Genomic DNA, 72,089 nt, shown 5'->3' on the forward strand with positions numbered 1-72,089 from the left:
TATTTGTATAGTTCTAAAACTCATTGGAAAAGATCCTAATGCTGGGAAGGATTGGGGGCAGGAGGAGAAGGGGACGACAGAGGATGAGATGGTTAAATGGCATCACTAACTTGATGGACATGGGTTTGGGTAAACTCTGGGAGTTGGTGATGGACAGGGAGGCCTGGCGTGCTGTGATTCATGGGGTCGCAAAGAGTTGGACATGACTGAGCGACTGAACTGAACATAAAACTTGGCACCACAAAGGCACTGTGATGTTTCAGATGTGGAGAAAAGGTTTAGGGTAGAAACCGAGCAGGACTCTGTGAATCCTGGGCATGTAAGCCTTGCATGTCCTCCATTCTTTGTTTGTAGGGAACAGACTCCAGCCTCCATGACCTTCCCCTAGTTCCAAAGAGCATATTGGAATAGTTGCTAATCAAGGAAGGGAGAAAATGCAGAGACAAGGGAGGAGCAGCCAGAAAATAGTTTAGCCTTGGGGCAGGGTCTTCATTCCACCTCAACAAAACACAAAACAATATCTTTAAACTCCTTGTAGAACTGAAACCCATCAAGTGGAAGACATTAACATTCTTCATTTCAGAGAAAACAACTTAAGGCCAATATAAAGGAATCACAGAAACTCATCAGATTACCCAAGGCCAGATTAAAGGAGTGTAGGCCCTGCACACACTTTAATCTTATCAGCAATCCCCTCTTGAAATATTGCTATAAAACTCCTCATCAAATCCTCCCAGGTTGAAACACACAATTTTTGAGGGGTACGAGCCCACTGTGTTTCCCTTTGCCTGCCAAAGCAAAAAAGCTATTATTTTCTACTTTACCCAAAACTCTGTCTCCAAGATTCGATTCAGCACTGGTGCACAGAGGCTGGGTTTTTGGCATCAGGATCACCTCACTAATAATAAGCCTATATCTTTCACTGATATAAGTCTCTTTTCTAATGTGTCATTTGTGGTTGTTCAAGTCATCTGCCAGTGAAAGATTTGTTCTGTTGTTTGGCAATAAGTGCCATCACAAATCTGCTCAATAGGAGAGATTTGTTGTTCAATAACTCATTTTTGCATAACATATTAAGTCAATCTGGCATTGCACCAAGTGTGAGAGGTTCCAGACTGACAATTATGAATGTGGCTCCAGTCCAAGAGAAATTATGCACTATAAAACCTGAGAATGTATTTATGTAATAAGCACTTATAAAGTGATTACTATATGCTTGAAATTCTTAAACAGTTTACATATACTAAATTATTAAGATCCTTATAAAATCTCTCTGGAGTAGGTATTAGTATAACCTCCATATATTGGTATTAACTACATATTAGTACATTCATATCTATTTTAAAGTATTATCAATGTTTTTATTAAAGGCACATGGATACAGAAAGAATGATTTTCACTTATCTGAGCCTTGCTTTTGGAGTACCTTCTCCTTGTCAGGATGCTATGATACTCCTTAATATGATGTGACTCTTTGGAAACTCTTAACCATATAAACTCTTTACTCTTGGAGCTACTTTGAGCTACTCACTTTCTGGGGTGTAATCAGAAAATTTAACCCCCTGAAAACTCAGTTAATTAAGTATTGATACATTCAGTGGAAACTGAACATAAGTTGCCAAACAGAAATCTGTGTGTCCAAGGTACAAAGAGGCCAAACAAATCTAAATGTCAGAGTTTGGAGGAGAGAAAAGTTAATTACAAGGGTTATGCAAGGAGATAGAATGGCTTGTGCTCAAAAAGCCTGAACTCTCTGATGGGTTTTCAGGAAAGAGATTATATACGATACATATTGTTATGTATATTCCTTGAGGAGGAGCCAGAACCCTGCACTGTTGTTTCTAAACTGTTCCTCCTTTTGCAGTCCCAAACATTTCTGATAAGCAACTGTTTGAATCTGCCCATTGGAACTCGTGGAAAGTCAAGAGGACTGAATGAGGCTGTTTTCCTGTCTATTGCAATAAAGCCTCCATAGAAACCTGAAAGATCTGCCTTTATTAAAACATTGTAATGAATGTGCTTTAATGATTTTTAGATAACGTCTTTTCCCATTTCACTTGCTGAAAGATCGTCATTTAAAAATTATCTTAAAATCAGTTATTTTATATAATTTATCTACTATAATATGTGAATGCAAGTAAAAATCTTAAAATGATTTGAAAATTAGTACAGACTAGTTAGTGCTGAAATATCTTTTGCATATTTTTCGCTTTATTTTAAAATAACTTTATTAATATGCTTTATTAATATTTGAAATATATGTGCATGCATTCTAAGTTGTTTCAGTCATGTACAACTCTTTGTGACCTTATGGACTGTATCCCACCAGTCTCTTATGTCCTTTGGATTCTCCAGGCAAGAATACTGGAGTAAGTTCCCAGGCCCTCCTCCAGTGGCTCTTTGTGACCCAGGGATCAAACCCACATCTCTTACGTCTTCTGCATTGGCAGATGGGTTCTTTACCACTAGCACCAACTCATTTGAAGTGGAAGCCCATTTGAAATATACACTTGAGGACATATAATAATACACTTGAATACACTTGAGGACATATAAACCTTTTGTACACAAAAATCTATATTTAAAACATGGTAATATTTTGCCAGATATGATTTAGATTTTTTTTTTCCTTTTTTAAGAATTCAAATTATCTTTCTTGTCATTTTATCCCCAGAGCTTACCACTATCCTGAAAATAGTGCATATTATTTCCTGCATGCTTTGTGCTGTTATTATACACATGTACTAATGAAAAGTACCTTTGCCGACAAAGATCTGTCTAGTCAAAGCTCTGGTTTTTCCAGTAGTCATGTATGGATGTGAAAGTTGGACCATAAAGAAGGCTGAACAGCAAAGAACTGATGTTTTTGAACCGTGGTGTTACAGAAGACTCCTGAGAGTCCCTTGGACTGCAAGGAGACCAAACCAGTCAATCCTAAAGAAAATCAGTCCTGAATATTCATTGAAAGGACTGATGCTGAAGCTGAAGCTCCTATCCTTTGACCACCTGATGCGAAGAGCTTACTCATTGGAAAAGACCCTGATGCTGGGAAAGATTGAAGGCAGGAGAAGGGGATGACAGAGGATGAGGTGGTTGGATGGCATCACTGACTCGATGGACATGCGTTTGAGCAAGCTCTGGGTTTTGGTGATGGACAGGGGAGGCTGGTGAGCTGCAAACCATGAGGTTGCAAAGAGTCAGACACGACTGAGTGACTGAACTGAATGAACAGTAGAAATTGTTGTTTTGTAAAGTTTACAATTTTGCATACAAGGTTTTGCGCTTTTTTAATATTTCATTATTTGTGTGCATGCTCAGTCACTCAGTCATGTCTGGCTTTGCCACCCCACGGACTGCAGCCCACCAAGTTCCTCTGTCCATGGAATTTTTCAATCAAGAATACCAGAGTGGGTTACCATTTCCTACTCCAGGGAATCTCCCCAAGCCAGGGATCAAGACAGCATCTCTTGCATTGCCAGGTGGATTCTTCACCACTGAGCAACCTAGGAAGCTGATTTAGCATCTTATACTAATTTAATTCATATTTAAAAGTAGCTACACTGATAACATTTAACTTCAAAATTTATTTAACTACACAATAATGCTCCATTGTATAAATAAATCATAGCTCACATTTCCATTCCTCAACAGAAAGTTCTGTTATTTTCCATTTATCAAAATTATAAAAATGATTGAAAGGAATATATTTTAAAATCTTTGTATGTGATCCTCTGAACATGTGTATAAGATTTTCCTAAGTTATTTATTAAAATTGAATTGTGGTTTTTGAAGGTATGTGTAGTGAGAATTTTATTAAATATTGCCATGGAAATGATTACAATGAAGTGTATTCTCACCAGAAATGCACAAATGTTTTGTGGCAAGAGATTATGCATATTTACCAAGTCCCATTTTCTTTTCCTCCCAAGCATAAAGTTTGATTCCATTTCCTAGCCTTTTATGTAGTTAGGTTTTTCTAAAGACCAGAGTCTTGGTGACATATGGATAGATGTGTGGTCCTTTAAAGCTTCTGTGATCAAAAAGTGAGACTTCCCTATGGTCTCCTTCTCCATCATCCAGCTGCAAGAAGAGTTCTCTAAGGACTTTGAACAGAGTTGAGTTACATGATGAGAGGGACTGGGCTTCCTGAATGACCTCATTGAGGTTATCTGACCAAGAACATGTCCCTTGGACTGGGACAAAAACAATAAATTATTTTTTTTGTATTAGGCCACTGAGATTATGAGTTTCTGGTTCAACTGAGATTGTGTGTGTGTGTGCGTGTGTGTGTGTGTGCAAGCTCAATATCAACTGATGTGCTACATGTATATTTCTTTCCATCTTCTCCTCCTTTTGAAATTATCAACAAAATATTTTTATCTATTTTAAGTTTATGAGACAAATGACTATAAGATTCTCAGTATGGTGTCAATTTGTATTTATCTGTACCAGTGAGGTTAAGTAATATTTTCCATGTTTATTGACATTTTGTTTTCTTCTTTTTAAAACTTGCCTATTCATCTCTTGCCCATTTTCAACCCTTTTGCTACCAAGGCTGTTTATTTTTTTCCCATTGTTTTAGAGGACTCCCTTATGTATTTTGGCTACCAAACCTTCCTTCTATGATTATGTTCATTGTTAATATCTTCTGCCTGTCTGTGGTGTAGATCTCAACTTTGTTCTTGATGTTATTTTGTTTCCAGAGACAGTATTCATTTTAATGTGGTCAGTTTATCATTCTTTCCCTTTATGGTTTGTGCATTTTGTCTTGTTTATGAGATTCTACTTTACTTTGTGGCCGTGAAGGGATTCTTTTATAGGCTCTCTTAAAAGTTTCAAATTTTGTGCTAGTCACATTTAGAATTTTACTCTGTTGCAAATTTATTTTTATGTGTTATGTGGAGTAGTAATATAATTTTATTTTTTACACATGCATAGTACATTCTGTTCACAATGACTTGTAACGCCACTTCTGTCATAAATAGTCATATACGTATATGTAGACCTTTTTCTAAGGTCCATTCTGTCATTATGTTCCTGGTGATATGCTTGATATCTTGTCACAAAAGGAATTCAATGAGAGACATAGTGGTAGGTAAGAAGCAGATTTATTTAGAAAGAAACGTATTCCACTGACAGAGTGTGGGAGTGTGGGCCATCTCAGAAAGTGAGAGAGAGCCCTGAAATACGGAGTGGTTTGTTTTTATGGGCTGGGTAATTTCATAGGCTATTAAGTGGGAGGATTATTCCAATTATTTGGGGGAAGGGGTGAGGATTTTCAGGAACTGGGCCACTGCACAGGTTTTGACCTTTATAGTTGGCCTCAGAACTGTCATGGTGTGGGTGTGGGTGTCATTTAGCATGCTAATATATTACAGTGAGCATATAATGAGATTCAAGGTCTATGGGAAGTTGAATATTTCACCATCTTGGGCACAGTTTGTTCTATCCAGTCTTTGTCATGTCCTATGGCTATGTCATTCTTCCCTCCTATTTCAACAGGGTTAGTGTGTATACCAGCATCACACTTATTTATTGTCTATTCTAATAGCTCACTGACTTAATAACTGTAACTTAATCACTAGTGTTCATACCTGTTAAAACAAATGTTTTTCTGTTAGTCTTTTTCAAATTGGTTTTATACACCTTATTACATAAGAGTTTAACAATCTATTTGGCAAGATTTGTGAAAAAGTATTCCAAGTTTCTAAAAGATTTTAGTAATGAATAATTTTAAAATTAATAATTTTGTGGTTTTAATTAGAAATATACCTACAGGTTATTTTATTGACATTAACATTGTCCTTCTATCCATGAACATATCTCCATAAAAACAATAAGGTTTTCTTTTATGACAAAATAAATTTTAATGATTTTGTTCTTAAATGCATTTTAATCCTTTTGATCCAAGATACCTTCTAGCTTTTGCTTTTATAGTGAATGCAGTCATTGAAAAATATATTAACATTCCTAATTGGCTTGGGCCAGTGTTTAGAAATGCTATTGATTTTTGTATGTTAATTTACACTCTCAAAAATAACTCTTTAATGTTTAACTTTTCTGCAGATTTTGATACAATCTTTCAAAAAATAGATTTCTTCCTTTATGACAGTTATTTTCAAATAACTATTGAGCATATTTTTTTCACTCTTTCCAGTCTATAGTATACCTTATTGTTGGTGTAACTGTTATTCCTTCCTAGAAAATCTGCTCTTTCTTTCTGATTCTTACGAGATTCTTTTCTTTGTCTTTAATGTTCTGCAGTTCTACCATGTGTCTAATCATCACACGGTTAACTGTTCACATAGCCTTCCTTCATGGTGGGTAATTTCTTTTCATTATTTGTAATTTTTTACTAACAACTCATCTTCATCTCAGATTGGTTACTGAATGCTTTCTGTGGAAATATTTTGTATTCTTTGCTCCAGAAAGGTTGCTACAAAACCTGTCTTAGGTTTTCATGTCTTTCATTTGTCAGACCCTAGTTGGGAGGATTTTCCCACCACATTCATACTGTAAATTAGACTCCAAACTCCCAGAATGATAGTCCTGGGACTTGTATTTCTCATGTGTGATTGTTGATACATATAGAAAACCAGGTAAAGAGACACTTTCATTTTTCCCTTCTGTGGACTAGCTGTATGAGGTTAATTTCTTCTTTTTACCAAAGAAAAAGTTCTTCCAGGATGCTGACTTAATGTAAATTTATCTGCTCCAAGGATATGTCTTCTTACAAGTACAAGAACAGATTATCTGTCCTTACATTGCATGCAAGGAATCTAGTTTTTTGTTAAAAAACTATGTGTGATTTTTCAGGCCTGAACATGAGCAATGACAAAGCCTTTACACGCCGAGCTTCACAGGGAAACAGCGCACCAGTCTAGGTGGAAGCATCAAGGGGACTTGCCATCAAGGTCTCAAGTCCCTTCTGCTGCCCACACTCTTTCACACATTTGCATTCCTAGCTCAGTCCCTTCATTTCTAGGTCTCTTTATCTGAGGCCTTGGACAGAGAGAGGTCTTTTTCAGACACCTCTGTTGAGCCTCCTTATAGGGGCTGGAGGGGAAGACATTTTCCCCAAGCTCAGTCCTGGGTACTTTTCCACTCTTAGCAACACACCCTCTCTGGGCCCTCAGGTGTTCAGAGCTATCTGAACAATTAGGCAACCCCCACCCAGGTCTATTCTGACCTACCCAACAAGAGACAACTGGCACTGTGTCTTATTTTAACCTCTTGCTTATATCATCACAGTGATTAAAGTGTTAAATCTTTCATTTTTGGCTTGTTGCTTTAATTGCCTTTCTGACACCTGGCAAATAAGACCTCTCTTCCAGCTCAGCTGAGCTCCTGACAGCGATGGAGAAACAGACATAGAAAACAGACTTATGGACGTGGGGAGAGGGGAGGAGTGGGTGAGATGTATGGAGAGGGTAATATGGAAGCTTACATTACCATATGTAAAATCCAATGGGAATTTGCTGTATGTCTCAGAGAACTCAAACAGGGGCTCTGTATTAACCAAGAGGGGTGGGATGGAAGAGATGAGAGGAAAGTTCAAGAGGAAAGGGACATATGTATACATATGGATGATTCATGTTGAGATTTGACAGAAAACAAAAAAAAATTCTGTAAAGCAATTATCCTTCAGTTAAAAAATAAATTTAAAAATTAAAAAAAAAAATGCTGCCCTGAAATCCTAACATATACTGTATCCATAACCACTCCAAATTACCAGATAATTTGCTCTCCTAGCTTTAGGTTCCATTTTTGTTTCTAGGGCCTTTAAAAGAAAATTCTGTGCAGATATTAGCATATCTTACCCAAAGTATCTAGCTGTTTGTAATCAGAGGGAGATCCAACCCCCTGTCCATAAGTTAGAAGAATAGAAACCCTCATTTCATTTCTGTCTTAAAAAAAAAGGACAGCAAGATGAATTCTGATGCAGTAAATGAACATTATAACTCATAAATTCCTTAAATCTACATAGGGTGGAAGAGAGGAAGGAAAGTTTCACTGGATAGTGAGCATCTGTATTAAGGTAAAAATAAATAATTTTCAAATTGTTAGAATCATTAGTCATTGAAGTGAGTTACTGACTAAACTTATAAATGTTCTCTCAGGGTGTGTAAAAAAGGGAAAGACACCTAATTCTTATATATATATATATATATATATATATATCCAGACTTGGATATAAGGAATCTCTAGGTTTCTTTCCTAACATGCAAATCCATGACACCTACTTTTGAAAGACATCAAATATTATAGAATATTTTGTAGCTTAGAAATTTTAAAACATTGATTTCCAGCTACAACATAGTACTAGAGCAATTTAATTTGTAGGAGTTTAAATATCCAGAGTATACTGGCTTCAGAGCACTGTGTAAGAAGTAACTTCATTTACACCTTTATATGCCATATACAACATTATCCTCTTTGCTCAATGATCTCCCTCTACATAGAAACTTAGCAGTCTCCTGTGAACCCCTGATGGTTTTCAGTGAGTGTTTGTGGGTTACATTCCCTAAAATCAGAACCTGATATATTTGTGTGTATGTGAGTGTGTATACATGAAAAGGATTCACTGAAAAAATACACTCAGGAGAAAACTATAAGGGAATGAGGAAAATAGAAGAAAGAGAAAGAAAATATACAGACAGATGGTTCAGCTGTAGTCCAGCCTCAGCCTGTTCCCATAGGGATCATGGAATGTGAATGGTAGAGCAAGTCAAGAGAGTAGAGGTTTCTGTACTCTTTCATCACTTGATCATTGACTACCTGCCCTCTTCTCCACTGTAGCTTCCCCTGCACCTCTGAGTTGGAACACTCCCTTTTGCTAAGGGGAAGTTTTGAGAATAGATGGCAGCTCTAAGCCATGAGCAGGAAACTTTCAGAGCAGCTGGCAGATGAGTGTGCTAAGGAGGAAAATAGAATCTTGATAAGGCACTAACAGGATCTATTACAGTGTGATAATCTTTGTGTCACTACAAGGCAGTAAGAATCAAAGAAGGGCTACATGGTCACTCACTTCCTTATTCAAGCTATGTTATTCACAGCTGCCTGAAATTCCATCCTGGAAGGTTTTCTTTGCAAAGCAATACTTGATAAGGGTTTCTTCTACATTCAAAGACAATGAGGGCAAGAAGCCAATTCTCCAATGCCACAAGTCTGGTGACATGAAATAATGTATAGAAATTATTACTGTTGCTAATTAACACTAATTAAGTGCCAAAAGAGTTTTAATTTTCAATACTTTTATTTTTGAGTTATATTTTATTCACTTCACATTGTGAAGCAAAGTGCAAAGGTGTCCATTTTGGATTCATAATTTGCACATTGCTGAAAATTCTGCAAAGTTCTTAAATAAAATACACATAATTTAGAGGGAAAAGAAAATAATAAAGGCACAGATTACACATTTTTCAGTCTTTTTCATCTTAACTGTTTTGGCTTCATTTCATATCAAGATTCTTAGATATCAGTTTCATGTACTCAGGGCCAAATTAATTGGATGAATGTGTTTTCAACCTACCACCAGGGATCATACTTAATAATTTTCTATTTTAAGGAAACTTTGCATGAAGTAGGAGATGACTGAAGCACAATTTCTCAATGATACAAACCTATATCATCAAATTTATGAGCATAGAATCCAGATCCAAACTTCCAAGATTCAAATTCCCACTCCACCATCTTAGGAGTGTAGTCTTAGTATTTAGTACTTGGTCTCTCTATGCCTCATCTCTGGTTTGAGAATAGGATTAATCACAGCATCTAACTCATTAAACTATCATAAAGATTAATAAATGTGAATCACTTAGAACAATGCCTGAAAAAGTTAATAATCAGTAAATGTTCTTTCCACCTTTGTTGGATATATCGCAGGCTCCCACTGGACCATCTAATTTAGTTTTGTGACATCTTCCTTACAAGAAATCATCAAAATCACTTTGAGATGAAGAAAGATCAGATTAATATAAATTTGCCATTCCCTGTTCTATAGATGTGAAAACTCCCACCAAATGGAAGAACTTAACTACTTGATGGCCATAAGCCCACAGTCCCCAGACTTACTGATGCCAAAGGAATGATAATGTTAACTCTTGAGACACTACCCTATTACCTCACCATCATCCAATCAAAGAATTGTGCAGAAGTTGATCACATACCCTATCACACCCTTCCTTCACATGGTCTTTAAAAATGCTTTCCTGAAACCCATTGGGAAGTTTGGGTGTTTTGAGACTAGCTGCCCTGAACTCATGCTTATTGTTGTTGTTCAGTCATTCAGTCATGTCTGACTCCGTGACACCATTGACTGCAGCAAAGCAGGCTTACCTGTACTTCTCCATCTCCCGGAATTTGCTCAGACTCATGTTCATTGCATTGGTGAGGCCATCCAATCATCTTGTCTTCCGCTATCCCCTTCTCCTCCTGCCTTCAATCTTTCCCAGCATCAGGGTCTTTTCTAATGAGTCAGCTCTTTATATCACATGGCTGAGTATTGAGCTTCAGCATCAGTCCTTCCAATGAATCTTCAGGACTGATTTTCTTTAGTGTTGGCTGGTTTGACTTCTTTGCTGTCCAAGAGGCTCTCAAGAGTCTTCTCCAACACCACAGTTAGAAAGCATCAGTTCTTTGGTCTCAGCCTTCTTTATGATCCAACTCTCACATCCCTGCATAACTACTGGAAAAACCATAGCTTTGACTACAGGTACCTTTGATGGCAAAGTAATGTCTCTGCTTTTTAATATGCTGTCTACGTTTGTCACAGCTTTCCTTCCAAGAAGCAAGCATCTTTTAATTTTATGGCAGCAGTCTCCATCCACAGTGATTTCAGAGCCCAAGAAAATAAAATCTGTCACTGTTTCCATTGTTTCCCCATCAATTTGCCATGAAATGATGGGACTGGATGCCATGATCTTAGTTTTTGAATGTTGAATTTTAAGCCAGCTTTTTCACTCTCCTCTTTCACCCTCATCAGGAGACTCTTCAGTTTCTCTTCACTTTCTGCCATAAGGGTGGTGCCATTTGCATATCTGAGGTTATTGATATTTCTCCTGGCAATCTTGATCCCATCTTCTGAGTCATCCAGCCTGGCATTTGGCATGATGCACTCTACATAGAAGTTAAATAAGCAGGGTGACAACATACAGCTTTGACGTACACCTTTCCCAACTTGGAACAAGTCTGTTGTTCCATGTCTGGTTCTAACTGTTGCTTCGTGACTTGCACGCAGGTTTTGTAGGAGGCAGGTAAAGTGGTCTGGTATTCCAATCTCTTTAAGAATTTTCACAGTTTGTTGTGATACACACAGTCAAAGGTTTTAGCGTAGTCAATGAAGCAGAAGTAGATGTTTTTCTGGAATTCTCTCACTTTTTTTATGATCCAACGGATGTTGGCAATTTGATCTCTGGTTCCTCTGCCTTTTCTAAATCCAGCTTGTACATCTGGAATGTCTTGGTTCACATACTGTTGAAGCCTAACTTGAAGGATTTTGAGCATTATGTTTCTAGCATGTGAAATGAGTGCAATTGTGTGGTAGCTTGAACATTCTTTAGCGTTGCCCTTCTTTGGGTTTGGAATGAAAATTGACTTTTTCCAGTCCTGTGGCCACTGCTGAGTTTTCCAAATTTGCTGGCATATTGAGCGAAACACTTTCACAGCATCATCTTTTCGGATTTGAAATAGCCCAGATGGAATTCCATCTTCTCCATAGCTTTGTTCATAGTGAGGCTTCCTAAGGCCCACTTAACTTCACACTCCAGGATGTCTGGCTCTAGGTAAGTGATCACACTATCATAGATATCTGGGTCATTAAGATCATTTTTATATAGTTCTTCTATGTATTCTTGCCACCTATTCTTAATATCTTCAGCTTCTGTTAGGTCCATACCATTTCTGTCCTTAGTTGTGCCCATCATTGCATGAAACATTCCCTTGTATCTCTAATTTTCTTGAGGAGATCTCCAGTCTTTCCCATTCTATTGCTTTCTTCTATTTCTTTACATTGTTCACTTAGGAAGACTTTCTTTGTTCGACACCCTGAAATAATGGCTGAACTTTCTTTCACTAAGACCCAGTGTTAGTAGATTGGTGAGTAGACTCAAGTTTGGTTCAGTAACAGTTTGTTAAGAGCAAAAGATTAAAAGTTAATAAGATCTATTTTTGAATCTGAGTTCTACCAACCAGACTTCCCTGGTGGCTCAGACGGTACAGCATCTGCCTACAACGCGGGAGACTCAGGTTCAATCCCTGGGTTGGGAAGATCTCCTGGAGAAGGAAATGGAGACCCACTCCAGTATCCTTGCCTGGAGAATCCCATGGACGGAGGAGCCTGGTGGGCTATAGTCCATGGGGTCACAAAGAGTCGGACACGACTGAGTGACTTCACTTTGTTTGTTTCTACCAATCACTTGTTTTGTGATTATACAGAAAATAAGATTTTCACTTTTGAAATGGAGATAATCCTATTTACATCATAATGGTGCTTTGACCTCCAAATGAGATAGAGCATGCACATGACCTGGCATATCTTTAGAATTTGTGAAAAGACAGTCCTTTTATTATAGCCAAGTACCTATGCCCCATCAACAGCCTGTGACTTACCTAAGGAATAAGCCAAGTTTTGAGGGTGCCAACCAGGCTAACCTTACAAATTTGCAAACTGAACCTTCATCAGAACTTAACTTGAAATACTTGCATAAATGGAAAATGGAAGAGAACTCAAGTATTAATAGTAAATATGATAGAAAGTAGATAATTTTAATTCCATTTCTGATTAACCTGAAAAGGTCACATATATTATTTTTATTTAGAGTTGTTGATAACAACTATTGCCACCACAGTTTATGAAAAATAGTCTTATGTAAGTTAAAAATATTATTTCTACTTCTAAATAAATAAACCAAGAAAATGTTCAGAGTAAAGTTTTGACTTAGAAATTATTTGAGGTTAGTAATCCTGTACAATGGCCCATGTTAGACCAGTGTCTCAGTGAGACAATCAGCTACATTAAATTAGCTTAAAGGTTTAAGAGCATGAGCTACTGTTGTAGGTTGGGTTCTACAAAAGCAGAGACTAAGATAGAGATTCAGCTGCTCTCAGAGAAAGGTAAAAAGAAAGCAAGATGGGGCAGAAGGAACTGAATAAGAATGCAGTCTCAGCTGGAGTTGAATTTTGGCTTGATTGCATGGAGATCTCTGAAGTGTGAATTGTACCGCAGATTTGGCGCCTTCTTTAAGCAGGAAGGCAGGCATTTGCTACTCTGGTTAAGTGGTCATTAGATGCGGGCTGTCTCATCCTCTGAGCAAAACTCACAGTTAGATGGATAATAATTCTCTGCATAAGGGACAGCCCTAAATTGATAGCTGCCAGTACTCATGACAGCTAGGGGTTTGTTTCACCTGCCTCTAAAGAGGATCTGGATGAATGAGGAAGTGAGTATTACTATTTGTGGCCAAAAAATTCTGTCCTTGTTAAAAATGTATTGGTTTTATAGGAAAGCAAATTAAGAGACAATATAATAAAAGTGTCCAAATAATGACAAAGAGAATCTATGTTTATGTTGCAGGAAGGGGGACCCCTTCCAGGGCGCAAAACTGGGCTCTTGTCTAACACTCAGAAATGAATTGTCCGAGGAGACACATGTGCTGACAAAGCAAGAGATTTTATTGGAAAAGGGCACCTGGGTGGAGAGCAATAGCGTAAGGGAAGCCAGGAGAATAGCTCTGCCACGTGGCTTGCAGTCTCGGGTTTTATGGTGATGGGATTAGCTTCCAGGTTGCCTTTAGTTAATCATTCTGACTCAGAGTCCTTCCTGGTGGTGCACACCTTGTTCACCTGAGATGGATGCCAGAGAGAAGGATTCTGGGAGGTGGTCGGACATGTGGTGTTTCCTTTTGACTTTTCCTGAACTCTTCTGGTTGGTGGTGGCTTATTAGTTTCACTTTCCTTACCAGGACCTCCTGTCATAAAACAACTCACGCAAATGGTTACTATGGTGCCTGGTCAGAGTGGGCAGTTTCAGTCAGTGTGCTTCCCCTAACATTTATAGTCCTTAAATTTGGGTGAATGGTGTTATAAACCCATGACAGTTCGTGATAAATGTTAGAGACCTGCTTTCAAGAAACTGCATGTGTGTATACACATAATATTTGTATAGAATTTCAGAGGTTCTCAGACCCCTTGATGAAGCTCATTTACATATTGTTTGAATCAGAAATTTCTGTTTTGGCCCACATGATTTGTACTGGCCTTTATACTGGCATTGAAATGGTGATCAGAATATAAAAAAATGATGAAAATCAGGGGAGAAGCAAGATATAGATCTGGGCTAATGGAGAGATGACAGATGAAAGAAATCAGTCACAATCCATTACAAGGAATCCACTAGACTAGTTATCACAAGGGACAGTTTGGTGGAGTGAATGGCCTCCAGGAGCAATGGAAAAGCAAGTTTCTAGATTTTATCTCTTGCAGTGTGTTTTTGTACATCTGCCCACATTCTACCTACACAAAATGGAGCCATTCTTGAGATAGGAGATAGATGGGATGCAGGCTGAGCAGCTGTAGTTTGTCCCCTGCGGACAGAAACTCCATAATAACAGGATAATAAAGGAAGCTGGGCCCTGCCCAGATAAAAGGTAACAGACCACATATTTCTCATTCTAGAAGCCAAGGAGACCTTCTTATAAAGCTCCTTGGAGGTCAAAAGGGGAATAATGTCAACCTACCCACAGATCTCTTCACTGGAATCCATCTTGGCTAAGAGAGGTGCACATGAACAGGGGCGTATCCTGAAATATACCAAAAACAGACCTAGAACCAAGAAAATCTAAATGATTAGTCCAAGGAAACCTGGAAGAAATGCCTCATATAAGTCATTTAAACTACCACAAAGGTGTGACTCTTTCTCTCTGAGTCTGCCCAGGTGTGTATCCACACTTCTTCCTCCTAGTAAATACTTAACTTATTTCACTACTTTCTGTCTTTGTGGGAATTCTTTTCTGCAAAGCCAAAGGTCCAGGGCCTTATATCTGGCCACCGGCCTGGTGGTTAGGATTCAGTGTTCTCTCTGCTGTGGAAGGACCTCAATCTCTAGCTGGGAATTGAAACCCTGCTTCAAGCCACTGCAAGCCAAGTCCACTCATAATAGTAGCAGTTGTTAATAGCACCACAAGCAGCCACTGCAGGGAATCACACTATGTAATTGCATTCACATTTACTACATTTTGAGATGTCTCTTTCATCATTCTCCAACTCTTCAATATGTAACAATAATGAAATCCAAAACCACCCATCTTTGGACACCCCAAAACCAAATTTTGGGGGAAAATGTTCAGGGTCACAAGTGGGGAGTAGGTGTTGAGTTGAGTGGGATATGAAATGGGCCATTGCTTTGAATATTTAATGACAACTTTCTGTAGTTGTTCCAAATAAAGATGTAATAGGTTTTTGTTTATTCTTATAGATACATGACATACAAAAAATGTACATATTATAATCTTAATGAATTTTCTTTAACTGAGAATACCTATGTGACAACTCTCAGATCAAGAAACATAATTTCCCCTGCATCTTAAAAGCTATCCACAAGCCTGTTTAGCTAACCTGAAGTCCTGCTTTGTGGTGACAGTTACATCTGATAATTTTTTTTGAAGCAGGGCACAACTCACCTGGGGTTATTTCCACAGAAGGTATTGCTTTTTGTAGTCAGTTCATTCTGACTATATTCATTCTAACTCTCTCCTATTATCTCTGAAACCTTTTCCTGATAGTAGTCCTTTAATTTAAGTGTCACTCAAGTCTTGCCATGATATCTCCTGATAAGAAATTTCTCACCTTCTCTTCCAAATAATTCCCTTTGTTTTTTTGGTTTCTTAGGATCTGGAGCTCTAACATTAACATGTACTTCATGAGAACTCACAAGAGCACCTTTTCATCCTGACCTCTCTTTTAAGGATCAGTTAAGAGGGTAGGAAATAACATATCTACAAACAGGATAGGAAGTGCTGATCACACACTGATACCCGCACACTTAGGTAAGTGAAGTGCAAATGTGAGAAATATTACAGTGACTTGGGCAAGAAAACAAACTGTGTTCTTTGAGTCTTCTCCACAGATTTAGAACCTAAGAAAGGACATTCTTTCATTGCTGTGAAATGTAATGACAGCAGGGCTTCAGATAACCATCCCCAAATCCAGATGCTTATCTAAACCAAACCTGCCTGCCTGGAATCCCTTTGACTTTCAAAAATAGAGCCTGGATTTGTGGGGAACTCTGCTTCTCAGACAATTTGGGACAGCTTCTGCGTTTGGTAAGAAACATTTTTAAAGAAAATACATCATTTCCTCTCTCCTTTCCTCCAGATTAAACCCAGACCATGAAGACAAATGTAGGGTAAAGTTTAATAAACAATATAGATTATATAAGCAATAGGAGGAATGAGTGTTGCAAAAGGAGAAACGTAGAATATCTAGGATTTCATTTGTAACTGCTTTATTTTTGTGTGTCATTGCTCTACTTTTATCTTATTTATCAATATCCAAAAACTCTTCCTTTTTTTATTGTTTTTTCTTTCTTTCTTTTTTTAAAACTGATTTTTAAAAAAGTATTTCCATTAGCTACTGTATAAGAAGTATTTTTCACAGCAGGACTGGCCTCAGTATATCTCTAAAAAAGATTAATCTGAGATTTAAGCTCAGAACCTTTTCACTTCATTTCTCAGAGACAGTTATTGCCCCATCACATCTGCCTCCAATACCTATATGTCTCTTTTAATTCAATTCCTTCATTCATTTCATTTTTTCGTTCATGTGTTCATTTAAAGATTAATTGAATACCTAACTTGTATCATATCCTGAGTTTCTTTATGTCCCTTAGCACATCCATTAGGAAATTTGCTAAATAAAAATAAAAGAAATTTGGTAAATCCTTGAAAAACTCATTCTCCTAGGACAAAAGACCCCCATGTCACAAAGCATTCATTGGCCAAGCCAATCTTTAGCTCAAAAGATGCTCTTTGACAGAATATGATCAGAGTTGGGCACTGTTAATCTTAAAGCTAAGTTGTAAGTCCCAGCTTCTCAGAATCCCTTAAATATACCCCACTAAGGAGTGGATTCCCTACTCAACTCAGTCTATTTGTAAGCTTAGTCCTGCTTAAGGAAGAATTTGATGCACAAATTGAGATTGGAAATTTGCTTTCATCTAATTCACAAGCACTGGCAGCTGTGACAGAGCACGGGTGGCTTTCATCTAATTCACAAGTGCAGCCAAGAGGAGCCACCCCACACCCAAGGTCAGGGGTGGCGGCCAGGAGGAGCTACCCCATGTCCAAGGTAAGGAGCAGTCGCTGCGCTTTGCTGGAGCAGCCATGAAGAGATACCCCACATCCAAGGTAAGAGAAAACCAAGTAAGACGGTAGGCACTGAGAGAGGGCATCAGAGAGCAGACAGACTGAAACCACAATCACAGACAACTAGCCAATCTGATTACATGGACCACAGCCTTGTCTAACTCAATGAAACTAAACCAAGCCATGTTTCAGTGTGGGGTCACCCAAGATGGACGGGTCATGGTAGAGAGGTCTGACAGAATGTGGTCCACTGGAGAAGGGAATGGCAAGCCACTTCAGTATTCTTGCCTTGAGAACCCCATGAACAGTATGAAAAGGCGAAAAGATAGGACACTGAAAGATGAACTCCCCAGGTCAGTAGATGCCCAATACACTACTGGAGATCAGTGGAGAAATAACTCCAGAAAGAATGAAGGGATGGAGCCAAAACAAAAACAACACCCAGTTGTGGATGGGACTGGTGATAGAAGCAAGGTTAGCTGCTGTAAAGAGCAATAATGCATAGGAACCTGGAATGTTAGGTCCGTGAATCAAGGCAAATTGGAAGTGGTCAAACAGGAGATAACAAGAGTGAACATCGACATTCTAGGAATCAGTGAACTAAGATGGACTGGAATGGGTGAATTTAACTCAGATGACCATTATATCTACTACTGTGGGCAGCACTCTCTTAGAAGAAATGGAGTAGCCATCATGGTCAACAAAAGAGTCTGAAATGCAGTACTTGGATGCAGTCTCAAAAATGACAGAATGATCTCTGTTCATTTCCAAGGTAAACCATTCAATATCACAGTAATCCAAGTCTATGCCCCGACCAGTAACACTGAAGAAGTTGAAGTTGAACAGTTCTATGAAGACAGACAAGACCTTCTAGAACTAACACCCAAAAAAGATGTCCTTTTCATTATAGGAGACTGGAATGCAAAAGTAGGAAGTCAAGAAATACCTGGAGGAACAGACAAATTGGCCTTGGAGTACAGAATGAAGCAGGGCAAAGGCTAATAGAATTCTGCCAAGAGAACGCACTGGTCATAGCAAACACCCTCTTCCAACAACACAAGAGAAGATTCTACACATGGACATCACCAGATGTTTGACACCGAAATCATATTGATTATATTCTTTGCAGCCAAAGATGAAGAAGCTCTATACAGCCAGCAAAAACAAGGCCAGAAGCTGACTGTGGCTCAGATCATGAACTACTCTTTATTGCCAAATTCAGACTGAAATTGAAGAAAGTAGGGAAAACCACTAGACCATTCAGGTATGACCTAAATCAAATCCCTTATGACTATAAACTGGAAGTGAGAGATAGATTTAAGGGACTAGATCGGATAGACAGAGTGCCTGATAAACTATGGACGGAGGTTCGTGACATTGTACAGGAGACAGGAATCAAGATCATTCCCAAGAAAAAGAAATGCAAAAAAGCAAAATGGCTGCCTGAGGAGACCTTACCAATAGCTGTGAAAAAAGGGAAGCCAAAAGCAAAGCAGAAAAGGAAAGGGAAGCCCATTTGAATGCAGAGTTCCAAAGAATAGCAAGGAGAGATAAGAAAGCTTTCCTCAGCGATCAATGCAAAGAAATAGAGGAAAACAGTAGAATAGGAAAGACTAGAGATCTCTTCAAGAAAATTAGAGATACCAAGGGAACATTTCATGCAATGATGGGCTCGATAAAGACAGAAATGGTAAGGACCTAACAGAAGCAGAAGATACTAAGAAGAGGTGACAAGAATACACAGAAGAACTATACAAAAAAGATCTTCATGACCCAGATAATTATGATGGTGTGATCACTCACCTAGAGCCAGACATCCTGGAATGTGAAGTTAAGTGGGCCTTAGGAAGCATCACTACGAATAAAGCTAGTGGAGGTGATGGGATTCCAGTTGAGCTATTTCAAATCCTGAAAGATGATGCTGTGAAAATGTTTCACTCAATATGCCAGCAAATTTGGAAAACTCAGCCGTGGCCAGAGGACTGGAAAGGTCAGTTTTCATTCCAATCCCAAAGAAAGGCAATGCCAAAGAATGCTCAAACTACCGCACAATTGCACTCATCTCAAACACTAGTAAAGTAATGCTCAAAATTCTCCAAGCCAGGCTTCAGCAATACGTGAACCGTGAACTTCCAGACATTCAAGCTGGTTTTAGAAAAGGCAGAGGAACCAGAGATCAAATTGCCAACATCCACTGGATCATCAAAAAAGCAAGAGAGCTCCAGAAAATCATCTATTTCTGCTTTATTGACTATGCCAAAGCCTTTGACTGTGTGGATCACAAGAAACTGTGGAGAATTCTGAAAGAGATGGGAATACCAGACCACCTGACCTGCCTCTTGAGAAACCTGTATGCAGGTCAAGAAGCAACAGTTAGAACTGGACATGGAACAACAGACTGGTTCCAAATAGGAAAAGGAGTACGTCAAGGCTGTATATTGTCACCCTGCTTATTTAACTTATATGTAGAGTACATCATAAGAAACGCTGGGCTGGATGAAGCACAAGCTGGAATCATGATTGCCGGGAGAAATATCAATAACCTCAGATATGCAGATGACACCACCCTTATGGCAGAAAGTGAAGAGGAACTAAAAAGCCTTTTGATGAAAGTGAGAGAGGAGAGTGAAAAAGTTGGCTTAAAGCTCAACATTCAGAAAACTAAGATCATGGCATCTGGTCCCATCACTTCATGGGAAATAGATGGGGAAACAGCAGAAACAGTCACTGACTTTATTTTTCTGGGCTCCAAAACCACTATAGATGGTGATTGCACCCATGAAATTAAAAGATGCTTACTCCTGGGAAGGAAAGTTATGACCAACCTAGACAGCATATTAAAAAGCAGAGACATCACTTTGTCAACGAAGATCCGTCTGGTCAAGGATATGGTTTCTCCAGTAGTCATGTATGGATGTGAGAGTTGCACTATGAAGAAAGCTGAGTGAATTGATGCTTTTGAACTATGGTGTTGGAGAAGACTCTTGAGAGTCCCTTGGACTGCCCGAAGATCCAGCTAGTCCATCCTAAAAGAGATCAGTCCTGGGTTTTCATTGGAAGGGCTGATGTTGAAGCTGAAACTCCAATACTTTGGCCACCTGATGCGAAGAGCTGATTCATTGGAAAAGACCCTGATGCTGGGAAAGATTGAGGGCCGGAGAAGAAGGGGACATCAGAAGATGAGATGGTTGGATGGCATCACCGACTCAATGGACATGGATTTGGGTGAACTCCGGGAGTTGGTGATGGACAGGAAGGCCTGGCGTGCTGTGGTTCATGGGGTCACAAAGATTCGGACACGACTGAGTGACTGAACTGAACTGAACTGAAATCACTTTCTCTGCTGCTGCCAAAATGCCATCAATATAGGTTTTGTCATGAAAATCTAATCATGATACTCACTACTTATAAGCTTTTCCTGAGAATACTGAGATAAACTGTAACATATTAAAAGAATAAACAGTTTATTTGAGCAAAAATCAATTTGAATACTTCAGTGTCAAACCTGAAGTGGTTGGGGTGCTGTGCAGACAGAAGCTGGGGGAAACTGAAATTGGAGGCAAAGAAAGGACATAATTTAATTGACTACATCTTAGTTGACTGTGACAGGTTGTCCCTAGTTATCAATTTCTTAACCTTGAGGTATTTATGAGCTTAGGCTTTGGTTTATCCCAGTCATAGAGCACCCTCAGTGTAACTGTCTCCTTGCTTAATTAATTTAACAAAGAATAAAAGCTCAAACTTATCTGAGGATGTGAAGAGCCTGCAGAATTCAGCTACTACTCACCTACTGATTCTTCTCTTTGCACCAGGATTTAGAGCTGAGATTTGATTAATTGAAAGGCAGAGTTGAGCGCAGTCCTAAAAAGTCCAGGAAACCAGGAGGTTCCAGTAAGAGGTCACAGATAGTAAAAGGCATAAGTACTATGATAAAGATAACGGGGGCTAAAATCCATCACCAGTTTCTCCTTCAAATAAGAACTTGAGGAAAGAAAAATGTTAACTCCTAATAAATTCAGTTTAAGGAGGCCATGTAGTTGTCTACTTCTTAAAACAGAAGTAATACTAAAACTTTTGTTTTGTTATTTCTCAATAAAAAAGTGATAAATATATTTGTGAAAACTTCAAGGACTAACAAAAATATATAACATTGATTTTCTTAAATCCTAAGAGTATTCATATCTAAATAATTCTTAAAATAATCATCATTAATAACTATAATAATATAAAAGTCTATGGCCTATAATTTTATTGGCAAAGTTATTTCTTTTTAATTTATACTGAGTCATATAAATCTTATCATCAATGGTGATTGTTGCTGCTGTTCAGTTGGTAAGTCATGTCCAACTCTTTGTGATCCCATGAACTGCAACACACCAGGCTTCCATATCTTTCACCATCTCCCAAAAAAGTGAAAGTGTTAGTTGCTGAGTCGTGTCTGACTCTTTGCGACCCCATGGGTTATATCCCACCAGACTCCTCTATCCATGAGATTCTCCAGGCAAGAATACTGGAGAGGGTGGCCATTCCCTTCTCCAGGGAATCTTGTCCACCCAGGAACTGAACCTGGGTCTCCCATACTGCAGGCAGATTCTTTACCCACTATCTCCCAGAGTTTGCTCAAATTCATGTCCATTGATTTGGTGATGCCATGCAATCATTCCATCCTCTGTTGCCCCCCTCCCCTCCTGCCCTCAATCTTTCCCAGAATCAGGGTCTTTTCCAATGAGTCAGCTCTTCCCATCAAGCAGCCAAAGTACTAGACCTTCAGCTTCAGTACCAGTCCTTCTAATGAATGTTAAGGGTTGATTTCCTTTAGGATTGACTGATTTTATGTCCTTTCTGTCCGGGAGACTCTCAAGAGTCTTCTCCACCACCACAGTTCAAAAGCATCAGTTCTTTGGCATTCAGCCTTCTTTATGGTCCAAGTCACACATTTGTACATACTATAGAAATACCATAGCTTTGACTATATGGATCTTTGTCAGCAAAATGATGTCTCTGCTTTTTAATATGCTATCTAGGCTTGTCATAATTTTCTTTTCAAGGAGTAAGTCTCTTTTTTAATTTCATGGTTGCAGTCACCATCCACAGTGATTTTGAAGCCCAAGAAAATAAAAATTTTCACTGCTTCCACTTTTTCTCCATTTATTTGCCATGAAGTAATGGGACTGGATACCATGGTCTTAGTTTTTTGAATGTTGAACTTTCAGCCACCTTTTTAACTCTCCTCTTTTACCCTCATCAAGAGGCTTTTTAGTTCTTCTTGGCTTTCTGCCATTAGAATGGTGCCATATGAATATCTGAGATTGTTGATATCTCTCCCTGAAATCTTGATTCCAGCTGGTGAGTCACCCAGTTTGGCATTTCATATGATATACTCTGCTGCTGCTGCTGCTAAGTCGCTTCAGTTGTGTCTGACTCTGTGAGACCCCATAGACTGCAGCTTACCAGGCTCCTCCGTCCATGGGATTTTCCAGGCAAGAGTACTGGAGTGGGTTGCCATTGCCTTCTCCCTATATACTCTGCATATAAGTTAAATAAGCAAGGGACAATATACAGTCTTTATGTACTTCTTTCCAATTTTGAAACAGTTCACTGCTCCATGTGGAGTTCTAACTATAGCATCTTGGTCTGCATACAGGTTTCTCAGAAGACAGATAAGTTGGTCTGATATTCCCATTACTTCAAGAATTTCATTTGTTTCGAGCTACACAATCAAGGGCTTTAGCATAGTCAATGGAGCAAAAGTAAATTTTTTTCTAGAACTCTCTTGCTTTTTCTATGATCCAATAAATGTTGACAATTTGATCTTTATTTCCTCTGCTTTTTCTAGATCCAGCTTGTACATCTTGAAGTTCTGCATTCACATACTGCTGAATCCTGGCTTAAAAGATTTAGTGTATTACCTTGCTAGCATGTGAAATGAGCTCAATTGTATGGTAGTTTGAACATTCTTTGGTGCTGCCCTTCTTTGAGATAAGAACAAAAACTGACCTTTTTCTAGTCCTCTTTCCACTGCTGAGTTTTCCAAATTTGCTCACATATTGATTGAAGTACTATAACAGCATCATCTTTTAGGATTTTAAACAGCTCAATTATTGTAAGCCCTCCTCAGAAAACCGCTTTGCCTTCTTGCATTTCTTTTTCTTAGGAATGGTTTTGGTCACTGCCTCCTGTACAATGTTATGAACTTCCATCCATAGTTCTTCAGGCACTCTACCTACCAGATCTAATCCCTTCAATCTGTTTGTCTCCTCCACTGCATAATTATAAGGGATTTTATTTAGGTCATACATGAATTGTCTAATGGTTTTTCTCACTTTCATCAATTTAAGCCTGAATTTTGCAATAAGGAGCTCATGATCTGAGCCAAAGTCAGCTCCAGATCTTGTTTTTGATGACTGTATAGAGCTTCTCCATCTTTGGCTGCAAAGAACATAATCAATCTGAATTTATTTATTTTTTTTTTAATAAATTTATTTATTTTAGTTGGGGGCTAATTACTCAATCTGAATTTAGTATTGACCATCTGACAAAACTTGGTCGACTGGAGAACGGAATGGCAAACCACTCCAGTATTCTACCCTTGATAACCCCATGAACAGTATGAAAAGGTAAAAAGATATAACACTGGAAGAAGAGGCTCCCAGGTATGTCGGTGTCTAATATGCTACTAGGGAAGAGTAGAGAAATACCTGCAGAAAGAATGAAGAGGCTGAGTCAAAGTGAAAATGTCACTCATTTGTGGATGTGTCTGGTGGTGAAAGTAATGTTTGATGCCATAAAGAATTCCAAAGGAACCTGGAATATTAGGTCTATGAATCAAGGTAAATTGGACATGGTCATGCAGGAGATGACAAGATTGAACATCTGTATTTTAGGAATCATTGAACCAAAATGGACAGGAATGGGTGAATTTAACTCAGGTGGCCATTATATCTACTACTGTGGGCAAGGATCCCATAGAAGAAATAGAGTAGCCCTCATAGTCAACAAAAGTCTGAAATGCAGTACTTAGGCGCACCCTCAAAACTGACAGAATGATCTTGGTTTGTTTCCAAGGAAAACCATTCGGCATTACACCAATCCAAGTCTATGTCCCAACCACTGATGCTGATGAAGCTGAAGTTGACTGGTTCCATGAAAACTACAAGACCTAGAATTAACACCATAAATGATGTCCTTTTCATCATAGGGGATTGGAATGCAAAAGTAGGTAGTCAAGAGATATCTGGAGCAACAGGCAAGTTTGGCCTTGGAGTACAAAAATGTAGCAGGGAAAAGTCTATAGAGTTTTACCAAGTGAACTCACTGGTCATAGCAAAATACCCTCTTTCCACAACACAGGAAGCTGTTCTACATATGAACATCATGGTAGGGCATGGCCATGTTCAAAATCAATAAGCACCATGGTTATCATCTGAGAACTGAGTAAATGATTTGGAGTTTGGAAACTGAGGACCACCCAGCAGAACTTTATGGAAGTGGATTGAGGCTATGTGTCTGAATTGTTTGGTTATTGAAATGGGAAGTAGACTGGCCACTGAGACATCTGGAAGAAAAAGATTTTTTTTTAAAAACCTATTTGAATGGGAGAGATGCTGGGTAGGAAAGAATCATAGACTACTTTTTGATTTAGGTGGTTTATGAAGTGCATGATAAGATCATTGACGGAGATGGAGGAGATGGCTTAGATTTCCCAGACATATTCACCAGATTTGATCAAATTTTAGCTTCCAGAACATGATAAATTACTCATAGAACTCAAATTATAGTAAAACCAAACAAATATTGAGTGTTTCAGAGAACTCGTCAAAGCTGTGAATACACAATCTTTTCACTCACACTTCACAGTCTAATTACACAACCTTTCAGTGGAAGGACTGTTTTTTCAATTATAGTATTGAATTTTCTTTTACCTTTCATGTGTGATGCTAATCAATGTTATATTTACCTGTATAAATGTCACACAGCCTTAAACATATTTCTTAGAGTTCATCCATGGGTTGTTTGCATGTGCATGGTGTGTATGCGTGCAAGGAGGAATTGAACAAATAGTGAAACTTCTGATGAAAAAAGATTGCACTTTTATTTTTTTGTGTATTAAAATGAGCAGCAGTTATGGAAAATGATGTTTTCTTTATTCTGAGTCCAAATTAAAAGTTATTTGGGCCTTTCTCATCTCTTAAGCTCCAACTTAAGAACTTCACTCTATCCTTGATTTTGAGGTGTGGTATACCCAACATGAGTTTAAACCTCCTCCCCTCACTCTTTAGATTCTCAATTCAAGGAAAAAGCTTGAGGTTGGAACAATATTGTGCAGTCAACACTCTCAAACTTTGGTGAAGTTGAAAGGGTCCATAGCTCCTTTCCATTCTTTGTGACAGTTAAGCCTGCTTTGCTTTTATTTAATACAGATTTATCCTAAGGCCTGTTCTTTTTCAATGTGATCCACTTGGCCGCACCCATTTGGAAGAGCCCGTTACTATGGTCAGGGCTGGTTTGGCTCGCTCCAAGCTCATTGCTACATTCTTTTTTTAGAGCCTGCCAAATGTGGGCCAATGGGTGTGTCCTGTTGACATCCTGTGGTTTATCAGATATGTGGGATCACTCTTTAGAGCAACCTCTTTAGAAGCCTGCAGCTGTGCTGGGAGCCCCTGGTCAGCATGTCTAAGAGGAAGCCCGAACTCTGATTCACATTTAACCAAAATGCTTATGGGGAATGGCAACATAAGCATGCCTTGCCTTAAGAAACACATGGTGCCCATCCTGAATCTAGATTAGTGATTTGTGGTTGCAAATATTTGCCTATCTCTCCAAACCATAATTTATCCCAAAGAAATGACTATGTCACTTACACATTTAGATATAAGAACCACACACAAAATGGATTTCCTGGGTCAGTTCTGATTTTCAAGTCCATGTACCATTTTTTATTTGCCACATGCAGACCACAGAGACACTTTCAAGGATATGTTAGGGATACAAGAAACATTAGTGTGTAATTAAAATGCATACCCCATGGTGGGGAAAGACCAGAGGACACAATTTTGGACTGGCAAGGATCAGCAGAAGTTTGCTACTCTAATATGTCATGAAACATACTCAGTCTATAACCCCAACTACAAATTTAAGTAGATTAACAACTTCATTTTATTAAGTGCAAATGCTCCCTCAAGTGGTTAGACTTCATTCATACTTTAGTATGAAATATTTACTTCAATAAGGTTTTCCAGTCCATTCTCTCTGAGTACCTGGAACTCCTGGGAGATTGGGGAGGTAGGATGGAGTGTTTCACTTCTTTACCAAATCTATTGCTGGCACTATCATTAACTTGAATGAATAAAAATATAATTAAAGTTTATATAATATGATTAGTGTTCACTGAATATTTTTAACAGGAATAATGGACTTGGAGTTAGTTAAGTTGTATGTGATGAGAGTTTAAAAACTAGTGAATCTAAGGGATTCATTTTACCGCTTTTGTGACTTTTCTGTAGGTTAAGTTTTTTTTAAATAAATATTTTGAAGAAGATTCTAATTAGCTTGTAATCATTGTCTCGGTAATATAATAGCTGAAACACACTAATGCCCATATTTTTCTTAGAGCAAGAAGAATGGGAGCAGTATACAGAGAAATCTTAAAGAACCAGAGGAGCTGGAAATGAGGTGAGTGGTGTGAGAGGAGACTTAAATTAAGGATGAGATAGAGGGAAAGAAAATATTTCCGTGCTAAAGCAATTTTACCAAGATTCCTATCTGTGAATTTTCTGCCATGGGTTAAAGTAGTCTGAAGCCCAAGTTAATAAATTAACTTTTGATTTTGGAGTTGGACTTCTCACTTTTCTTGATTTATATTATCTCCCATGTTCAGTTTTTCCAGGATATGTGGTTGCTTTCTCCACTCAGCACTTTTTCCCTCAATATTCCAGTTTGCATTTCTGAGGCTGCCGCATTCTAATACTACTGTTGGTGATGAAGATGGTAAGAAGGAGAAGGAGGGAGGGCGAGGGGAGGACACTAACTTATATAAGCACCTATTATGGACAGGTTGCTATGCCAGGCATTTTTCACACAATTCATTTAAATTTCTCAAATAAGACAACTGAGATTCAGAGAAGTTAGGTAATTGATTCAAGGTCATATAGATTTTGGAGCTGCAATCACAGCCATAGCTGCACCATTTCAAAGCCCCTTGCCTTTTAAACACTGCTTTTGGATGAACATTTTAAAATGAAAGAAACAGCTGTAAACATGTATGATCTGCCTCATTGTAAAGAAGATTTAAAATTTCTTTTAACTTCCATGATAAAATTAATGGGAATAACTTGACAAAAATGAAAAAGAAATCTTAGGAGCAAAGTAAAACAAAGGTTAAAAATGATTTCTGTAGCTTCCTCCATGTTTATTTTTGTTAAATTGATGGAGTTACCAAATGGTGGCAAAAGGGAGAGGAACACACACTTAGGACTCAACCCTGAGCTTTGACCCTGTTGTGAGCTGGGGAAAGTCTCTTCAACTCTCTCAAACTAGATTTTCATCTTTGTAAAGTTGAACAATCCCTAATCTTACCTCCTCTGGAGCTGCTGTGAGCATTGAGTTTATGACTCTAAAATCTCTCCAGAGTCTTTTTTAAAACAGACTATAATACAGTTATTGTTGCTGTTATTACTACTTGTGAAAAGAATAGAATTTGGCAGCATTTGGCACCACTTTGATAATACTCAAATATGCTGGTACTTTTATAACATAAAAATCTCAAAATCATTAGAATTTACCTTATGATAGTGATTTCTTAATTCCATAATTTTAAAACCTGAACTAACTAAACTCTAGTGCTGCTTGTACAGTTCATCTACTTCCAAAACACAGGTGAAAACAGGAATTGTTATTCAGTAACTAAGTCATATCTGACTCTTTGCGATCCCTCAGACTGTAGCACAGAAGGCTCCTCTGACCTTCACTATCTCCCAGAGTTTGCTCAAATTCATGTCCATTGAGCTGGTGATGATATCTAATCATCTCATCATCTGCCATCCCCATCTCCTTTTGCCTTCTATCTTCCCCAGCATTAGGCTGTTTTCCCATGGGTCAGCTCTTCGCATCAGGTAGCCAAAGTATTGGAGTTTCAGCTTCAGCATCAGTCTTTCCAATGAATATTCAGGACTGATTTCCTTTAGGATGGACTTGTTTCGTGTCCTCGCAGTCCGAGGGATTCTCAAGAGTATTCTCCAACACCACAATTCAAAAGCGTCAGTTCTTTGGTCTCAGCCTTCTTTATAGTCCAGCTCTCACATCTGTACATGACTACTGGAAAAACCATAGCTTTGACTACATGGATGTTTGTCAACAAAGTGATGTCTCTGCTTTGTAATACACTAACTAAGTTTGTCATCGTTTTCCTTTTAAGGTGCAAGTATCTTTTAATTTCATGACTGCAGTCAGCACCCACAGTGATTTTGGAGCCCAAGAAAAAACTCTGTCACTGCTTCCACCTTTTCCTACTCTATGTGCCGTGAAGTGATGCGACTGGTTGCCATTGCCATGATCTTAATTTTTTTAATCTTGAGTTTCAAGACAGGTTTTCACTCTTCTCTTTCACACTCATCAAGAAGCTCTTTAGTTCCTCTTGGATTTCTGCCATTAAAGTGGTATCATCTTCATATCTGAAGTTGTTGATATTTCTCCTGGCAATCTGGATTTCATCTTGTGATTCATCCAGCCCAGAATTTTGCATGATGTACTCTGCAAATAATTTGAATAAGCAGGATAACAATATTTAGCCTTGTTGTACTCCTTTCCCAATTTTGAACCAGTCAGTTGTTCCGTGTCTGGTTCTAACTGCTACTTCTTGACCTACATACAGATTTCTTAGGATACAGGTAAGGTAGTCTGATATTCCCATCCCTTGAAGAATTTTCCACAATTTGTTGCTGTTCACAAAATCAAGGGCTTTAGTGTGGCAGTGAAGCAAAAGTAGATATTTTCCTGGAATCCCCTTGCTTTATCCATGACCCAATGAATATTGGTGATCTGGTCTCTGGTTCCTCTGCCTCTTCAAAATCCAGCATGTACATCTCGAAGTTCTCAGTTCACATACTACTGAAGCCTAGCTTAAAGGTATTTGAGCATAACTTTGCTAGCGTGTGTGTGTGTGTGTGTGTGTGTGTTTGTGTGCGTGTTAGTCACTCAGTCGTGTCTGACTCTTTGCAACCCCATGGACTATAGCCCTTAAGGCTCCTTTATTCATGGAATTCTCCAGGAAAGCATACTGGAGTGGGTTGCCATTCCCTTCTCCTTCTAGCATGTGAAATGAACACATTTGTAGTGTAGTTTGAACATTTTTTGGCATTGCCTTTTTGGGGGGTTGAAATGAAAACTGACCTTCTCTAGTTCTGTGGCCACCATTGCATTTTCCAAATTTGCTATCATATTGAGGGCAGCACTGTAACAGCAACCTCTTTCTGAATTTTAAATGACACAGGTGAAATTCTGTCACCTCCACTAGTTCATAATAATGCTTCCTAAGATCCATTTGACTTCAACATCCAGGATGCCTGGCTCTAAGTGAGTATCCACACCATTGTGGCTATCTGGGTCATTAAGACCTTTCTTGTGTAGTTCTTTTGCATATTCTTGCCACCTCTTCTTAATCTCTTTTGCTTCTATTAGATCCTTATCATTTCTGTGCTTTATCATGTCTATCTTTGCATGAAATATTCCCTGTCTCTAATTTTCTTGAAGAGATTTCTAGTCTTTCCCATCCTATTGTTTTCCTTTATTTCTTTGCATTCTTCATTTAAGAAGGCCTTCTTATCTCTCCTTGTTATTCTCTGGAACTCTGCATTTGATTGAGTATATCTTTCCATTTCTCCCTTGCCTTTCACTTCTTCTCTTTACTCAGTTATTTGTAAATCCACCTCAGATAAACACTTTGCCTTCTTGCATTAATTTTTCTTGGTGATGGTTTTGGTCACTGCCTCCTATAAAATAACTCCATCCATAGTTATTAAGGCACTATGTCTACCAGATCTAATCCCTTGAAATTATTCATCACCTCCACTGTGTAATCATAAGGGATTTTAATTTAGGTTGTACCTGAATGGCCTAGTGGTTTTCCCTACTTTCTACAATTTAAGCCTGAATTTTACAAAAAAGAGCTCATGATCTGAGCCACAGTCAACTCCTAGGTCTTGTTTTTACTCACTGTATAGAGCTTCTCCATCTTTGGCTGCAAAGATCATAATCAATCTGATGTCAGTATTGACCATTTGGTCATGTCCATATATAGAGTCATCTCTTGTGTTGCTGGAAAAAAGATGTTTACTATGATCAGTGTGTTCTCTTGATAAAACTCTGTTAACCTTTGCCCTGCTTCATTTTGTACTCCAAGGCCAAACTTGCCTGTTACTCCAGATATCTCTTGACTTCCTATTTTTGCATTCCAATCCCCTAGGATAAAAAGGGCATTCTTTTTTTTTTTTTGGTGTTAGTTCTAGAAGGTCTTGTAGGTCTTCATAAAACTGAAAATAAGAATTATTTACACATTAATCAATTTCTTAAATGTCAGATATTTTTCTCATTACAGAATATAAAAATTAAAGAAAAAAAAGTTCCTCATTTTTTACCAGACTTTATCATTAGTTAAAATAGGCCATACTGTCCTAGAATTTGGGGTTTCATGAACTACTAATATTTTAAAAATAAATTGTGTGTGCATGCTTTTGGCCAAGTAAGGATATTACACACATACACACGAATACACACAAGCTCTATATTAACTATTAAAGCCGCTTTCTAAAAAATAAAGGGCAACTTAACCTATAAAATATCAGACTAAAGGAAAGTTCTTAAGTTTGAGTAAATGTTTTATGAAAGACCACTTAACTTTTTTTTCTTCCAATTTCACTCTGATCCATTGGCAACCTTCCTACAATTACGTGTCCACAGACAGCCTTTTGGAAGCCATTGAACTTGTGGGTACATTAGGAGTGAACCTCCTCTCTCATGGGAGGTGTTTGACACTCTGTACCAAAGGTTCCTGTCCCTTCCATAAACTGCCTCCTTTGAGCCTCCCTGTTCAAAAAGGTTTATTTGTATCTTGCTGCCACTGTTTCTTGTCACAGAAAATTGTACTTATCCCTTTTAGATTCTTTCATACGTTATACAACCAGTTAGCATGTAAATTCCCATCTTTGTGTGGCTGCTCTTGTCCAAAATAAAGGAAGGAAATACATGACTTTCAGAGGTTTCTTTTGTGTTGGCTAAAAAGTTCATTCGAGTTTTTCCATAAAAGCATATAGAAAAACTTGAATGAACTTTTTGGCCAACCCAATATTTAATAAAACTAAAAGAAAGTAATACTGATTCCTTTTAGAACAAAGACAATTCAGAGAAGAAGAATCTGTAAAGTACTGTGTCTCCTTTATCTTCCATTTGAAAAGAGAAAATGGAAATACCTCTCTTTGTTTTGCCTTTCCCCTTTAAAACTTACCATATATTTTGGGAACATGTTCTCTGAGAACTCTGATATGAAACATCCTTCACACAAAAATTATCCATCTAGCTGTATGATTCAAAACTTCAACATTCAAAAGAAAAATAAAAGAATAGTTTAATCTGGGGAGAGAATTCAGCCTTCACTTAGGGAAAGAATTTAAAGAGGAAATTAAGTCTCTTTGGAAACTGAATGAAGTCATGGACTGAAAATGTCCTTCAGTAAATGTAAGGTGTTAAAAATGAAAGAAAATAAGAGAATAGTTCTAAAAATAGGTATCTCTGTCCCCTTCCCCGCATCACCTTGATCCCACTAAGTAACTTCTTTCTGTTCTACTGTTCTTCAGAGGGATTCCACATGCAGGGCATTTCTTATCACACACATGCAGTCCTCAAGGTCACGCCCTGCAGTCATTTTTCTCTGCCTCTTAAAGTAATCTGCAGAACTGGGTGTAGTCCATGTCTGCTGGTTCTTCATTATTCTCTATCCCAAAAGGTCAACCATAATATGGAACATCTTGAACTTAAAAAAAATGATACTCAGCCTAGATAACCAGCTGTGTGCAAAGTAAAACAGCCCAAAATAGCATTTTTTTTTCTCCCAACAGCAAGGACTGATACTAAATGCAGCAGAGGAGGTACTCAGTTTCCCCTCTGAAATCCCCCCAAAGGGCTTTCAAATTGCACTAAGTCACTCAAGTTTCACAAGTTTTAACAAGATTCCTTAACTCCAACAAGAATTAAGAGAGAAATGAATGCTTTGCTCTACAACTTCAGCCTCTGGTTTTTCCCACCAGCATAAATCTTCAGAGGACTTCTGATAATTTAACTAAACAGACTGGCTAGTCAGAGAACAAATTTTTTTTTTCCCTTGAAAAAATTACCAGAAACCATTTCATCACATTTTCCCTCTTATGAGCAAGAATTTCCTCAGTTCCTGTGAGGGTGAGATAAAATAAGGGCATACTGGACAACTGAGAAATGTTAGAAAGCATCGTTGATATTTTGGTCAATATGAGGAAACTGGTCATTCTTAACAGAGACCTGCAAACTGTTAAATGGTGGCCTGGGCTCTACTCCAGGGCACAATGTTAATGACAGTTCCTCCACACCGATAGCTTAAAGATTCTCACTACAGATAAACAACGTGAATGAAGTCTTTCTGAAGTGGGATCTATTTCTTATATATAAATTTTCTTGTACAAAAGATAATAATAACAATGTAAAAGTCTGTCAGTCTTCCCAGTTCTTCCCAATGGAATATATGATGACTTTTTTGGCTTGATTATCAAAGTTATCTTGCATTTCTATCACCCGACAAACCAAACCCAAATGGACCTGAACATTAGTTTTGAATACACCTTATCATTTTCCTTATTTGAACAAGACATTGTTCATATGAATATAGAGAAAGATATCCTTATCAACATAATAAGCCTCTATATGTAAACAGCAGTAGGTTAGCAAAATCCACAAATAACAGACCACAGTATGCAGAGTCAGCAAATCACTTGAGCCCACTATTTCTGGTTGAACACACCTTACAAGAACCCTAGCTGAGATCAAATACTACTTTTATCTTGCACATCTGGCTATATTCCTGATACACAGCAGAACTTCCATAAGTGCTAACATTTAAATTCTATGAAGATGAGTCTATCATATGGACCATCATAGCAGAGAGACTAGCACACATTGTGATTAATTAAATATGTATGATGCAAATGGATTATCGAGTACATGAATGAATGACTGGGTGGTTTGAATTAACTAATTAGTGAACAAATGCAAAGATATTCCAAGTAAAGGTGATGTCACAGAAGCAGTGGTTAGTAGAATATAAAACTTGGTAGGTAGGGTTGACTGTTACTGGCCTTAGGAAGCCATTAAATAAACATTCTTGAGGGAAAAGCAGGTTGTTGAAATTGTTTTTTTTTTTTTTTTGAGAAATATTGAGGTGTTGTTTTACATGATGGGTTTGAGCAAGGGTTCAAGGTAGGAAGAGTCAAATATATCTATGCTGCTGCTGCTAAGTCGCTTCAGTCGTGTCCAACTCTGTGCGACCCCATAGACGGCAGCCCACCAGGCTCCGCCGTCCCTGGGATTCTCCAGGCAAGAATACTGGAGTGGGGTGCCATTGCCTTCTCCGAAATATATCTATAAGATTTAATTCAAAAGAAGTAGGTGAAAAACATTAACTTCCAAGTGGTTCTCATTTTTCTACTTCTCACTCTCATTAAGGCTGTTTAATTATCTTCTTAGTTTGGTTTTTTCTCCTTCAGTTTATTCTATACTTTTCCACTAAATTTATCTCCCTAAATTCCAGTTACTTTTCTCCCACAAACCTAATCAGAGACCTTCAACTGTCCTTCACTTCCTGATACACCATGTTAAAACCCTGAGTTCAGTATTGAAGGCTGTCAATATGGTGCAATGAAAGAAGTTCTACACTGATGTCAGGAAAAAGAAATTCAAGTCCATTAGGATCAACCCCTTTCTAACTAGACAATTTCTAAGGACTTTTCAGACTTAGTATTTTATTTATTTTTAAATCTTATCTTTGAGAACACTCACTCTATATGCAATCTAAATCAGTGCTTCTTAAACTTCACTGTAATGTCTGAATCACATAGAATCCTGTTAAAATGCAAATTCTGATCTGGTGAAACTGTAGTAAGGCTGGAGGTTTCTGCATTTCTAACAAGCTCCCAGGTTACTAATGATGTTTCTGGTCCACAGATCCACTTTGAGTAGCAATGCCTGTATGGCTATACTGTAGCACTTCGTGTTATCAAAGAACATCTATTCTTTCTTTCCAAACTTTGCCAAATTTCCTAATCAACTTAGAATGTTTTCTGATTCATATTCACCTGTCCACAACTGTCTCATTCTTCATAATCAATCTTATTCCAGATAAAACACTGTGTTACCAATAACGCTCTTCTTAATCCAATCTTTTATTCACACAGAAAGTCATCTTCTTTTATACGATTTCCTCTCAGTCTTTGTGTTTTGCCTATAGCGTCATGAAAAAACATTTGTAGTTATTTATGTATGTGTTTTGTCTCTCCTTCTAGGTTGTAAGACTCCTTAGGATTCAAATGATAACTACTTCTCTGACTAAAGAGTAGGAGGAAGAGCATTCTGAAGAGGGGAATATGGTCACACTAGTAAATGTCAAGGAAATCCAAACCTAATTCATCTGACCCCAACACATTCTCTTCTATTGCACCTGGCAGGCACTGTAATATGCACCCAAACAGAGCACCTGACACATTGCTGGATTTCAATCACTGTTTATGAAACAGAGCAATGTGACACTTCTGTTTTTTGCATTCTTAACTTTTAGGTGTTAGTAAACAGCTCAGTAAAGAAGTTCTTCTTCATCTAGAACTTGAGAGGTTAGGAGACTGATGCAGATCAGGGGAGCTGACAGTGATCCATTTAGAAACTGTCTTATTCTACCAGCAGAGCAAAAGTAATGTATTCACCTTCATCAACTCAGAACATTTGTATTCCTTGAGACAGTGCAGTAAAGAAATACATATAAATGCCCTTTTAAATCACTGGATCCTATACTCTTCAGAGTCGGAATATTATATAAAGGCAAGAAACCATTTAATGTATTTTTTTAGAGTAATGCCAATTACATTTAAAACACTAAAAATTAGGGCAACATGATGTTATACAAATCATGAAAAAAATGTATTGCATTTGTAACTCATCTTTATTCCATAACCTATTTCTTTTGCAATACCTTTTATTACTTGAGATTTATAGGCTCATTTCTCTGTGAGGCTCATGCAACAACACACATCGATGTATCTGCCTTTAATCATCAAAGGGCAAACATTCAGGTCAGACATCAGTCGTTTGCTCAATTCATCTGGATTAATGAAGACCTAGATCTTGCATTCAGCATACACAGAAGGCAATGTGAAGTATGTCTCTAAGTCAGTCATATCAACTGACTCTTGAACTTGTAATGCCCAGATTTATGTCTTCCATGTTCTTAAATCAAAACATTGTTGACTATTGCAGTAAAAAGATATTTCCCCAGCTGTTATTCCAGCAATAGCTTTGTTAGTTTTCACAGAATAACTAACCAGTAAACTTTTTCACATTTCTTATTATTTACAGATTTGAATCTGAGGTGAGGCTCCTTTGGGCAACTTTGAATGGTGTAAATACACTCTTTAGCAGAAGTGAATCTTACTGTCTCTGATGGCTCCATCCCAAGCACATGGTCTTAGAATATGAAAGCTGTGGAATGCCTGCAGAGGCTGCCCAGTGAAGTAAAATCACTGTACTGGAAATTATCCTCTCAAAGCACATAGTTTAGAACATTGAATTCTTACAATCACCTTGTGAAATCAGCAAAGTAGGCAACACTATGTCCAACAAACATGTACGCAAATTGAGTATCTCTGATTTGCCCAAGGTTCAAATGTTAGAAACACCAAAACAAAGGTCATGCAGACTTCCTTTATGGTAGACTATGATTTTTTAAGATAATAGTGGGCCTTTTTTAAGTTATTATTTTAAGATAATAACCAGGAAGAAGTCAATGAAAGGGTAACATATTTTCATAATGACCTAAAAAATTTCAGAATGAATTAAATCCTTGGGAAAAAATAGAATTTTCTTAGCTGTTAAGATGACTGTGGGAATGAGTTAATGAATAAGAATTTAGTGCATCCTTGTTGAAGACAAAGAAGAGAAATGATCTGCATTATCAAGTCCTCTGATGCACACCTGAAAGTTCAATTCATCTGCTCAGCTTTACTCAGTGTCTCAGAAGCTTCTAGTAAGGAGCCTGAGATGACAAAATACTCAAACTGGTAGTTATTGAAAATGTATTCAGATCAGGTTGGTCTCCAAGTAGACATCTGATAAAATGTTTCCTCCAGTGATTTCAACATTGGTACCTTAAAAACAAAATCAACATACAAGAAGTGATATACTAAAGAGCATAAGAGTATAAATTCAAATTGCTTGTTGGAAAGGTATATAAACTCTCTAGGGACAAAATTTGCAATCTGTAAGATGCGATCTGTAAAATCTGTAAAACTATTAAAGCAAATTCACGTACACACAACTCTTGTGTTTTGTCTGGCAGATGCTCAGTGTTGAATGCATGTTAACCTGCAGCTTTACTTAGACCTCTAACTATCTTCTACATGCCCCTAGAACTGAATCAATGGTATCTATCCTAGAACAAAATACCAAAGGAAGAGAATCAGAGTTCACCAAATACTTTCCCCTCTGCATTGTTGGAGAACTGTCAAAATTGTCCCCAAGGAAGGAAGGGAGTCTGTCATAACTATTAACTGTAAATAGTACTCTGTAAAAAAAGAGAGAGAAGTTGAGAGAAAGTAAATTTGAATTTAAAAAGTTGTATAGAATTTGATTGCCTCTTCCAGGACAAGAGAAATTACTTTTCCAAGAGGAGCTCAGAAAAAAACAGAAATAAAAAATGAAACAAAGCAAACCACAGATTTCAAAGGGAAAATATATTTATATTAGTCCTTCAAACCTATTTTATCATTTCTTTTCCACTTACTATATTAAAGTAAGTGGCAACAGAAGACAACATTCTAGGAATAACTATTTTCTCCTATGATGTGATCAAGTCTTTTGGCCAGCAAAAGACCCTATGGTCACTGGAGAAGTTAGCACTAATGTTGGCAAATGAGATTTATCTCATTTTGAGGAGCAGTATAGGAAAATGCTTGAGTTCCTTGCTTATAATATAGAATGTCATTCCTGAATAACTGGTTTTGCAATTCTGCTCTAGGCTTTTCAGATGCTGTGTGCATAGTTTGCTCATTCTTTAGAGATTTGATTCTGACTTATTTTTGAAAGCATCCCATGCCATTACAGAGTAGAAAGGGGAAAATGGAAATTAGAGGTAGATCCAGGAAGAATTAATCTTAGAAGACCAGGAGATTTTGTTTATTTGAGATGTACTCCTTAAGCAAAGAGTACATTTATTTAAGGAGTCTGAAAAACTTGGCAGTCTCTTCCTAACGTCCTTTTGCTTTGCTCTTCAAGGAAGAATGCTACCAGCACGTGTTTAGGTTTTCTTAGCCAAGATATGTGCACTAAAGCAGAATGTTTTATAGTGTTTGGAAGATTGAAATAATTCCTCTATGTTCTATAAATTAGGGTCCTTCAGTGGTAATGGTCAAATTGTCAACATTAGTTGGATCATAGAAAAAAGCAAGAGAATTCCAGAAAAACATCTACTTTTGCTTCATTGACTACGCTAAAACCTTTGACTGTGTGAATCATAACAATCTGTGGAAAATTCTTCAAGAGATGGAAATACTAGAACACCTTACCTGCCTCCTGAGAAACCTGTATGCAGATCAAGAAGCAACAGTTAGAACCAGACATGGAACAATGGGACTGGTTCCAAACTGGGAAAAAGAGTGCATCAAGGCTGTATATTGTCACCCTGCTTACTTAACTTCTATGCAGAGTACATCATGCAAAATGCCAGGCTGGATGAATCACAAGCTGGAATCAAGATTGCCGAGAGAAATATCAATAACCTCAGATATGCAGATGACACTACCCTTATGGCGGCAAGTGAAGAGGAAATAGAAAGCCTCTTGATGAAATGAAAGAGGAGAGCGAAAAACTTGCTTAAAACTCAACGTTCAAAAACCAAAGATCATGTCATCTGGTCCCATCAGTTCATGGCAAATAGAAGGGAAAACAATGGAATCAGTGACAGATTTTATTTTGGGGGGCCCAAAAATCACTGCAGACGGTAACTAAAGCCATGAAATTAAAAGAAGCATGCTCCTTGGAAGAAAAGCTATGGCCAATCTAGACAGCATATTACAAAGCAGAGACATTACTTCGCCATCAAAGTTCTATATAGTCAAAGCTATGGTTTTTCCATTAGTCACATATGGATGTGAGAGTTGGACCATAAAAACAGCTGAGCACTGAAGAATTGATGCTTTTGAATTGTGGTGCTGGAGAAGTTGAGAGTCTCTTGGACTGCAAGGAGATCGAACCAGTCAATTCTAAAGGAAATCAGTCCTAAATATTCACTGGAAGGACTGATGCTGAAGCTGATGCTCCAATCATTTGGCCACCTGATGTGAAGAGCTGACTCATTGGAAAAGACTCTGATACTGGGAAAGATTGAAGGCAGGAGGAAAAGGGGATGACAAAGGATGAGACGGTTGGATGGCACCACTGACTTGGTGGACATGAGTTTCAGCAAGCCCTGGGAGCTGGTGATGGACAAGGAGGCCTAGCATGCTGCAGTCCATGGGATCACAAGAGTCAGACACAACTGAGAGACTGAACTGAACTGAACTGAGTTGAATGATGATATAGTGATGATGAAACAGTGTTTACTAACTAAGTATTTGGAGCCAAGTAATACCAACATCTCATTTAACCCTCATGAAAATCCAATGATATGGTGTTATTGACTTCATTGTATAGGTGAGGAAAGTGATCAAGGAATCATGATACAAAACATGGTACAGATACTAACAGGTACAGAAAAAATAAGCCATCATTTGATGCCCCACAGCTAAAACTTCAAAGGTGTTTTTCAAGTGGTATGACGATTGAGAATACATCAAATGAAATTGTGATTATCAATGACTGGTCAGCCTGCTTGTAAATATACCACCAATGACCATAGCAGCTTCTTGGTTGTTGCTCAGTAGCTAAGGTGTGTCCAACTCTGCAACCGCATGAACTGAAGCACTCCAGGCTCCTCTTTTCTCCACTATCTCCCAGAGTTTGCATAAATTGAAGTTCATTGATCAGTGATGCCATCTAAGCATCTCATCCTCTGCCATCCCCATCTCCTTTCGCCTTCAATCTTTTCTAGCATCCAAGTCTTTCCAATGAGTCAGCTCTTCACATCAGCAGTCCAAGCATTGAAGCATCAGCTTCATCAACAGTCCTTCCAATGAATAGTCAGGGTTGATTTCGTTTAGGAATGGCTAGTTTTATCTCCTTGGAGTCCAAGGAACTCTCAAGAGTCTTCTCCAGCACTACAATTTGAAAGCATCAATTCTTCAGCCCTCAGCCTTCTTTATGGTCCAACTCTCACATCCATACATGGCTACAGGAAAAATCATAGCTTTGACTATATGGAATTTGTCAACAAAATGATGTCTCTGCTTTTTAATACACCATCTAGATTTGTCTTAGCTTTCCTTCAAATGGCAAGCCTCCTTTAATTTAATGACTGCAGTCACCATCCTCAGAGATTTTGGAACCCAAGAAAATAAAGTCTGTCACTGCTTCCACTTTTTCCCTTTCTATGTGCCACAAAGTGATGGACCTGGATGTCATGATCTTAGTTTTTTTTAATGTTGAGCTTTAAGTCAAGTTTTTAATTCTCCTTTTTCTCCCTCATCAAGAGGCTTTTTAATTCCTCTTCACTTGCTGCCATTAGAGTGGTATCTTCTTATCTGAGTTCACTGATATTTTTCCCAGCAATCTTGATTCCAGCTTGTGATTCATCCAGCCTGGCATTTTACATGATGTACTCTGCACATAAGTTAAATAAACAGAGTGACAACATACCTCCTTGTCATATTCCTTTCCCAATTTTGAACCAGTCTGTTGTTCCATGTCCAGTTCTAACTGTTGCTTCTTGACCCACATACAGGTTTCTCAGGAGACAGGTAACACGGTTTGGTATTCCAATCTGTTTAAGAATTTTCCACAGTTTTTTTGTGATCCACACAATCAATGGCTTTTGTGTTGTCAATGAAGATGCTTTTCTGAAACCGCTTTGCTTTCTCCATGATCCAACAAATGTTGACAATTTGATCTCTGGTTCCTCTGCTTCTTTGAAACCAAGTTTGTACATCTGCAAGTTCTCAGTTCAAGTACTGCTGAAACCTAGCTTGAAGCATTTTAACCATCCCCTTCATAGATCACAATCTTGTCATGACAAAAGACCTTGTTTAGTAGCTTCTTTGCTAGATGCCAATCACTATAATAACAATGACAAAAATGTTAAAATAAGGCTTACTGTAATAAACTGTCTGCAATATTTCCCCTCTCTCATATTTCTCTTGTGATCCTTTTAGTTTCCCCTTTTTACATTGATGACCATCTATTACCTATTTTCCTTTATGAATACATTTGCATGTAGATAATTAATTATTTCTATTCTTTTAGTTAATGACTATGCTCCCCACACTGCACATTTAATAATCACAACTAATTTACTTTGCAACTGGAAGTTTGTGCATCTTAATCTCTTTTACTTATTTTTTTACTTCTCTATCTCCCAGCTCTATGGCAGTCATTTTTCTGTATATCTATAAATCTGTCTCTGTTTTGTCATATTTACTTCACCTGTTTTGGTTTCTAGATTCCACATATAATTGAAATCAGACAGTATTAGTCCTTCTCTGTCTGACGTTTTTCATTTAGCATAATACTCTCGAGGTCCATCCATGTTGTAGCAAAGGGAAAAATGTTCATTCTTTTTTATGGCCAAGTAATATTCATCATATATTTGCACATCTTCTTTATCTATTCATATATTAATGAGCCCTTGGGTTGTTTCCATCTCTTGGCTATCATAAATAATGCTGCAATGAACATAGAGATACATATATCTCTTCTAATTAGTGTTTTGTTTTTCTTGTGATAAATAACCCAGAGTAGAATTATAGGATCCTATGGGCTTCCTTAGTGGCGCTCGTGGTAAACAACCTGCATGCCAATGCAGAAGACACAAGAGACGCAGGTTCAATCCCTGGGTGGGGAAGATCCCTTGGAGGAGGGAATGGCAACCCACTTAAGTATTCTTCTCTGGAAAATCCCATGGACAGAGGAACCTGACTGGCTATAGTCTACAGGGTTGTGAAGAATCTGAACATGACTAAAGCAATTTAGCACAGAACATATGGTCATCCTATTTTTAATTCTTCAGGAATCTCCATACTGTTTCCCAGAGTGGCTCTACCAACTTACATTCCCTCAAGCAGTGGATGATGCTTCCATTTTCTTCATATCCTCCCCAACACTTTTTTCTTGCTGTATTTTTGAGAATGGATGTTCTGACAGGTACAAGGTGATATTACATTGTGATTTTGATTTGAATTTCCTTGATTATTAGTGATTTGGGGCAACTTTTCATGTGCCTATTTGCCATCTGTATGTCTTTGGGAAAAATGTCTATTCAGATCCTTTGACCATTTTTTTTCCCAATATATGCTTTATTCCAAATATTTGTTTTATGGAGTTATAAATATTTGCTTTTAATTACCTATATTTTATAATTTCCTTGCATTTACTTTTATGATTAACATTGTATTTTTTTGTTTTTTTAATTAATTTATTTTTTATTGAAGGATAATTGCTTTACAGAATTTTGCTGTTTTCTGTCAAACCTCTACATGAATCAGCCATAGGTATACATATATCCCCTCCCTTTAGAAACTCCCTCCCATATCCCTCCCCATCCCACCCCTCTAGGTTGATGCAAAGCCCCTGTTTGAGTTTTCTGAGACATACAGCAAATTCCCGTTGGCTATCTATTTTACGTATGGTAATGTAAGTTTCCATGTTACTCTTTCCATACATCTCACCCTCTCCTCCCCTCTCTCCATGTCCATAAGTCTATTCTCTATGTCTGTTTCTCCATTGTTGCCATGTAAATAAATTCTTCAGTACCATTTTTCTAGATTCCATACAAATGTGTTAGAATACAGTATTTAACTTTCTCTTTCTGACTCACTTCACTCTGTATAGTAGGTTCTAGGTTCATCCACCTAATTAGAACTGACTCAAAGGTGTTCCTTTTTATGGCTGACTAATATTCCATCGTGTATATATACCACAGCTTCTTTATCCATTCATTTGTCGATGGACATCTAGGTCACTTCCATATTCTAGCTATTGTAAATAGTGCTGCAATGAACAATGGGATACATGTGTCTCTTTCAGTTTTGGTTTCCTCAGGGTATATGCCTAGGAGTGGAATTGCTGGGTCATATGGTGGTTTTATTCCTAGTTTTTTAAGGAATCTCCATACCATCTTCCATAGTGGCTGTATCAATTTACATTTCCACAAACAGTACAAGAGTGTTTCCTTTTCTCCACACCCTCTCCAGCATTTATTGTTTGTAGACTTTTTGATGAGGGCCATTCTGACCAGTGTGAGGTGATATCTCATTGTAGTTTTGATTTGCATTTCTCTAATAATGAGCGATGTTGAGCATCTTTTCATGTGTTTGTTAGCCGTCTGTATGTCTTCTTTTGAGAAATGCCTATTTAGGTCTTTTTCCCACTTTTTGATTGGGTTGTTTTTTCTTCTGGTATTGAGTTGTATGAACTGCTTGTATATTTTGGAAATTAATCCTTTGACAGTTGTTTCATTTGCTATTATTTTCTCCCATTCTGAGGGTTGTCTTTTTACCTTGGTAATAGTTTCCTTTGCTGTGCAAAAACTTTTAAGTTTAATCAGGTCCCACTTGTTTACTTTTCTTTTTATTTCCATTACTCTGGGAGGTGGGTCATAGAGGATCTTGCTTTGATTTATGTCACTGAGTGTTCTGCCTATGTTCTCCTCTTAGAGTTTTATAGTTTCTGGTCTTACATTTAGGTCTTTAATCCATTTTATCTTTGTGTATGGTGTTAGGAAGTGTTCCAACTTCATACTTTTACATGTAGCTGTCCAGTTTTCCCATCACCATTTATTGAAGAGGCTGTCTTTGCCCCATTGTATATTCTTGCCTCCTTTGTCAAAAATAAGGTACCCATAGGTTCATGGGTTTATTTTGGGGCTTTCTATCTTGTTCCATTTGTCTATATTTCTGTTTTTGTGCCAGTACCATACTGTCTTGATGGCTGTAGCTTTGCAGTATAACCTGAAGTCAGGAAGCTTGATTCCTCCAGCTGCATTCTTCTTTCTCAAGACTGCTTTGGCTATTCAGGGTCTTTTGTGTTTCCATATGAATTGTGAATTTTTTTGTTCTAGTTCTGTGAAAAATGCCATTGGTAACTTGATAAGGATTCCATTAAATCTGTAGATTGCATTTGGTAATATAGTCATTTTCACAATGTTGATTCTTCCTACCCAGGAACATGGAATATCTCTCCATCTGTTTCTGTCATCTTTGATTTCTTTCGTTAGTGTCTTATAATTTTCTGTGTACAGTTCTTTAGTCTCCTTAGGTAAGTTTATTCCTAGATATTTAATTCTTTTTGTTGCAAAGGTGAATGAGATTGATTCCTTAATTGCTCTTTCTGATTTTTCATTGTTAGCATAGATAAATGCAAGTAATTTCTGTGTATTGATTTTGTATCCTGTAATTTTGCTAAATTCATTGATTAGCTCTAGTAATTTTCTGATACTATCTTTAGGATTTTCTATATACAGTACCATGCTTTGACCATTTTTTAATCAGGTTGCTTGATATATATTTTTTTACTTAGGTTGTATGAGTTATTCGTATATTTTGCATAGTAACCCTTTATCATATATATCATTTGAAAATGTCTTACCCATCCAGTAGGTGGTCTTTTCATTTTGTTGATAGTATACTTCATTGTGCAAAAAAAATTTAGTTTGATGTAGTTCCATTTCTTTACTTTTGCTTTTGTTTCCCTTATACGAGAAGACAGATCATAAAAATTATTAATAAGATCAATGTTAAATAGCATATTGCCTATGTTTTTTCCATACATTTTATGGTTTCAGGTCTCACATTTAAGTTTTTAACCCATTTTGAATATATTTTTGTGCATAATTTGCCAGAGCAACACAGTTTGATTCTTTTGCATGTAACTGTCCAGTTTTCCCAACACGGTTTATGGATAGTATATATCTGCATTGTCTTTGTCATAGTTTAATTCTCACATAAGTGTGGGTTTGCTTTTGGGCTCTCTCTTCTGTTACACTGATCTGTTTGTCTGTTTTTGTGCCATTACCATAATCCTTTGATTATTGTGACTTTGTAATATAGTTTGAAATGAGGAGCATGACACCTCCAGATATGTTCTTCTTTCTCAAGATTGACTATTCAAGGTATTCGGTGTTTCCATGCAAATTTTAGAATTCTTTCTTCTAGTTCTGTCAAAAATGCCCTTGCTATTTTGATAGGGATTGTTTTGAATCTGTAGATTGCTTTGGGTGGTATGGTCATGTCAACAAGATTTATTTTTCCAGTACATGAGCATGGTGTATCTTTCCATCTGTTTGTAACTTCTTAAATTTCTTCCATTAATGTCATAGCTTTCTGTGTACAAGTCTTTCCTTAGTTAGATTTAACTGTAGGTATTTTACTCTTTTCAGTGCACTTATAAATGGGATCGTTTCCTAAATTTCTCTGATAGCTCATTGTTAATGTATAGAAATGCAAAGATTTCTGTGTATTAATTTTGTATCCTGCAGCCTAATTAAATTTATTCATGAGCTCCAGTAGTTTTTTGATGGTGTCTTGAGGATTTTTTTTGTATAGTATCATGTCATCTGCAAACAGTGATAGTTTTATGTCTTCCTTTCCAGTTTGGATTCCTTTTATTTCTTTCTCTTCTCTGTTTTACTGTGGCTAGGACTTCTAATACTATGATGAATAACAGTGGTGAGAATAGCTAACATTGTCCCATTGCTAATTTTAGAGGAAATTGCTCTCAGTTTTCACTGTTGAGTATGATGTTACCTGGAGGCTTATCATAAATGCCTTTATTATGTTGAAGTATGTTTCCTCTATACGAAATATGCTGAGTTTTTGTTATAAATTCATATATTGAATTTTGTTGAAAGCTTTTTCTGCCTCTATTGAGACAATCATGTAATTTTTATTCTTTTCTTTCTTAATGTGCTGTCACATAGAATAATTTGTGGATATTCAGCCATCCTTGCATCCCTGACAATTAACTAAAATTTTCTGAGTTATTATTTGACATGAATCTTAGAGAAGTATCTTGCCAAAGGTCACTACCTAATAAGTAAGGGAACATGTATTTGAATGAAGGCTCTCATATCTGAACTAGATAATATCCTTCAGAAAAGAGCTAAAATTTAGACATTAAAAAGATTTCCAAGTTAGAAAAATGATGGCAAGCATTGGCTCCAAAACTGCAAAATTATTCTCTCTCTATCTCAGACACACAGACACACACACAGACACACAAACACACATACAACACTTCTCTTACATACAAACATATTAGGCTTCACATGACACTCCTTTTGTGATTCTCATTCCATCTCAAGAATTTGTTTGTGTCCATTTTAGCAAGATTCTGGAAAAACAAATATTTTCATGAAAATAAAAGTGCAATTATAGTAAAATAGGATGGGAAAGATTCTCGTAGTATATAGTAGTGACCTCAGGGGAGGAGAAGAGCATCAGTGAGTGAAGCTGAGATAGTATAGACTAAGTAGATGTCCACAAAGAGGCATTTCCAGGCTGCTCTACAATCTGAGATAGATGCATTGCTTATTATGTCCACCCTTCCCCAGTGGTACACCACATTCTTCTCCCCAGTCATCTCCAAAGGCTTTTATGCCGATCTTGAAGCCCCTCTAGCCTCTTGTGAAATCTCTAATTTTACAATTGCCAGAGCACTTGCAATCATCTTATCATGACTGATTTTGGCGCATCCTACTTCCACTTTCCCATTCTAGTTTCAGAACTTCAAGTGTAATGCCAGTGTCTCATACCATAGCCACATTCTCCACTGAGCCTTACATATGGCATGTACTTGATAAATATTTATAGATAGTAGATATCTGAGGCCTATGCCCAGTGGTCTTCTAGCTAATTTAGTAACTCTTCCCATATTTCCTTAGGCATAAACAAAGACAAGTCAGCAGGAATCAACCATAAGTATGTGATTGAATCAATCTGATGGCAGAAGTTGATCTTTCCAAATGGAAAATAGTTCTGAATTTCTGTTAGTTATCTTTTCCATTCTCCATATGTGCCAATTATTTTTTCCACTCACATACATATTTTTTGTGACCTTTAAATGGATGTCAGGAAACAATCCACAAAATACAGAACTGCCAAAATACTCAGGTGTTTCAGGAGTGAGGAGAATTGTCTTAAAGCAGATAAATTAGCATAAGTGTTGCCTTGATCTTTATTCACAAGGGTGGATATAAAGAATAAAATACATATCCAGGTAATAATGATTGGTTCAAGACAGAACAAAATTTTTACACAGATCCTAGATTTTGCAATTACACATGCTCCTAGAGAAACCTGGTCTCACTCCTTATATAACTCAGCCTTAGTTTGATACTGGATTCTTCAATCCAAAGAGCATCCCTTTTAAATATAACATGATAATGGTCTAAGTGGAGGTACCAGAGTACTCAAGAGCTTCTAAAAAGTGTGATTCATAACTTTTCTGTATTTAAAAATAGGAATGAATAAACTACTACAGTAAATTAATGACAGAGCTAGAAATGAAATTCAGGTCTTCAGGGTCTACTAAAAACAGCTCTTCTTTTGACTCTGTTACTATATCTCAGCCTCCCAAACACAACCTTGATGTTTGATCAGCCCATATTTTGGGAAATGCTATCTGATGGACCCTTCCAGTGCTCAGTTCTGTTCATAGGTTTATTGGTATCCTCTTCTGAAAAGGGCTTCCCTGGTGGCTTAGAGGGTAAAGCGTCCGCCTGCAATGTGGGACACCCGGGTTCATTCTCTGAGTCAGGAAGATCCCCTGGAGAAGGAAATGGCAACCCACTCTAGTACTCTTGCCTGGAAAGTCCCATGGATGGAGGAGCCTCTGAAGCTGCAGTCCATTGGGTCGCAAAGAGTCGGACACAACTGAGCGACTTCACTTTTTTCTGAAAAGAGATGTCTCTTGGTTCTGGGAAGCTTAGATCTTCACCAAGTAAATCCTTGGTAGATTATGACCATATCATTTTGCATATCAGTCATATGTATTACCATCTTCAAGATTAACACAATTGTCTATGTACCACAACTTCTTTATCTTTTCATCTGCTGATGGACATCTAGGTTGCTTCCATGTCCTAGCTATTGTAAATAGTGCTGCAATGAACATTGGGGTACATGTGTCTCTTTCAATTCTGGTTTCCTCAGGGTACATGCTCAGCAGGGGGATTGCGTGGTTGTATGGCAGCTCTCTTCCCACTTTTTAAAGAAATCTCCACACTGTTCTCCATAGTGGCTGTACTAATTTGCATTCCCACCAACAGTGTATGAGAGTTCCCTTTTCTCCATACCCTCTCCAGCGTTTATTGGTTATAGATTTTTAATGATGGCCATTATGACAGGTGTGAGATGGTATCTCACTGTGGTTTTGAACATGATAGAATATTACTCAACTATTAAAAGGAATGCATTTGAATCAGTTCTAATGGGGTGGATCATCCTGGAGCCTATTATACAGAGTGAAGTAAGTCAGAAAGACAAATACTGTGTATTAATGCATATATATGGAATTTAGAAAGATGATACCAATGATCCTACATGAAGGGCAGCAAAGGAGAAACAGATGTAAACAGCAGACTTTTGGACTCAGTGGGAGAAGGCGAGAGTGGGATTATTTGAGAGAGTAGCATTGAAACATATACATTATTATATGTAAAACAGATGACTAGTGAGAGTTTGATGCATGAAGCAGGGCACTCAAAGCCAGTGCTCTGGGACAACCTAGAGGGATAGGGTGGAGAGGGAGGTGGAAAGAGGGTTCAGAATAAGGGAGATGCATGTGTACCTATGGCCGATTCATGTTGATATATGCAAAACCACCACAATATTGTAATTTTCCTCCAATTAAAATAAATAAATTAATTTTTAAAAGATTAATTAAAAGTAATTAATTAATTAAAAATTTAAAAGTAAAAAAATTTAAAAATTAACAGTGATTAATTAAAAGTAATTATAAATTTACTTGTTGGGAAACTACACCCTGCATTACCACATTTAAGCCTTTCATAATTTTCTTGTACCTATAGACACAGAGAGAAGGAAATGGCAACCCACTTCAGTATTCTTGCCTGGAGAATCCCATGGACGGAGGAGCCTGGTGGCTATAGTCCATGGGGTCGCAAAGAGTCAGACAGGACTGAGCAACTTCACTTTCACTTTCACAGACACAGAACAATTCTGAAGCCTAGGTGATCAAAATTTCAAAATAGTTTTTTAAGTTTGTTTTCCTTAAAAATATACAATTAATTGTAAATGCTAATATAAACATTAATTCCATTAAAAGAAATATTCCTTTTCTTTAGAAAGATAGCTAACTGGAGTTTTACTAAGAAACAAAAAAGTCTGTATATAATGTACAAAATTTACTACAACTACTAGCCTACACAATCAATTTTTAATCAATCAAGGGCTTGTAAGTGAGACATTAAGATCAGCAGTTCAGTTCAGTTCATTTCAGTTGCTCAGTCATGTCCGACTCCTTGCGACCCTATGAACTGCAGCACGCCAGGCCTCCCTGTCCATTACCAACTTCTGGAGTTTACTCAAGCTCATGTCCATTGGGTCAGTGATGCCATCCAACCATCTCATCCTCTGTCATCCCCTTCTCCTCCAGCCTTCAATCTTTCCCAGCATCAGGGTCTTTTCAAATGAGTCAGCTCTTCGCATCAGGTGGCCAAAGTGTTGGAGTTCCAGCTTCAACATCAGTCCTTCCAATGAACTCAGGACTGATCTCCTTTAGGATGGACTGGTTGGATCTCCTTGGGACTCTGAGGGACTCTCAAGAGTCTTCTCAATGCCACAGTTCAAAAGCATCAATTCTTTGGTGCTCAGCTTTCTTTATAATCCAACTCTCACATCCATACATGACCACTGGAAAAACCATAGCCTTGACTAGACAGACCTTTGTTGGCAAAGTAATGTCTCTGCTTTTTAATATGCTGTCTAGGTTGGTCATAACTTTCCTTCCAAGGAGTAAGTGTCTTTTAATTTCATGGCTGCAGTCACCATCTGCAGTGATTTTGGAGCCCAGAAAAATAAAGTCAGCCACTGTTTCCACTGTTTCCCCATCTAATTGCCATGAAATGATGGGACCAGATGCCATGATCTTAGTTTTCTGAACCCATTAAGATCATGAAGGGCTTTTAATATAGTCATAGGTCTATGATCTTAATCTGGATGCCTGAAAGTCACATTAAGCAACGAAAATCATGAAAAATTACACATACAACACAGAATCAGATATCAGTTTTCTCCTTTTAAAAAAACTGGCAACACTAGGTTTACAGTCCCACAAATCTACCAATTTTGTAGAGCTGATATATTTTGAATATGTCCAGGCTGTACCATTCCCAACTGTCTTAGAGGCACTGGTGTATGTAAACTGCCTAAGCCCAAGAAGCACTTTAGTATGGGACCCTATCATTGTTTATATGTTTGTATTATGCACTTATGTATATATGTTTGTATATGCTTATTTTATTTTGACATGGAACCGATCTTCTACATTTTTTACTTTCATGCCTAAACAGTATAACTAACCCTCTTTTGTAGTCAAGATACTGTACTTTTCTTTGCTTTGTGCTGAATCTGAAAAATAGCCAAGTAAATATGCAGAAGGCGTAAGCCTGAAAGGGGTCAGTGGCTTTGAAGCAGCCCATAACTGTTTACCCTGGCATCATCTCACCGTGAAGAGTTTTCCTACTATTTTCTGGAAGCATTCTAACATACGGCGTTTTTCTGGTTTTCAGATTCAAACGCATTCTAGTGTAACCACCTGTGTATGCAATTGATTTGGTTTTAACTTTGAGCTTCATCCCTGAACCAGACCTGGCACCTGCAGAAGAAAATACCAGGGGTGAAAATAGAGCGAGTGGGGCCACAGAATAGTATAATATCCTCCCACTGTGGTTCAAGGGGATGCTGTTTCACAGTGTACATTTCATCTCACGAGACTCCAGACAACAGAAGAGCTAGACAAAAGGAAAGCATGTGATGGAGCAGTATTTATATTGCAATCTTTCCAACATTTCAGAAGGCAATGGCTTACAGATGTATACCCTCCAATGACATTTACACTTCTATTGTTTTCTTAACCTCCTTCCCCATCCTATTACAAGATTCTTTTCTTGAAAAAGATTGCAAACTTCCCTGTGCTTTTCTGTGATAAAAAACACATTTCCTCCTGATTACAAGGGAAGGACATGATGAACTATATGATAGGCCAAGTGTTAATGTAATATCAGCTTCAGAAAATGGAATACTTTTATGGTTACTTAAGCATTTGTATTTCATGCCATAAATTCTTCCCTGTCTGAAACAGACCACTTAACCCAGTCTTAGAACATCAAGCTGCTAATTTACACAGTATTCTGACAGGAAACCATCTACAGTAATGAATGCATGGTAGGAGATTTTAACAGAAGCCCATCTGGACTTTTAACTTTTGAAAGCAATTTCTTCTTAATAATCTATTAAAGAGAGATGCCATAAAGATGAGTTACCATCACTTGGTCATAAATTTCAAAAAAGTTTTATACAGGCCCTCTTATTTTTTTCAACATTTTTCACCCATTTTCAGTGACTGAATTCATCAACATTTAACTTAGTGTCTTGCTGACGTAATACTACTCTTGAATGGTTTAAAGTGCTCTTAAGGTCAAAGTTTTTGCCTTTGAGAAAGGGTATCTGTTTTGAACACATGCTTTCTATTAATTTCGACCTCCAGATTCCTTTATGATGTAGTATGTCTTCTTCGAAAAATCAGATTTGAGAGGTTTTCATTTCAAGATTTTTTCCGAAATAATGCTTCACTGACTGGTTAATACTCAAATAATAAAAATGAAAGTCTGATCATTTGGCAAATTTGAAACTTTTGATGTTGACCAGAATTATTTTGCATAACTCAAAAATATGAGCATCAGATTTCTTTCTGTCCTCTAGCTCTTTGCTCCTTCAAGTATTAGTTCAAATCACCTTCTCAGAGAGGCCTTCCTGATAAACCGTTTTTTATATTACATACTTGCCCCTTCCCCAGCTATACTGAGTCCCCTTCTTCACTTCATTTCATTCTGACAAATAGTGCAATTGTTTATTTCATTTATTGTCTTTCTTTACCTATAAGAATCTGAGCTCCATGAGAACAGGGTTTTTTCATCAAGTTTTCCCAGTTCTGTGTCCCAAGAGCATAGAACGATGCATGACACACAATGAGTGTTGAAAACGTTTGTTGAATAAATGGATAAACAAGGGGAGATGATTAATTTTGCAAATAAAGAAAAATAAAGCAATCATGACAGACTAAGAACAAAGAATGGTGCAAGACACATAGTAGGTGCTCAAATATATTTTTGTTAAATGAATGATAAGTTGTATACAAGAATAATAAAAATTTACAAAAAGCTCACAACAATTAAAGTAAAGATGAAGGAGCTGGGATAATTATACTCCCAATATCTGAAGATAAGCTACTTGAGACAATTAAGCTACTTGAGACAATTATGAACACTGAGTTTTCTTTTCAGAGTAAATTTGCTAAGGAAAAAAAAGAAAGAACACAGAAATTCAAATGGAGAAAATGTTTTCATGTTAAAACAATGTTTCAAACCTGCCTAAAGTATTTTTAAATATGACTGCCAAAAGACTTTACTCACTAAAAATGATTAAGAATGTACATAAACTTTTCCTAAAAAACTGAAAATAGTGCTACCATGTTGTTGTTCAGTTGCTCAGTCATGTCCGACTGTTTGTGACCCTATGGACTGCAACCCACCAGGCTTCCCTGTCCTTCACTATCTCCTGGAGCTTGCTCAAACTCATGTCCATTGAGTCGGTGATGCCATCCAAACATCTCATCTTCTGTCCTCCCCTTCTCCTCTCACCCTCAATCTTTCCCAGCATCAGGGTCTTTTCTAACGAGTCAGTTCTTTGCATCAGGTGGCCAAAGTATTGGAGTTTCAGGTTCAGCATCAGTCCTTCCAATGATCTTTTCAAGAAAATTAGAGATACCAAGGGAACATTTCATGTAAAGATGGGCTCGATAAAGGACAGAAATGGTAGGGACCTAACAGAAGTAGAAGATATTAAGAAGAGGTGGCAAGAATACAAAGAAGAATTGTACAAAAAAGTTCTTCACCGCCCAGACAATCATGATGGTGTGATTACTCACCTAGAGCCAGACATTTTGGAATGTGAAGTCAAGTGGGCTTTAGGAAGCATCACTAAGAACAAAGCTAGTGGAGGTGATGGAGTTCCAGTTGAGCTATTTGCAATCCTAAAAGGTGACGCTGTGAAAGTGCTGCACTCAACATGCCAGCAAATTAGGAAAACTCAGCAGTGGCCACAAACTGGAAAAGGTCAGTTTTCATTCCAGTCCCAAAGAAAGGCAATGCCAAAGAATGCTCAAACTACTGCACAATTGCACTCATCTCACACGCTAGTAAAGTAATGCTTAAAATTCTCCAAGCCAGGCTTCAGCAATACATGAACCGTGAACTTCCAGATGTTCAAGCTGATTTTAGAAAAGGCAGAGGAACCAGAGATCAAATTGCCAACATCTGATGGATCATCGAAAAAGCAAGAGAGTACCAGAAAAACATCTATTTCTGCTTCATTGATTATGCCAAAGCCTTTGACTGTGTGGATCACTATAAACTATGGAAAATTCTGAAAGAGATGGGAATACCAGACCACCTGACCTCCCTCTTAAGAAACCTGTATGCAGGTCAGGAAGCAACAGTTAGAACTGGACATGGAACAAAAGACTGGTTCCAAATAGGAAAAGGAGTCCGTCAAGGCTGTATATTGTCACCCTGCTTATTCAACTTATATGCAGAGTACATCATGAGAAACTCTGGGCTGGAGGAAGCACAAGCTGGAATCAAGATTGCCGGGAGAAATATCAATAACCTCAGATATGCAGATGACACCACACTTATGGCAGAAAGTGAAGAAGAACTAAAGAGCCTCTTGATGAAAGTGAAAGAGGAGAGTGAAAAAGTTGGCTTAAAACTTAACATTCAGAAAACTAAGATCATGGCATCCGGTCCCATCACTTCATGGCAAATAGATGGGGAAACCGTGGAAACAGTGGCTGACTTGATTTTTCTGGGCTCCAAAATCACTGCAGATGGTGACTGCAACATGAAATTAAAAGAAGCTTACTCCTTGGAAGGAAAGTTATGACCAACCTAGAGACCATATTAAAAAGCAGAGACATTACTTTGCCAACAAAGGTCTGTCTAGTCAAGGCTAAAGTTTTTTCCAGTGGTCATGTATGGATGTGAGAGTTGGAATATAAAGAAAGCTGAATGCTGAAAAATTGATGCTTTTGAACTGTCGTGTTGGAGAAGACTCTTGAGAGTCCCTTGGACTGCAAGGAGATCCAACCAGTCCATCCTAAAGGAGATCAGTCCTGGGTGTTCATTGGAAGGACTGATGTTGAAGCTGAAACTCCAACACTTTGACCACCTGATGCGAAGAGCTCACTCATTCATTGGAAAACACCCTGATGATGGGAAAGATTGAGGGCAGGAGAAGGGGGCGACAGAGTATGAGATGGCTGGATGGCATCACCGACTCAATGGACATGGGCTTGGGAGGACTTAGGGAGTTGGTGATGGACAGAGAGGCCTGGTGTGCTGCAATTCATGGGGTTGCAAAGAGTCGGACACGACTGAACGACTGAACTGGACTGAGCTAGGTTTGTCATAACTTTCCTTCCAAGGAGCAAGCGTCTTTTAATTTCATGGCTGCAATCGCCATGTGGAGTGGTTTTGGAGCCCAAGAAAATAACGACTGTCACTGTTTCCATTGTTTCCCCATCTATGTGCCACGAAGTGATGGGACCAGATGCCAGGATTTTCGTTTTCTGAATATTGAGTTTTACACCAGCTTTTTCACTCTCCTCTTTCACTTTCATCAAGAGGCTCTTTTGTTCCTCTTCACTTTCTGCCATAAGGGTGATATCTTCTGCATATCTTAGGTTACTGAGCACTAACATATGATCCAGTAATTCCATGCCTGGGTATATACCTGGAGGAAACGAAAATACAGATTTGAAAAGATATGTTTCCTCAATGTTCCTAGCAGCACTATTGCAACAGCCAAGACATGGAAACTAAATATTCATTAACAGATGAATGGATAAAGAAGTTATAGTATGTGTGTGTATATTAATATTCCTAATACAAAGGAATATTAGTCAGCCATAAAAAGAGTGAAATTCTGTCATTTGCAGCAATGTGAATGGACTAGAGAATGCTATACTTAGTGAAATGTCAGACAAAGACAAATACTATATCATATCACTTATATGTGGAATCTAAAAATAATAGAAACAAATGTATAGAGCAAAACAGAAACAGAATCACAGATATAGAAAACAAATTACCAGTTACCAGAGGGAGAGGAAAAGAGATAGGGTAAATTAGGGATATGTGATTAAGAGATACAGACTACTATGTATAAAATAGATAAGCAACGAGAGTGTATTGTACAGTAGAGAGGATTATAGACATTACTTTATAATAGCTTTTAATGGAGTACAATCTGTAAAAACACTGAATCACTATGCTGTACACTTGAAACTAACAATATTGTTAATCAACTATACTTCAACAAAAGAAACTGTATATAAAGGACAAAGAAGGAAATAAAATCACCTATAGTCACATCCTTCAAATTCCAATTCTATAAAATTTGCTCATATGAATTATACTTCTGATATTTTTCTGTAAATCTTACATGAAACTGCTAGTAGTGGCTCAAATGGTAAAGAATCTCCCTGCGATGCAGGAAACCTGGGTTGGATCCCTAGGTCGGGAAGATCCCCTGCAGAATGGAATGGCAACACACTCCAGTATTATTGCCTAGAGAATTCCATGGACAGAGGAGCCTGATAGGCTACAGTCCATGGGGTCACAAAGAGTCAGACACAATTGAGTGACTAAAACTTACTTACTTACTTACTTACGAATTTTGATAAAGAGGTAGCAAAATGTCCATATGCTGCAAAGGGAAATTTTATGTGTCAACTGGACTGGGCTAAGGCATGCCCAGATAACTGATAAAACATTATTTGGGGGTGTGCTTATGAAGGTGTTCCAGAAGGCATTAGCTTTTGAATCAGTAGACTGAGTAATAAAAATCACTCTCATTAATGAGACTATAACCTAACACGTGGAGTTTCTGGAGAGAGCAAAAAGGCAGAGGAATAATGAATCCTCTGTCTTTCACTTTTTGAGCTGAAACATCCATTTTTTCTTGCTCTCAGACGTTACTGTTCCTTGTTCTCAGGCTTTAGGACTCAGACTAAGACATATACACTATTGGCTACCCAATTCTCAGGCGTTCAAACACTGACTGAGTTATACCCTTGGGTTTCCTTGCACTTAAACCTATAGGCAGTAGATAGTGGGACTTGGCCTCCATAAACATGAGAGCCAATTCCTGTAGTAAGTCTCCTCTTCAATATTTATATCTGTATCTATATCTATTTCCATATCTAATCTATAGCTATCTTATTGGTTCCATTTCTCTAAAGAAACCTAATACTATACTTACTGATGTGTTTTTTTTCTTATAAGGCAATATATTATGGTCATTGAATAGTTTTCTGTGCATCCTGCCAACCAGCTTCTTAGTATTCCTTTCCGCATTGATGCACCATAATTTTCTAAATTACCTCTTGTAAGTTTAGATTATTGAAATATTTAGATTATTGAAAACGTTTGACTCATAAATTAGATTATGATCGTTCTTCTGGATAATTCTTTACCCATATTTGTGATAGTTGTTTTAAAGTAAAAATATATTTAAAATTTTTGATACAGATTGTTATACCTCATCCCAAGATATTGAACTGATTTTAACTTCCATTAGCAATGTTTGAGAATGCCCAGCTCCTTGATATTTATTAACTATGATTTAAAAAATCAACATTTGCCATTTTGACAGATGAAAAATAAAACGGAATTTAGGTTATAACAAGGCATTAGAGAGAAGGACATTTAGGGACACCAAATAAAGTAATTTGTAATAAAATTGCACAGCAGGACACAATTTCCATTTTTATTTGGTTATTTTCTTATCTTAAATAGACCATCAATGTTAGCAGCCCTTCTAGACTGATTCGTAGTCATAAACTATGCTAGCTCTACTGTAAGTACCTTGTATATAGATTTCATGTAATAAACTGTCCTCTACTTTTCTGCAAATCACCTGGGCAATTTATATGCATTAATTTAATATTATGTTTCTCTGTTTTTATAACCTCTCTGCAGAATACCAGAGGATATGCAAGAGTATAAGCATGGTAGGCCGGAAGAGGATAAAAATGTAATAAGATCTATATTCTGAATTGAACATAATCTCCAATTTCTAACAACAAACTGAAGCTGAAAATTTATTTAACAAAAACTGAAGCCGAAAATTTATTTAACAAAAACTGAAGCCATAGATTTATTTTTTACTACGATCTGATGATAAGCCTTGATATATTAACTTGCAATGCTATAATGATTACTGGTAATAACCAACTTAACATGGTAAAGCCTGATGTATGGTAATCATTTATTTATCTGCTTGGAAATGCTTGCTTTTCCTCTAAGAGTAAAAATCATCTTTCTTTGAATTAAATTTACACTTTAACTTCAGGGTCCTTTATGCCCATGCACGTAAATGTGAATCAGTAGCATCAGTATTAATTGAAAATATTAGAAGCATAGACTATCAGAAACTACCTCAAGCCCACAAATCAGTTTCTATATTTTTGCTAAATTCGTCAGTGATGAATTTGCATATTGAAGTTTGAGAAACATGAAGCGTTAGTTTCTGTTGAGAATGAAGTGCAAACATGATCAGATTGCCAGGCTCTAGACTACAGTTCCTTTCTATAAAATGCACAGTATGCTTAGATGCCAATGGAGCTCACCCTCAGAAGATGAAGAAGAGGAAAGATAGAAATTTGCATAAAGATCTCATGATCATATACGTTTTTAAAATGCCAAGCAAAAATTTACCTGAAAATTAAAATAACCCTGGTTTGGAGGGTCCATAAAAGACTTATTATTAAAAAGTTTTTCCTCAGAGTATATGTTCAGTAGTGGGATTGTTGGGTCATATGGTAGTGTTATTCTTAACTTTTAAAGGAAACTCCATATTGTTCTTCATACTGGCTGTATCAATTTACATTCCCACCAACAGTGTAAGAGGATTCCCTTTTCTCCACACCTTCTCCACCATTACTGTTTGTAGACTTTTTGATATGGCCATTCTGACCAGTATGAGGTGATACCTCATTGTAGTTTTGGTTTGCATTTCTCTAGTAATGAGCAATGTTGGGATCTTTTCATGTATTTATTAGTCATCCGTATGCCTTCTTTAGAGAAATGTTTGTTTAGGTTGTCTGTGTACTTTTTGATTGGGTTGTTTATCTGATATTGAGCTGCATGAGCGCTACATGTATATTTTGGAGATTAATTCTTTGTTGGTTGATTCATTTGCTATTATTTTCTTGATTTATTTTGCTGTATGGCAGAGACCAACACAATATTATAAAGCAACTATCCTCCAAATAAAAAATAAATAAAATTCAATTTTTTTTTCAACTTTTTTTCTAAATTTTGGATAAAAATATCAATTTGAAACTAAATCCTTAAGTTATTTCTCCAAGTCAGTGATAGGAGAAGTGATCACTGATCATTTTCCCCAGGCTTTCTAGAAATTATGAAGCTATTTCCTTGAAGTTTTTTTTTTCCCCCACTTATATGTTGCTGGGCAACAGACCACCCCAAAACAGAATGACTTAAAATTGCAATTCATTATTATCTTTCATAACTCTATGTGTTTACTGGGCTCAGTTGGGAAGTTGTTATTTAAGACATCCCATGAAACTGTGGTCAGATGCCTGGGTAGAGTCACCAGAAGACTCTCCTGGATAGATGAAAAGGATGACTGACTCTCGTGGTTGAGTTGCTGGGGGCCTGGGTTGACAGCTGGGAAGTCTGACAAAAGTACCTGTACAGAGGCCGCACATGTGTTTCCATCCTCTCAAAGTATAGCTGTTGTTTTTGGAGAGGTAGTGTCCCAAGGGCAAATATTACAGGTGAAAACTACAAGGCTTCTTACACCTGAGCCTCAAAGTTCCCAAAGATAACTTTTATGTTTCATTGGTCAAGTAAGTCACAAAGTCCAGCCCAGGCTTGAGAGAGAATGGGAATCAATACCACCTCACAATAGGAAAAACATTAATATTTGACTAATACTTTTTAACCATCTTTAATCTACCATAAGATTTTTAAAAGTCTCATTTTCTGCCTGCCATTCCACACATAGATCTACCTACTCAATGCTGAAAAGTAGGAAATGAAATCATAACTTTGGTCCTAGATGGTCCACATACAGAAATATCAAAACTTCTTCATCATATGTTAAGTGAAACAGGACTTTGTGTATATGTTGATATTTGAGAACTCAGAAGTGTTCTTTATCTTGAAAGATTCTTCCCTAAATGGTGTGTGCGTGCTTTCTAAGTAGCTTCAGTTGTGTCTGACTCTGTGCGATCCTATGGACTATAGCCTGCCAGGTTCCTCAGTCCATGGGATTATCCAGGCAAGAATATTGGAATGGATTGCCTTGCCCTCCTCCAGGGGATCGAAACAGCCTCTCTTATGTCCCCTGCATTGCCAGTCAGGTTCTTTATCATTAGAGCTACCTGGGATGCTCTCCCTATATGAGGCTCCCCTCAATTTCACTCTGCCCCAAGATCTACTCTCCGCACTCCTCTCATAAATTTCCTTGTTGGCTCAGCAGCTGTCGATTTTATCATCTGGGCTCTTTTGCTCTGGGGCTCCTCATTGGGTTTAACCAATAGCACACACTCACCTTGTTCCTTCACCTTCAATAATACCATTCTAGCCCTGGCTGTGTCCTCCACTTCTGCCTCTCAGCCCTCACTACATAGTTACACTTCCCACTAAACATGTTAACTCTTTTTATTTTTTTATTTTCCTTCTCTTTAGCTCCAGGGGCAATAATGACTTTCTAATATTCCTAGATTTTGAATGTTCCACCATCCAGATTTCAGAAATTTTAAAAACTTTTTTTCCTAAAAAATTCTTATTCATTCAGCCAATGTGTGTGTGTGTGTGTGTGTGTGTGTGTGTGTGTGTGTGAGTCAGTTTAGTCGCTCAGTCGTGTCTGACTCTTTTCGACCCCATGGACTGCAGCACACAAGGTTTCCCTGTCCATCACCAACTCCCAGAGCTTACTCAAACTCATGTTCACAGAGTCGGTGATGCCATCTAACCATCTCATCTTCTGTCATAACCGTCTCCTGTCTTCAGTCTTTACCAGCATCAGGATCTTTTCTAATGAGTCAGTTCTATGCATCAGGTGGCCAAAGCATTGGAGTTTCAGCTTCAACATCAGTCCTTCCATTGCATATTCAGGACTGATTTCCTTTAGGATGGACTGGTAGGATCTCCTTGCTGTCCAAGGAACTCTCAAGAGACTTCTCCAACACCACAGTTCAAAAGCATCAATTCTTTGCCGCTCAGTTTTCTTTATAGTCCAACTCTCACATCCATACATGACTAGTAGAAAAACCATAGTTTTAACTAGATGGACATTTGCTGGCAAAGTAATGTCTCTGCTTTTTAATATGCTATCTAGATTGGTCATAGCTTTTCTTCCAAGGAGCAAGTGTCTTTTAATTTCATGGCTACAGTCACCATATCTGCAGTGGTTTTGAAGCCTAAGAAAATAAAGTCTGTCACTGTCTCCATTGTTTCCCGACCTGTTTGCCATGAAGTGATGGGACCAGATGCCATGATCTTAGTTTTCTGAATGTTGAGTTTTAAGCCAACTTTTCCACTCTCCTCTTTCACTTTCATCAAGAGGCTCTTTAGTTCTTTGCTTTCTGCTATAAGGGTGGTGTCATCTGCATATCTGAGGTTATTGATATTTCTCCTTGAAATCTTTATTCCAGCTTGTGCTTCATCCAGCCCAGCATTTCTCATGATGTAATCTACATATAAGTTAAATAAGCAGGGTGAAAATATACAGCCTTGACGTACTCCTTTTCTGATTTGGAACCAGTCTGTTGTTTCATGTCCAGTTCTAACTGTTGCTTCTTGACATGCATACAGATTTCTCAGGAGGCAGGTCAAGTGGTCTGGTATTCCCATCTCTTTCAGAATTTTCCACACTTGTTGTTATCCACATAGTCAAAGGCTTTGGTATAGCCAATAAATCAGAAGTAGATGTTTTTCTGGAACTCTATTGCTTTTTCGATGATCCAGCAGATGTTGGCAATTTGACCTCTGGTTCCTCTGCCTTTTCTAATTCCAGCTTGAACATCTGGAAGTTCACAGTTCACATACTTTGAAGCCTGTCTTGGAGAAGTTTGAGCATTACTTTGCTAGCGTGTGAGATGAGTTCAATTGTGCGGTAGTTTGAGCATTCTTTGACATTGCCTTTCTTTGGGATTGGAATGAAAACTGGCCTTTTCTAGTCCTGTGGCCACAGCTGAGTTTTCCAAATTTGCTGGCATATTGAGTGCAGGACTTTAACAGCATCATCTTTTTGGATTTGAAATAGCTTTCTAAGTCGAGTCCAATTCTTTGTGACCCCATGGACTGTAGTTTCTCCATCCATGGAATTTCCCAAACAGGAATACTGGAGTGGGTTACCACCTTCTTCTCCAATTCAGCTAATAGTCAAATATTAAAAATAAAAGTATAATATTTGATGTATCTGGAACTTTTGGTGCTGGGAGAGAGATAATAATTTTGTGTCAGTAAAATCCACCCTATCAAAAGTGGAAACCAGAAAAATCACTGGAAACTTCCTTTACTTATGTGCCTGGTAGATTCTCTGTCTTACTCTAAGACATTTGCTTGTGCTTATTTGCTCAGTCATGTCCAACTTTTTGACCCCATGGAATGTAGCCCACCAGGCTCCTTTGTCCATAGGATTTTCCAGGCAAGAATACTGCAATGGGTTGCCGTTTTCTTCTCCAGAGGATCTTCCCCATCCAGGGACTGAACCTTCATCTCCTGTGTCTCCTGCATTGCAGGCAGTTTCTCTACCCACTGAACCATTGTAAGACATTTAAAGAGAAGCATTTCCTTTTTGAAACCTGTAACAGAACTGGTTAGCAGTTTTCAGAGGCCAAACACTGCTGTGACTAGCAAGCTGGTGCACACCTCTTTGGCTAGAATTATGTTGCTAGATGATTTAGCTAGAAGGGAATGTTTATAATACTCTATTTTCCAGACTATGACAGAGATAGATGGTCATGTAATAAAATGAATACTGGTGAATGACATTAGCAAAATGATGGAAGAGGAGGTCACCATTCCTTTTCCATCTCAATGACAGTAATTTGATGGCCATCCATGGGCAAGATGGATGGGTCTTTTTGTGGTTCTTTGGGATCCAAGTAGGAGATTGGGAAACCCTGATGGAGCTCATGACAAGGTGGGCCATTTAAGAAGGCAGGCTCATGCCCAGGAGCAATCCCAGAAACAAGCCCTGAAACAGTTCCATCCCTCTGTAGATTTGGCTGTGTTTTCATTTCATTCATTGTATCTTCAGACTTGAAATTTCTGTTTGGTTCTTTCTCTCTCTCTCTTTTTTTTTTAATGATTTCTACCTCTTTATCTGGGCTTCCCAGGTGGTGTTAATGATAAAGAATCCATCTGCCAATGCAGGAGACATAAGAGACACAGTTTCGATCCCTGGCTCGGGAAGACCCCTGGAGGAGGAAATGGCAAACCACCCCAATATTGTTGCCTGGAGAATCCTGTGGACAGAGGATCCTGACAGGCCACAGTCCATAGGATCACAAACAGTCAGACACCACTGAAGTGACTTACAATGCCACACACTTCTTCATTAAATTTCTCTCTTTTTTGTGTGTGTGTGGATTTCTTTGTCTGATTTTGTTAAATTGTCTTTCTATATTTTTTTGGTATTAATATTAGTAGTTCACTGAGCTTTCTTCAAATAGCTATTTTAAATTCTTTATGGGATAAATCACAGGTCTCCATGTCTTTAGGGTCCATTGTGAGGAGATTATTGTGATCCTTTTGTGGTGTGTTTCTTTGATTTTCCAGATTCCTTCATATTTGTTTCTTTGATCCTTTGTATTTGAAGTGACAGTCACTTCCTATAGTTCTTATTGACTGACTTTCAGAGAGGAATCCTTTCTGATGGCCCTGCAAGAGGCTCTGAGCCTTGCTCAGACCTTCAATGGATACACCTGCTCCATGCTTCTTGCTCTCTTTGTGGAAGAACATTTCAGGTTGTCATCTTGCAACACATCAGGTTGTGTGCTCACAGTCTCCTTTTGCTTTCCCAAGGGCTGCACTAAAGTTCAAGCTTGTGGCTTCTCCTTGTCCTACAGATGTGGGTAGGCTTTCTGCATATACTCAGTAGCCATCTGCTGGGTTCATTCTTGCTACCATTGGGAGCACACCAAGAGAACCTCCACAGGTGGGTGGGGCTATATATCAGTGAGGCATGAGGTGTGATGAGGGTGCCTGTGGGCCAGCTGCAGGGATCCAAGGGCTAGGTGGCCCCAGAGGGCTTCTTGATGGAGTCCATGGTCTGATTAGTAGGATCCATGTCCCTCTGAAGCCCTGCAAGACTGCTATCTGCCTTTCTCCCAGCCTTTTCCCACCCCTCAGTCAAGCAGCTCACTACTGCATACTCTGTATGAGGCAAGAGAGAAATAAGCCTCTTTGACAGCATCATCCACAGCTGGGGAAGCAGAGTTCTCAATCACATGCTCACTCTGTCCCCGAACCTCTGGCCTGTGGGAGAAATCCTGAGCCAAGAAGGTCTCTCTTGGCCCTGAATTGTGTCACTTTGGGGAAGGGATGAGGTGAGTAAAATCAAACTGTTCCTCTTACCCTCTCCAGTGCACACAACTTCTACTTTTTTTTCCCCTCAAACAGTGTGCTGGAACTTCTTTGCTGGAAACCTCTGTGGACTTCCACGAAGGCTCTCTTGTCCATGGTTGACTGTCTGAGACAGTGTTCTCCAGCTGGTTCAAGGCCACTGCAGTGTCCATAGTCAGGATCAAGGTCTGTATGCAATGCACTACTTTCTCCCAGGTCCCATAACATATGACACTGGATTTCACAGTTCCCAGTAATGCCAAATTGTTGAGAGATGAGATGTGAATGAGTGATTTTACTTGTCATCTGGTTGATTGCAAGCACAAGAAAAAGCTGGATGTTAATCAGAGTATTCCTTTATGAATTGGTAATGGCAACATCATAAGTACAGGATTGTTATAAAGATCTCTGCACCAGATTCTTAAGGAAACTTGGAAAAGACCAAAGACCCAAGATCAAAGCCTGGAGTTCTGAGTTGGTACTTGAAGAAAGGACACCCGCAAGAGATACCTGTCCTGCATTAGACTATGATGGGACAAAGAAATACTATTTATTATAATAACCCTTGTAAGGTGAGAATTGTTCATTATAGCAATATCATTAAAACTAGATAAAGAATATTTTAATTGTATATAAGTTTGTATTGCTTATATTTTTATGTAGTGAATTCATTTAATTTAGAAGTTAAAATCCAGCAGGAGATACTTTATTTTCTAAATGACAATTTATTTACATTTTTATCCATTTAAGGGAGTTAGGCAGTATAATGTACTTATAAGGTGCATTAATCTATGCAATTTAAAATGTCTTATCATCATCTCATCTTTTATTTTGAACTTAAAATATATTTAAACTTTAAATAATATGTAAAATGTCTGAAGCTAAAGAGCTCAAGAATTCTCAAAGTCTTAAATCATGTCCCTCTGGTCAGATTTGAATAGGTAAGGTAAAATATTTAAATAAAAATTATTTTTCCCACAATCCTCCTTCTCCTTGCCCCAGAAAATACTTCTTGACAAAATTGAACTAGTATGTAATTCTTCAAGTCATCATTTTTAAATAGGCTACTATTTTTTGAAATTTATATTTAATGCTAATGAAATAAGCTATTAATTACATTTTCAAGCCCTTAATAGTCTCACCATTAAATAATATATAAGGGGCATACACAGTAAATGTTCATCATACTCATAACTATTATTACTACTAGTTTTTGCTCAGAAGATGTTTTAAGAATCTGTTTTACTGATTGCATAAAAAATGAAACCACAGAAGTGTTTATGCTATAATCACAGAAGAAAGCAGTATATGGAAAGCCAGCATAACTATAATTAACACTATTTTTTTAAATGTATTTTGTGGTTAAATAACCTCAACATTGGTCCTATTTTAACATGGAAGTTCAAAAGGGAAACCATAGATTTCCTACTTATTTTTCTTTGGCAAAGTCTGTATTCACAGATGGTACAGATATTTTGGCATTCTTAACTAAAGCATCTCTACTTATGATTTTGTCTTGGAAGACTCTTTCGTGGTTAGACCACATTTTGTAAACTTCCGATGATAGACATCTGATCTGAGTTAACCAAGGTAAGGAGTAGGCCACATGAAACATCACCAAGGCTGCAAGTTGCTGTTGCCAAGAAGTTGGAAAAGACAATTTAACAGGTCATGAAGAAAATTGGGACCTAGATTAATCAACAAAGCATTCAGTGAATAGAAAAGCAAGAATGTGATGTTCATACAGAGTCAATATAGATCTCAAAGGAAACTTATTTACATGAAACAGTGGGATAGGATTGTCAAGCTTAAACTATTTTTTTATCAAGAAGGAAGAAGAAAGGTTGGGGGAGAATTTACTTGTCTTTGGAAAAAATAACATTAAAAAAATTAGTTTATAATTTCATTAAGTGGCCACATATTTTGTATAACTCAAAACTCTTATCTTCCTTTTCCTTTAAAGATATTCCTCTTGCACCAAGAACAAACTCCATGTTTAAACGGCATAAAATATGACATATTTTTCATTTCTTATTTGCAAATGTTTGAGTTGCAAATTTATAAATGGTTTTTGTGAAAATCCTTGAGCCACACATTGAAATTATTCACAAGACAAAAAGTAGTCTTATTATACAGCTGTATAAAATTCACATCTTATAAAATGCACATTGGCATGGAAAATAGAAGCACTAAGAAGGTAACTGATTATGACACAATATGCAAATCAATCTTGGTTAATCCAAACTTCCTGAGAATAGCCTAAGATAAAAAAAAAAATTAGAATAGAGATTTTCACCTTGCCATATTAGAACAACTCGGACTTAACTTGTCTTCTCAGAAGAAACAACTAAAATATTGGACAGCATATAGGAAAGAATGATTTTGGACACTGAACAATTAGTAATTCAAGACTATGAAGTAAGATAGTAAGTAAAACAAATGAGATGAGCTTTACAATCCACTAGCTTTTTGCCTGGAGGTATATCACAGACTGTGCCACAGTAACGGGCAACTCAAGCAGAACTAGAAGGTCCAGGCAGATGTGAAGATGGAAATGAGATGTGGAGAGAAGGAGGAATCTTGATTTTGTAGGACAGGAAACTACAGATGGTGGAGTTGCCTCGAGAAAGAGTCCCAGAAATTAATAGTTAAGGTATTTTTGAACCTGTTTCTAAATACTAAGACCCACATGAATATGGTAGAATCTCCTAATAGTTCTCAGGAACATGTAACTTGAACAATTCCAAGACTGCAGACAGAGCTGGAAGATATTTAAGTTCTATATGGAGGAGTGTAGTCACCTGAATGCACACATGGAATATTCAGTAGACATCCTAGAAGAGAACCTTACTAGCAAAATTAATGCAGAAACATGTGTAGGCATGCCCCAACACATCTTTAAAAAAGTATGCAAAGGATTAAACTGACTTGCAAGTTACTTAAATGCCTGCCAAAGCAAAGTTCAACATTTTTCAAAGGAAAAAAAAAATCCAGACTCTCAAAATCATTACATTCACTATACCTATTATCTAATAAAAAATGATGGATCATATAAAGAAGCAGGAAACTATAGCTAAAAGAAGAATTTGCCAATAGAAATATAAGAAATAAAGTACTAAAAGACAATTGTTTTAAAAGAAATATTATACATATGCTCAAAGATTTAAAGGAAAAAATGAATATCAGCTTGAAAGAAACACAAGCTACAAAACCAAATCATATGGAACTTCTAAAAAGTTACCATGATATCTTTTTTTCAAAATGAGGATATGAGTTTAACAAAAGATTAGACCTTGCAAAACAAAAGATAAGTGAACTTCAAGATGTTGCCATCAAAGTCATGATGTAAAAAAGTCAAAGTAAAAAGATTGAAGAAAAATAAACAAAACTTCAGTGACCTATGGACAATATCAAATAGCTGAATATATGTATAAATGGAGCCTGTATTAGCTTCCTATTGCTACTGTATATAATTAATCCGAGTGGCTTAAACAAGTATTATCTTCAAGTTCTAGACATCAGAAATGTATTTCATGGGCTAAAATAGGGTATTGGCAGAATTTACTCCTTTTTAGAAACTCTGAACAAGAATACATTTCCTTGCCTTTTCCAGCTTCTGGAAGCCATCTGTATTTCTTGGCTTGTGTCCAATCTTCTATTTTCAAAGCATATCACTCCAACTTCTGCTTCTGCTATCACAGCACCTTCCCATGCCAACCTAACTTTCTCCCTCTTATAGGAATCCTTATTACATTGAATCTATTCAGATAATCCAGAATTAATTTCCCATTTTAAAATCCTTAAACTAATCATCCCCACAAAAGTAAGGTAAATGCTATTTTTTACCATGCAAGGTAACATATGTCCAGTTCCAGGGTTTAGGGTATGGACATTTTTAATAGACACGTTATTCACCCTACTATAGAAAAAAGAAGAGAGTGGGGAAAGGCAGGGGGGAAAGTAGCTGAAAATTTTCTGTTTGATAAAAGGTATAAATTCACCTTCCCCAGTGTCTCAGTGGTAAAGAATCTGCCTGCAATGCAGGAGCCTCAGGAGACTCAGTTTCAATCCCTGGGTCAAGAAGATTGCCTGGAGGAGGGCAACCCACTCCAGTGTTCTTGCCTAGGGAATCCCATGGACAGAGGAGCCTGGTGGGCTATAGTCTTCAGGATCACAAAGTGTCAGATATGACTGAAGCAACTTAGCACACATGCACACACATAAACTCACAAATCCAAGAAGCACACAATAAACCAAACTGAAACAATTCTATTTTAAGATGCCCCCTAAAATAGAAATACTACAATAATGATAATTATTCCTTACAGGAATCATGACAAAATCATTTCTGAAGACTGTAGAGGAAAAAAGCATGCATGGAATAGCTTGGGATGGGTAGGAGCATGAAATCAGCCACTTAGAATGGCACAGTACTTTCAAGCTGGAGTTATCTGAGAGGTGAGTCCAACCCATTAATTTTATACTTATGGACTCTATGGATAAAAAGAATTAAGTGATTTGGACATGATTACACAACAGCTCTTATAGAATCATGACTATAGCTCACTACAGCAAACTCAATAATATAGGATAAAAAAGAGGATATTTGCTTTTGAATCTATGCTGCTAGAATGAATGATTCAACCTGCCTTCATATATTAAGCTAATATGCTAACACTAGGAGGAATACAACTCTGTATGAGTGTGTCATATCTGTCTTAAGCCAATAATATAGATACAGATACAGGGATACATTTCCTTTTTACAAGTTCAAAGCATTTTTTCAAAAAAGATATCAATGAAACAACTTCTAAAGCTCAAGCACAACAGTTATAGACCCGCTTTGCATTAGCTTCTAATACGTTCTCCGTTTTATTGCTCTCAAAAACTGAAAGCTTAAGCTGGAAACATTCTTTAGAGAACAGTGGCTCAACTCACCTTCTTCCAATGAAAAAGAGACTCATTAAAACTTTAGACATTCTACTCCTATTATGCATAAAGGAATTGATCAATTGCAAGGAAGTTCCTGTAAAATCATACCCAAGTTGAAGCTCTAGCTAATATTTTGAGATGCTACACTTCTAGAAGGATTATAAAGGGTCAACATGATGCCCCAACACTATTTCATCAAACAAGATGACTGTTCTATGAACTGACCTGTATTTAGTCAGTTAATTAGTACTTACTGTGTATTTACTGTGTTCAGTTAAGCACATAAAGTAACGTGATCTGTAGCCTGTATCAACTAGTGCTCAGTCGAGAAAGTAGGTAGTTTAAAGGAAGAACTTTAATATTGAGAACTAGCCCAAAGGAAGAACTGAAAGACAATCAGGGGAAAGTAGGAAACCTGGAGATCAACAGTAGCAGAAATCTACTGCCGCCACTAGAATCGGAGGGTCAGAGGAGGTTGTCCTCAAAGGCCAGGAGCTGGCACCTCCAAGTACTTTCTAAAACTATTCCAAGGGCTGACTGGCAGAAGCTAGGATCATAAAAGAGACACAATCACACAAGACACTGCTTGATGCACAGAAAGAGGAAGAGAGAAATATCATCAACAACTTGGTTGAACCCCTACTGTCACCCTCCAATCTACCACTAGTGCTTCTATCTGGCTGAAACTACCTCTAAGCCAATAGTAATTTAACTTTTAAAAGTTCTTTCTTTGATTTCAGTTTTATTGCTGTGAAATAAACTATCCCAAATACATTGTGATATAAAAATACTACAACTGCATAATGTTTGTGGACAGGTGTGGCAGCTCTGACTGTTCTCTGCTCTCCAATGTATTGAGCCTTAACTAGGATGCCCTGAAGGCTAAGACTAGAAGATATATTTCCAATATACCATCTTCACGTACCTATCCGTACCTACCTGGAGACAGCTAAATAGTGAACTTGGCATAAACTGTTAACTGAAGTATCTGTCTACACATGGTTTTTACAGCATTGTGGTCTGAGAGAAGTCACACTTCTTATACAGTATCTCATGGACCCAAGAGTGAATCTGACCAGCAAACAATGCTGTCTTTCATGAGTCACCATTGGAAGTGAGTTGCGATTTTACAGCCACATGTGTTTGGTAGTACAGCATCACCTCTGCTGTACTCTATAGATTGAAGTGGTCAGAGCCCACCCAGATTCCCTGGAAGGGGACATGTAGCCCATCTCTGAATGAGAAGAATCTAAAAGAATGTATATACATATTTCAAAATAAATGTGTATCTGTATTTCTCTCTGAGTAACAGAGAAAATGAGAAGAATATAAAGAACGTGTATCCATATTTCTCTCCTAGTAACAGAGGAAACCAAAATAAAGTAGAAATTCAAATAAGAATTCAAGGACTAAGAAACAATACCAGAAAACAGTACAAATGATGTACATCATCATGCACTCTGAATTACTGCCAAGTGAGTAGCATAGACAATAAATGTTTCACAAAGTATAGATGGATAAATCATTGAGAGAAAGTAAGCTTGTCTTCCGAAAAAAATGTTTACCGGTTTTCCTAAAGTCAAAGTACAAAAATTTTAGATTATTCCTCTATTTCCCTAAAACTTTAAAGGAGCTTGTCATGTACAAGTTACGCACGGACCTAGGGAATTCTGAACTCTTAGAGGCCAGTCCTTTTGTTTATCTAATACACATGCCATTTTATCATCAGGAGCTGCTATCTGCACCAATAGCTTGACTTCCATCCTTAAGGTGAAGGTACCGCCTGTATTCCTAGGTGTGCAGAAGAAGAACACAGGGGCTTCTGTTAATCCAACATAAAGGTCTCTTTCTTCCTCTTGGCTCATCAGCTTCACTCTTGATATTGGCTCTTTCTTATTCTACCCTTCTCTTCTTCCTCCTCTCCTTCAATCAACTCATGCCTTGCCTGCAGACCTTTTAGTTTTTGGCTTATTTTATGCTTTTAGCCTCAAATTCCAGTGGAAGCTCTAAGCCTCAAGCAGCTATTACATTTTTTGTAGGATGTGGTGGGTCCAGCAATCTTCAGTTACCACTCATAGACCTCCAGACCTCCTTGCGGTGAGCGGGGGAGGAGCTTGGCCCGTCTCTGCCTGGGACAGATGACTAAAGCCGAGCACATGACCCAAATTAGCAAAGGAAGGAGCAGGGACACATGGAAAGAATTTCCTTCAAACAAATAAAAGTTTTTTTGGACTTTTCTTTTATGATTCAACTCTTCTGTTGTTCAACTAGAAGCTGGAGTCATAGAAAAGGGAGAAATGGCTGGTGAATGGATGATAAGCACTTAAAAACTGAAAACAATCACCTTTGTGTGAAGGTAGAAAATCAATGCATATTCAAAAGGCATACACATAAGTTAGTCATGTAACTGTATAAACGACTAAACCATCCTTTGAGAACCTGTCCCATTTGGGTTTTTATTTTGGTTAACACAAAAGCTCTCACCACCACAAGGCTTTTATTTTATGTGCAAACAGAAGCCTCTGGTGAGTGTCCCTTTGTTCTCTGTTTACCAACCACACAAAAATGTAACAATACGCTTTACTAGGAAACAGTCTTCCAATCAATTACACACTGAGGAAAAACTTTCAGTTCTAAAAGCCACATTGACCACAGCAGTGAATTAGGAGAAGGTCACATTAAGAGATTCCTTTTGATTTAATACTTAATAGGTCTCAATTGTGGAAAATGACTGTGAATTAAATTCTTGAAAAAAGAGAGATGATTTACAAAATGATAGTGTTCTCAAAGAAACTGGACAAAGTTCAGTCTCCATTCAATTCTTCAGAAACACACAGTATAAAGTGAGATTCATGTGTGCAAATTCTAATTCTTTACAAGTGAAGTCCTCTGCTTCTAATCTAGAAGCATCCCAACTCAATTCTTATGCCTAAGACTCTGCCTGGTGTCAAGGGTCTAGTTCCCCGTGGCCCTCTATTCATGAGGCCAGGTGAAATAAAAAAATAACAACACCACTCTCTTTAATTCCTTAGCCTTGTCTTTAGATATACTTTTTCCACTTTTTCACATTTTTATCTCATTTTCTCTTCACAGTAATAACCATGCTTATTTAAATGTTTTTGAGTAAGTTTCCTTGAATAAGAGCCATCTGTTTTATTGAATCTGAGGACACATGATGTCTTGTGTCTACTCGTCACTTCTAGGTAGAGTATCAGAAAGTGCACCTATTACACCTTGGCAGGAATCACCAGTTCCTCAGAGGTGGGAAGCAAGGACACCAAACACAGCTGAAGAAAGAAAATGTGCAATTGCTGCCCAATTAGATTCAACAACACAGAAGAGATACAGCTAAACTCAGGCAGAGTACTGTTAAATGCCATGATGACAATTATCTCAGGAGGAGTTTCTATAATATATAAATTTTGGGAAGTTTATTGCAACTAAAGATGTTTACTATATTTGGCATT

At 37.7% G+C, this 72,089-nt stretch overlaps 1 long non-coding RNA gene across 1 annotated transcript; it reads right to left on the reverse strand.

The window, feature by feature from the left end:
* Nucleotides 1-27,746: 27,746 nt before the first annotated feature.
* Nucleotides 27,747-55,599, reverse strand: LOC145531902 (uncharacterized). The gene is made up of 2 exons (XR_014072844.1): nt 55,529-55,599; nt 27,747-30,886 (listed from the first exon to the last, which is right to left on the reverse strand). It is a non-coding gene; the product is annotated as an uncharacterized LOC145531902 (long non-coding RNA).
* Between the last annotated feature and the right edge of the window lie 16,490 nt (nt 55,600-72,089).

This window comes from Giraffa tippelskirchi, chromosome 13, assembly GCF_054371585.1.
Source record: "Giraffa tippelskirchi isolate mGirTip1 chromosome 13, T2T-mGirTip1v1.2.pri, whole genome shotgun sequence".
Lineage (NCBI taxonomy): Eukaryota > Metazoa > Chordata > Mammalia > Artiodactyla > Giraffidae > Giraffa > Giraffa tippelskirchi.